We start from the raw sequence: 71,910 nt of genomic DNA, 5'->3' as shown, positions 1-71,910 counted from the left end.
CCCACGGACGTGTCCAGCACACTGTCTCCTTCCCTGCTGCTGTAAACCATGATGTTTCCATGGAATTCAAGACACTTTTCATCTACTTTCAAAACAGTCAACACATCACAATCTCAATATTTAGGGAGTTAAGTGTTTTTCTTTGTAACCTCAAGGACAAAAGTCACCTTCCAGGCAAAACGAAACAATAAATGTCCGACTGGCCTTCTGCTCTGCAGAGTATCCTATAGTGTTCAGGGCTGCCAGCAAAAGCTGCTCTCTTTCCCGTCTTCCCTGTCATATGAGTCCTATTGATTGGACCTTCAAACTGAACAGACAGCAAATGAAAGTCTAACCGGTCATGTGAAATGAGATGGAGAAATTAACTATTTTTGCCTGTAGTCAATACGGCAAAATGCAATCAACACGAAGTATTCAATGAAATAAGAGTTGTCCTGAGCAGTAAATCTTAAAGCACATCATTCTGTTGTTATGTGTGATGTGTTTATACTTGAAGTATTTACAAAAAATACATCTAAAACATTATGGGAAAACCTACTCTCCAACAAGTGAAATCAAATGTTTAACTGGTACCATAATCACATAAGATACTCTGCCTTGCCTTTTGTTAACCAGCACCATTCCGGCTGGCTGATCTGTGATCATCATCCTCTCCCTCCCTATTAAGCAGGTCTACACCATCCCATAATGCATTAAGCTCTTAGTCCATGTGGCCAAAAAGTTAACGTGGCAGGATGGTATGCGTTTGTGTCCTTCCTCCCTTCACACCAGGAATCATTTTTATTCCCAGAATGAGCTGGCCTCTTCGTGGGACACTTTATTCCAGCCTTGGGTACGGAATCAGCTGCTGTGCTTTTTTAAGAAAAATATGGAAAAATGAGTCGCTGAGCCCACACTCCTCGAGTACAGCTGTGAGCAGAGCGCCCCAGCAGGCAGAGGAGCACAGAAGGGTCAAACTGTCCTTTCAAATGGATGCACCATTTCAGCTATATGTGCATATCATAGCTCATTACTTGGGTGTGGAGCAAGGTTCCTAATAACTACCCCACTAGCCCCCCATCAGAACCAGGCTTGATCATCCATTGGCCTATAGAACATGGGTCTGGGTTAGGTCACCACAAGCTGTACATCAGAACCAGGCTTGAACATCCCATGGAGTATGGATGTGCTTGGGGTGCTTTGAGGTCCCCAAAAGCCAGAGTGTCCACAGGCTAGCACATCTTTCCATTTATTTAGAGTTTGTTTACATATCTAAAAAATAATAACAGCATTCCAAGACTAATATTCCCCAAAATGATGATCAAGTAAGATCAGGTCTGGACCAGGATCCAAGTACCAGGTAAATTATGGTTTTGGCCCATTTGTCCCACTAAGTCCACACTTCCACAATACTTCATTTGGCATGTGCGTTCACTCATTTACATAGTACCTCATTTGGCATGTGCGTTCACTCATTTACATAGTACCTCATTTGGCATGTGCGTTCACTCATTTACATAGTACCTCATTTGGCATGTGCGTTCACTCATTTACATAGTACCTCATTTGGCATGTGCGTTCACACATTTCCACAATACTTCATTTGGCATGTGCGTTCACACATTTCCACAATACTTCATTTGGCATGTACGTTCACACACTTACACAGTACCTCATTTGGCATGTGCGTTCACACATTTCCACAATATTTCATTTGGCATGTACGTTCACACACTTACACAGTACCTCATTTGGCATGTGCGTTCAAACACTTACACAGTACCTCATTTGGCATGTGCGTTCAAACACTTACACAGTACCTCATTTGGCATGTGCGTTCACACACTTACACAGTACCTCATTTGGCATGTGCGTTCAAACACTTACACAGTACCTCATTTGGCATGTGCGTTCACACACTTACACAGTACCTCATTTGGCATGTGCGTTCAAACACTTACACAGTACCTCATTTGGCATGTGCGTTCACACACTTGCACAGTACCTCATTTGGCATGTGCGTTCAAACACTTACACAGTACCTCATTTGGCATGTGTGTTCACACACCTGCACAGTACCTCCTTTGGCATTTGCGTTCACACGCTTACTGCAAGTATTCAAAGGTGTCCCATCCCTCAGATAAGCTGAGTGCAGCGCGCTTGACGTGCACTTTATCCACACTTTGGCAGATAATGCATAGTAGAGGTATGATGCACCGCATCAGTGATGACTAATATTTACATCGAACACGAGGAAGTCTGCCGACTAATGAGAGTCCGACGTGCCTCTGAAGAAGATTCAATTTAAGTGCACAAGGTTGTATAACCAATGTTAACATAGCCTAGGCTTGTGACTGACCCAGTCACAATCAACACAAATAATAACATAACTGTAGAATGTTTCTTGTTTACCTCTTTAGATATCAAGTGGGTTCTGTTGTTTTCAAGAAATACGCCGGCACTTGAGCTGTTTACAAGCACTTGTGGACTTTGTGTGTTACGTCAACGTATGTCACCAAAGTGTGTCGTATCCCATTGCACTTGCCCTTATGTGAGGCAAATGGGACAAAGCAAATGTCCATCCCATCCATCCATTATCTGCTGATATCTGGGGTCGGGTCGCAGGGTAGCAGTCTAAGCAGGAATGCCCAGACCTCCCTCTCATCAGCCCCCTCCTCCACCTCCACCAGGGGAATACCAATGCATTCCCAGGCTAGCCAAGTGATATAATCTCTCTCCCAGGTAGACATGCCCGAAACCCCTCCTCAGGGAGCCGCCCATGAGGCATCCTAGACAGACGCCCAAACCACCTCAACTGGCTCATTTCGATGCAGAGGAGCAGCAGCTCTACTTTGAGCCCCTCACCTCCTCTAAGGCTGAGCTCAGACACCCTGTGGAGGAAACTCATTTTGGCCGCTTGTACTCACCATCTCATTCTTTCAGTCACTAAAGTAAATGTCTTACTAGTTAAGAGGCAGCTTGGAGTGTAGGGGAATTTTACAGCCTAGTGGCTAGTAGTTTGGTCTGAAGGTGTCACTCTGCAGTGTGTTCTTCTCATTCCTGGGACAGCAACACCTTAGAGATGCCCAGCAAGCTGCTTGTCTATTAATACCTTCTCCACAGGCCCAGGCTGGTGTGCTCTGGTGCTCGGTAAACACGGAGCTTCTGGGAAATTTTAGCTCAGAATTTTTGGATGGAAAAACAAACTTTCTTGAACACCCTCATCCCCTGCCCCCCAACTTTGCAGATGCAAGGCTTGTCTAAAGGGGAAAGTGCTTTTTTTCCCCAAAATGTGGAATGCAACATAACCTCAGGCTTCTCAGGTTATGTGGTTATGTGGAAAATCTGTACCAGTTTAGACCAGTCCCAATACTGGCCAGGTGTTGCAATGAGAGGAGCTGGAAAAACAGCATACAAAATTCACTGGTTTTGTCAGATAATGCATAAAGCCTGGTAATAACATGGTGAAATCCCAACTTTTACACATCAATTGCCTTTTCATCACTGTGGCGTGATTACAAGCTGGTCAGCTCTTTACAGCTTTTCAATTTCACAATTGCCTTCATCTATGGCAACAGCAAGTGAAAATATGAAGGCTTAAGTTCTCCTTAAGGAAACACTGACGACGTTCTCCTAATAAGCTCTCAGAGTGGAGATGGTCACCTTGTGTGTGTATTAGTGTATCTTCTCATTAGACATCGAGAGAAAGGAGAGACGGCTTGCCGAATTAAAAAAAAAACAAAAAAACAATAACACTAACCATCATATCATTAAACTCTTGGGGCCAACATAAGAGGAGAGCTACCCCAGTATTGCTGTCAAAATAAAAAGAGCACACATTAATAAGGAGGGGAAGTGGGAAGTAAGGACTCACTACTGAGGCAGGCAGTAACACCACATCGGTTTTTCATAAATTAGAGCTGACAAGTTTCACTGTAATAAATGTCATTTCAGTGTGTATGAAGCTGGGTGTGGTGGCTGAGGGGGCAGCAGCTGCACTTCCACCTCACACCTCCAGTACTGGGGCTTTGCATCCCAGCTCTGCTCTCTCTGTGGGTTGTCAGATGGATAGTGTGCTGGCTGGGTTACTTGTATGACTGTAACCCCACAAATCTGTAGCATTTGAGTCGTGTCACATATATAATCTTATTGTTATTGTCTGCTGATTAATAGTTTGTGTATATTTTTACATTAAATGAAAATGAAAGTATGTGTGCCAAAAAGAATTACAGTATTTCATGTAGTCTCTCCTACTTATTTTCTTAGATGTAGAACAATAACTTTTTTCTTAACGTTCAGCCATAGTACCATATCAAAAGGCAGATGCAATTATGCTTTATTGTAATACACATGACCCATTGTTGTTCAGCATTGTTACATTCAATCAGTAAAAGATCTTCAAATGTTTTTTTTCCATTTAGATCACAAATTTATGGCCTAAAACTCTTTCCTGCTACACTGAATATTCTCTCAACAGGTGCAGAGGACGCTGGTATAGGTGCTTACAGGCAAGTTGTGTTAACTCAGAAAGGCTGGTTGGGTTTCCATTTCAGTAGGCCAAAAGGTCAACATCCTCTGCTATGTACAGTTGACTGATGTATACAGTAACATCATGGCAACCTTCAGCAACAGGTGAGGGACTAGTTTGAATTTCCATGTAGGAAAAGTTTGGGACTTGGTTGGGCACTGCAGTCATTATAGCCAGCCAGTTTTCCTATCAGAAAATCCTTTATGGCATTAACATCTTCACATAAACACCAAAACAGTTTGAATCTTTGGTCTAGAGTGGAAGCCATTTTGAAGCAATTACTGTCTTCAAATTATGCAAGATGCTTCTCAATGGAGCTCTGGAGAATGGACACTAACTTCTTGTTCACAGTCATCTTCATGTTTTTGACTGCATGCCTTAAGCCTCAAACACATGCAATCACCAGCTAGAAGTGACCACTTTCTCTGTTTGTCACCTGTCTGTCACCGCAAAGGGTCCCAGCACCACACATAGTTCTTGACCAGATGGGTGCTGGACAGGGACTGGAGCTGAGCAAAGGCATTAGTGGGAATGTTAAAGTCTGACCTTAGCATGTTTAATTGGCCATTTTGTAAAGAGTATAGTATAGAGTAAATACTCCTTTATATCCATCCATCATCTCCCGCTTAATCCGAGGTCGAGTCGCAGGGGCAGCTGTCTCAGCAGGGAAACCGAGACTTCCCTCTCCCCGGCCACTTCATCCAACTCCTCTGGAGGAATCCCGAAGCGTTCCCAGGCCAGCCGAGAGACATAGTCCCTCCAGCGTGTCCTGGGTCTTCCCCGTGGCCTCATTCCAGTGGGACATGCCCGGAACATCTCACCAGGGAGGCATCCAGGAGGCATCCTAATCAGATGCCCGAGCCACCTCATCTGGCTCCTCTCAATGCGGAGGAGCAGCGGCTCACGATTGATAGAGCTCCTTACCCTATCTCTAAGGGAGAGTCCAGCGACCCTGTGGAGGAAACTCATTTCGGCCGCTTGCACTCATGATCTCGTTCTTTCGGTCACTACCCACAGCTCGTGACCATAGGTGAGGGTAGGAACGTAGATCGACTAGTAAATCGAGAGCTTTGCCTTTTGGCTCAGCTCCTTCTTCATCATGACAGACCGATGCAGCGCCCGCATCACTGTGGACGCCGCACCGATCCGCCTGTCCATCTCCCACTCCATCGTCCCCTCACTCGTGAACAAGACCCCAAGATACTTAAACTCCTCATATTTGGGCCGAATGGCCTCCTCTCGTTTGTAAATTTCTTATGTTCTTATGTTCCTCCACTTGGGGGAGGACCCCATCCCCAACCCGGAGAGAGCATTCTACCCTTTTCTGGCTGAGGACCGTGGTCTCAGATTTGGAGGTGCTGATTCTCATCCCAGCCGCTTCACACTCGACTGCAAACTGTCCAAGTGAGAGCCGAAGGTCACGGTCTGATGAGGCCAACAGAACCACATCATCTGCAAAAAGCAGAGACCTAATCCTGAGGTCACCAAACCGGACACCCTCAATGCCCTGGCTGTGCCTAGAAATTCTGTCCATAAAAGCTATGAACAGAATCGGTGACAAAGGGCAGCCCTGATGCAGTCCAACCCTCACTGGAAACGAGTCCCACTTATTGCCGCCCATGCGGACCAGGCTCTGGCACCGGTCATACAGGGACTGAACAGCCCTTAAAAGGAAGCCCGGCACCCCATACTCCCGGAGCACCCCCCACGGGACTCCCCGAGGGACACGGTCGAATGCCTTCTCCAAGTCCACAAAACACATGTAGACTGGTTGGGCAAATTTCCATGAACCCTCCAGAACCCTGTGGAGAGTATAGAGCTGTTCCACGGCCAGGGTGAAAACCACACTGCTCCTCCTGAATCTGAGGTTTGACAATCCGGCGGACCCTCCTCTCCAGAACCCCCGAATAGACCTTACCAGGGGGGCTGAGGAGTGTGATCCCCCTATAGTTGGAGCACACCCTCCCTCTCTTTCTTAAAGAGGGGGACCACCACCCCGGTCTGCCAGTCCAGAGGCACTGCCCCCGATGTCCATGCGATGCTGCAGATGCATGTCAACCAGGACAGCCCCACAGCATCCAGAGCCTTAAGGAAATCCGGGCGGATCTCATCCACCCCTGAGGCCTGGCCACTGAGGAGCTTTTTAACCACCTCAGCGACCTCCGCCCCAGAGATAGGGGAGTCCACACCCAAGTCCCCATACTCTGCTTCCACATTGGAAGGCGTGTCGGTGGGATTGAAGAGGTCTTCAAAGTACTCCCTCCACCGACCCAAAACGTCCCGAGTTGAGGTCAGCAGCACCCCATCCCCCACCATAAACAGTGTTGATGTTGCTTTCCCGCCCAGAGCCGCCAGATGGTGGACCAGAATCGCCTCGAAGCCATCCGGAAGTCGTTTTCCATGGCCGGTAGCTGTCAGCTGCCTCTGAAGTCCCACAGGCTAAAAAGGCCCGATAGGACTCCTTCTTCAGCTTGACGGCATCCCACACCACCGGTGTCCACCAGCGGGTTTGGGGATTGCCGCCGCAACAAGCACCAACCACCGTACGGCCACAGCTCCGGTCAGCCGCCTCCACAATGGAGGAGCGGAACATGGCCCATTTGGACTCAATGTCCCCCGCTTCCCCCGGGACTTGGGAGAAGTTTTGCCGGAGGTAGGAGTTGAAACTCCTCCTGACAGGGGATTCCGCCAGACATTCCCAGCAGACCCTCACTATACGCTTGGGCCTGCCAGGCCTGGCCGGCTTCCTCCCCCACCAGCGGAGCCAACCCACCACCAGGTAGTGATCAGTTGACAGCTCCGCCCCTCTCTTCACCCGAGTGTCCAAGACATGCGGCCACAAGTCCGATGACACGACTACAAAGTCGATCATCGAACTGCGGCCTAGGGTGTCCTGGTGCCAAGTGCACATATGTTCATTATGGATAATCCATGACGAGCACAGAAGTCCAACAACAAAGCACCGCTTGGGTTCAGATCGGGGGGGCCGTTCCTCCCAATCACGCCACTCCAGGTCTTACTGTCATTGCCCACGTGAGCATTGAAGTCCCCCAGCAGAACAAGAGAGTCCCCAGGAGGAGTGCTCTCCAACACCCCTTCCAAGGACTCCAAAAAGGGTGGGTATTCTGAACTGCCACTTGGCACATAAGCGCAAACAACAGTCAGAACCCATCCCCCCACCCGAAGGTGAAGAGAGGCTACCCTCTCGTCCACTGCGGTAAACCCCAATGTACAGGCGCCCAGCCAGGGGGCAATAAGTATGCCCACCCCCGCTCTGCGCCTCTCCCCGCGGGCAACTCCAGAGTGGAAGAGGGTCCAACCCCCCTCAAGGAGACTGGTTCCAGAGCCCAAGCCGTGCGTCGAGGTGAGCCCGACTATCTAGCCGGAACTTCACAACCTCACGCACCAGCTCAGGTTCCTTCCCCATCAGAAAGGTGACATTCCATGTCCCTAGAGCTAGCTTCTGCAGCCGAGGATCGGACCTTTGGCCACTGCCCAGCTCACATCGCACATGACCCCTATGGCCCCTCCTATAGGTGGTGAGCCTATTGGAGGTGAGACCCATGTGCCTTGTTCGGGCTGTGCCCGACCAGGCCCCATGTGTACAGGCCTGGCCACCAGGCGCTCGCCATTGAGCCCCACCCCCAGGCCTGGCTCCAGGGGGGGGCCCCGGTGACCCGCGTCCGGGCAAGGGAAACCGTGGTTCCATTATTTATTTATTTTTTCTTCATTGGGGACTTGTGAGCCGCACTTCGTCTGGTTCCTCACCCAGGACCTGTTTGCCTTGGGTGACCCTACCAGGGGCATAAAGCCCCCGGCAACTTAGCTCCTGGGATCATTGGAACACACAAACCCCTCCACCATGATAAGGTGTAGGCTCCAGGAGAGGTACTCCTGTATAAATATACATTAAACAATTAGCATAGACATTTTACTGGATAATAATTATTATAATAAACATTTATTTATTTGTTTCTACAGCAATTACACTTAAAAATGAAAGGACAAAAATATTAAACCAGAACATAACCTGCACAGTAAAATTCAATTCAAATTCACAAACTGAATTGGAATTTAAAGATCATCCTCAATTCACTTCTGAATGGTGCACAACCCTTAAGAACATAAGAACATAAGAAATTTACAAACGAGAGGAGGCCATTCGGCCCATCAAGCTCGTTTGGGGAGAACTTAACTAATAGCTCAGAGTTGTTAAAATCTTATCTAGCTCTGATTTAAAGGAACCCAGGGTTTTACCTTCCACTACACTAGCAGGAAGACTATTCCATACTCTAACTACACGCTGTGTAAAGAAGTGCTTCCTCAAATTTGTTTTAAAATGTTCTCCCGCTAATTTCCACTTATGGCCACGAGTTCTAGTATTTAGACTAATATTGAAATAGTCATTTGGCTGAACAGCATCCAGACCCGTTAGAATCTTATAGACCTGAATCATATCCCCCCTTAGTCTCCTTTGCTCAAGGCTAAACAGATTCAGTTCCGCTAACCTCTCCTCATAAGACATTCCTCTAAGACCAGGAATCATTCTCGTAGCTCTTCGTTGCACCTTTTCCAAGGCAGCAATGTCCTTCTTGAGGTATGGTGACCAAACCTGCACACAGTATTCTAGGTGGGGTCTTACCAAGGAATTATATAAGTGTAACATCACCTCCCTTGACTTAAACTCCACACATCTAGAGATATAACCCAACATTCTGTTCGCCTTTTTTATTGCTTCCCCACACTGGCGAGAGGGGGACATGGAAGCATCAACATACATACCGAGATCTTTCTCGTAATCAGCTACCTTTATTTCAGTGGAACCCATAAAATATCTGTACTTTATATTTCTGCTCCCTGCATGGATTACCTTGCATTTATCTGTGTTAAATTTCATCTGCCATGTATCAGCCCATTCGCTAATTAAATCCAGATCCCGTTGAAGCCTCTCTGCTGCTAGATTAGTATCTGCTACCCCGCCCACCTTGGTGTCGTCTGCAAATTTAACCAGTTTACTGTATGTATTTGTGTCAATATCATTAATGTAAATTAGGAACAATAGAGGTCCTAAAATTGAACCCTGCGGTACCCCACTATGAACGGAGGCCCACTGTGACATTGTGCCTCTAATAACTACTCGCTGCTTCCTGTCAGTTAGCCAGTTTTTGATCCAAGTTGCCACAGTTCCTAAAATCCCTGCAGCTTTAAGCTTTAGCAAGAGACGTTTGTGGGGGACAACATCAAAGGCCTTCTGGAAATCTAAGTAAATCACATCATAGGCCTTTTTGTGATCAATTTCACTTGTAGCTTCCTCAAAGAACTCAAGTAGATTCGTTAAGCAGGATCTACCTCTCCTGGTGCCCATAGGATTATAACGTGTGTGTATGAACTCTACAATGGACTGTACTAAATCCCGAATGTGCCCCAGCTGGCTGGCTGGGTGTAAATGTACATACATTGTCTTCCACGTGTTATGTTCATAATTCACACTTAGAGCAAAATATTTACCTGCTCTTTAGATTCTCCCACAGGTGGAAACCTGAGTCACTTACTCGTGACTCGACTCGACTCGACTTCGATGACTTGCAAATCGACTTGGCAAAAGTGAGGGAAACATTTGGACTTGAGTGCAACAGCTTGAAACTTGGACCCGACTTGGACCCTATGACTCGGGAAGACATGAGGCTAGTCCCCCCCCCTCTGGATACCATAATGTTAATTTTATCATTTCTGTGTATATTCATTCTCTGCTATCTGTATTTTTAATTGGGTGAATGCAAGGTCTCCTGAGATAGTTCATTGGAAAGATGCATCACTCCCTTCATATATACAGATGTAAAAACTGTGTGAGGACAACTGTGAGTGGACACTCTTTTCAACCTCAATCTCAGGAACATATCCTATGACATACTGTACAGGTTTTTGCTGTAGCAAGTTTTAATCACTAAAGGTAAACTGACATAAGTAGGAACTCAAGTTACAAATTTGATGACTTGTGACTTGACAGCATAAATGATGGGAAGACTTGGACTCGACTTAGACTTCAGAGCACAGGACTCGAGACTAGACTCGGCCTGCAATGTTTTGATTTGACTCAGACTCACACTTGTTGTCATCCCTGAATTCTCCATATATAAAGGTCCAAAAGTAGACCTAAGCTAATCTCTGTGGCACTTATATAGAATGGGAAAACATGACATAACATTCTTTTAATGTTTACTTAATGTTATAACAGCAGTTTTGCAGAAATATTACAAAAACCTTTCACAGCTTGGTGAAATCAAGCCTTCGTGGAGGTCTTGGGAAATGGTCCTTTTATTCTGTGCTGTAAGGAGATTTATGAAGAATGTTTGACACTAGCCAAAGTCCACAGTCCCTAAATCTCCTGACCTATCTAAATCCAAAATTGTCCTAACAGTCAGCTCCCATTTAACTACTTGCCAAAATTTTGCATGTCACTTATGGCTGATCAAGCCAAGGCCCTGTGTCCTAGCCACACCTCCTCATCCACTTTGGGCCAACCACAGCCTACTAGCTGATGCTCACCTGTCATAAAACCAATCAGGAAAGTGCACTGCCTGCCATATGTTCTTTCACTGGTTATTACTATCTGGAACTCCAGCTGAGATATTGCTGACAATTTGTAAAGTCTGTGTACTGCCATTTTCAGTACACTGGCAGGAATAACAAAGGCCAATCTCAGACGGTCCCAGCAGGGTACAGTAGTGCCCTACATGAGCATACATCTCACAGTGGATCTGTTGTCTTCATACTGTGCAACTGGTCTCAGGAGTTAATGGCAGCAGATAATGGTCACACTGGGTCTACAAGCTCTTAGTATTGGCTGTGGACATAGATGAACGGCTTTGATACATGATGAGTGGTGACATCTCAACACATTTCTACATTAAAACATTGAGTGGAAATGCAATGATTTGTTCCTTCGGAAGACACCCAGTTTCAACAGAGCCAGAGTTGATGAGTAATTTAACTCCCTAAGACCTTCACCCCTTCAGGCCATTACTCACGAGCCTTACATGGAGCCTTTTGTCTTTTCCATAAGATGCTTAATCCAAGTTCAAATGGTCCCTTTGAGGAATTAATGAGCTACTTGTGAATTTTTTTCCCCTTATTTCCAGAATTCTTTCGCCCCACCCTCCCGCATACGGGAAAGGCTTGACCTGCCACTGGGGGTAGGCAGCAGAGAGAGCGTCTCATAAAATTTTTCCTCATTTCCATTCAGGAATGTCAGCCCTTTCACACAGGGATGAAGGCAGTGGCTATAAAACTTATCAACCTATGATAAACCCTTGAAAAACTGAGTCTTTAGCGTTGGGTTGAAACCAAAATATTTTATCCCCTTGGTCATCAAGAGCATGATTCTGCTATACAGGAAAATTGGGCCAAAATCCCATCGCATACATGCATCAGCAGTAGTGGCTTTATCAGGCACTAATTTCATCTGAGGTATTTATTGTAATGTTTCATTATTATAATTTTATGCCCATTTTGCTGGAGCGGAATATAAAATGCTGGGCACCAGTTTAGGACAAATCATAAGTGGATCTGGGGGGTGGCAACAGCTGGCCATGTACCCCCCCTAGACTGAATCCTGGCCACCCCCGTTGTATTTGCATTTTGGTTAACTCAGACTTTGATTAAACTCAGTTTATCTAAGTAAACTTATTATATAACTGTTCCTCAGTGTCCCTGATGATATACTGATAAAGAATGAGCTCATAGTGCTGCTGAGCTACACATGTGCTCTCAGAACAGCAGTAATGCAGAAGTTTGGGGATCTTGTACTTACTGTAATCTTGTTACCTTAACTGCAAGAAACTGATATTGTACATGTGGATTTGATAATTCCACCACTGCCTGAATTAAAAACAATGTAGAGTTACAGCATTTATGTACCTTAAGTATTCCCTTATTTTCTAGATGTCTTATATTCATATTTAGATTTATGTGGCACCCAAAGTGGCACTCCACCACTGGGACAAATGTTTCTGGTCAAAAACAGCTCTCAGAAGCAAGGCTTATTTTATTCTACACACTTTGTTTTGCATGAATCAGTGTTTCTGTTAAGCCTCTGAAGTTTCCTCTGGCTGGGGAACGTATGGTGCGTGTGAGCAGAGGTAATGCAGTTTCCAGAACTACAGAGAACCCCACATTCTCCATCGCTGAGGCCGAGAGTGTTAACACACTGCAGATGGGGGTGCCACCCTCAAGCTGTGGCAGTGAAGCATTCTCCCAACCACAATATCATAAACCCACTGCGCCAGATTTCTGACAAGCTTCTATTATATTCACATCACCCTTGATCTCACACACTCGTACTTAAGAAAACGATAAAATTTGTTCAAAATGTTTTAAATTAAATGTCATTTTTCAATCCTCACACCACTAGTTTCTTCCTCTTAAGATGGAGATCCGCAGTCAAAAGGTGGCGGTTTTCCTGCATGTGATACTAATCCAAAGAAAACACACGGATTCACCAAGACAGAAGTGCTGATGAATGAAAGCACACTCGTCTCCACAGCCACACCAAGAGGTCAGCCAAGAACAAGCACCTGGCCTCCCTAGATAAAGCAAATCAAGATGCTAACTCTCTCTTGGGACAAATGATAAAGATCAAACAAAGGCTTGCTTATTCTGTCTATTTTCTGCAACCACAAGTTATTATTCAGAGGCTATGGATACAAGGCAGGGAATGACCCAGGATGGGGCACCAACCCATCACAGGGCACACTCACATACCATGCACTCACACATGCACACATAGGGCGGCCCGATTACTCCAATCAACCTCAGCATGTTTTTTGAGTGTGGAGAGGAAACTCCACAACGACACAGGGAGAACATGCAAACTCCACACACAAAACCACGATGGAGATTTGAACCCTGGACCCTGAGGTGGGAGGTAACACACTGTGCCTCCCTGTCATGTTTATTGATTTACATAAATACATGTGCAACATATTCATTTGACAGATCTGTAGCTTTTAACTGATATAAACTGAAGTCAGTCAGATGGGAAAAAAAGCGATTCTGTCTGTAAGCACAGCACAGCTGATGGAAGGGAAGCAGAGAAACAGCAGGACAGGCCCTGAAGGTCTCCAAAGATGAACTTGACTAGTGGAGGCTTGAGAATGACAATGGAATGCTAAAGTATGAAATGCAGCCAAGTAGTCTAAAAGCTGAAATGGCCTAAAATGCTAACATTTCAGGAAGGTACACATATGAGGCATATTTCCCTCAACCCAGGACTGTAATTCAGGTCTATAAGATTCTAACGGGTCTGGATGCTGTTCAGCCAAATGACTATTTCAATATTAGTCTAAATACTAGAACTCGTGGCCATAAGTGGAAATTAGCGGGAGAACATTTTAAAACAAATTTGAGGAAGCACTTCTTTACACAGCGTGTAGTTAGAGTATGGAATAGTCTTCCTGCTAGTGTAGTGGAAGCTAAAACCATGGGTTCCTTTAAATCAGAGCTAGATAAGATTTTAACAACTCTGAGCTATTAGTTAAGTTCTCCCCAAACGAGCTTGATGGGCCGAATGGCCTCCTCTCGTTTGTAAATTTCTTATGTTCTTATGTAATCAAAGCAAATACAAATATTAAACCTACAAGCCAATCACAGAGACACAATTCTGTGGGGACAAACATTTTGCATGTTTATGAGCACATGTATAGCACTGTGAAAAAGAAAGGACACCCTCCTTCAATCCAGTGGTTTACATGTCAGAACAAAAAAAAGTCATCTGGTCCGTAGCAGGCCCAAAACAAAACACATAACAGGATACACTATGTCATTACTTGCAGAAGCCATGTGTGAAACAAAAAGTCCAACTCAAGATTCAGTGACTTGTAACGCCACCCTTTAGCAGCAGTTACTCAAATTATTCATTTCATGGCTAATAGTCTCAAGCTGCCGGAACAAATTCCTTGTGTGCCCCAGCACACTTGGTGAATAAAGGCTGATTCTGATTCTGATTATGATTCTGAAACTGCATCAGTCTCTTACATCATTTCAGAGGAATTTTGGCCCACCTTTCCGTACATCCCTCCAATTTGTTGATGCTTGAGAGTATCATTTATACATAGGTCTCTTAAGGTCTTGCCACAGCATCTCAGGGGTTGAGGACTGAAGTTGACTTAGTGAGTCTTTTTCAGGCCTGCAGCAAGACTGCTCAGGCCTATTGTCCAGGGGCATGACCTCATTTTGGCAAAGCTTTATCTATCATACAAATGGCCTCACATCTGCCTTCTGACTTTCTTATTGTTTAAAAAATAACGAAATAGTGGAATCTTATCTGTTATCTGTCAGTTATCTGAAAATTTGTTTGTGCATTTTTAGAGGTTGGTGAGGAACAGGAAATTGATATTTATGCCGGACGTGTTAAACATCAGCTTTAAATAATCCAGAGAAGGGACAGGTCTGAAACACCAGCGCCCAGCCACAGCAGAACCCTAACCCATGCAGGGGGCTCGTTTATGGAGTGAACATGGGTGAAACCGCAGCCTGTCTAGTTCTTTTTTATTGTTATTTTAAACAATGTGACCCGCTAAGGCTGGTTTCCAGTTTTATCTTAAAGTGGAAGCCTAACAATGACAGAGAGAGAATGACATCCTCACTGCACCCCAGTTCCCAGAATTACTCGCTATGTAACGTCACTCTGCCGCCAAGCAAAGTTATTGCAGTAAATGGATCAGGTCGTGTCCCATTGCTAGAGCCAAATCTGAGGAAAAAAAACAGAACAAATAAAACAATGATTAAGATGAGGGAGTTCAAAATCTTGCCTTTTTCCACTCCCTGAAAGCCAAGTGTGTGATTAATGCCAGCATGTATTTCTGTATGTGTGGAGATATGTGTGTACTGCTTTGATCTAAAAAATTACAGAGGAAGCACTGAGCCTACTTATAATGGATGCACTGGGCAGGGCCTTAACAGATTAGATATAAAGCAAAGGCTGCTTATTCGTCCTTCCGGAGAAAGTCTCCTAGAATCTTTTGTGGGTAATTTAATTAACTGACAGCATAAGTGGTATTATTACTATGTTATGAGAAATCTGTGAATGACAGTGAGCACACTGCAAAAAACAAAAAAAAACAATGGAAACTTAAATTATATGAATTTAGTTATGGTTCATTTTTTGCCTCTGAAACTTGTGCAAATGTCCCTTTATCAAAATGACCTCCATCCATCTAGTCCTGCCTCACCTGGTACTGTAAGTATCACAGTGGCAGTAGACACTAGGCCATTCTGGGAGATTCCTTCAGGGTGTCGTGGGTCTTGCCCAGAACAGCTCTCTTGGGAGAGGACCAGGGACATCTCATAAGGATGCCACTAACCACTCCAGCAAAAGCTTTTCAATCTGAAAGAGTTTGGATCTTTGGCATCAAACTGTTCAAGTGCATATTGGAGTTCCTGGTAGACTCAGGTAAAAGAACAAGACCCACAAACACCAGGACTGCCACCTCCAGCCTTGCATAGTGAAGACCTTTCCAGCCACAGCTGCACCATGTAATTTTATCTTTGTAAATCTTAAGCAGGAGTGGAGACAAGATGTCCTTTTCAGGGGGCCAACGGCTACAATTATACACACAGGGTGGTGGTCCTTACCATCTACTCTTAATAATAATTGATACTTTTATTAATCCCCATGGGCAAATTCTCCTTACGAATGATCCATTCAGGTGCAGTGTCCCCAGCTTCTTGTGCCATGCATGTTATTTCAGAGACATGTTATTTCATCTTGCATGGAACCTACAGCCAGGCGATCCTGATTGCTCAACCAAGGCTTCCTGGGGTATTGTGTTGAATTAGCAAACACAAACCCTATTCCTCTCTGCAACTCTACAGTAGCATAGAGGGAATCCTCTTACCCATTAGGCAAATTCACAGTCCTCAGTGAGTATCCCCACTCTGTCTGAGGGCTTTGTTCCAGAGCTAAGTATAACAAGTAGGTAAGTATAACTATCCAATACCATTCCATTTCCAGCATTAACTCAGGCACCTTGCCAACCCGAGAGGTAACTTTCTACATTTCCAAGGCAACTGGCCATTGCCAAGGTTGCAATAACTCGTTTTGGCTGAATGATGATTTTTGTTTGTTCCTTTCATGAAGGTCTCTGTTCAATCATTAGTCTGTCTGGCCTCTCAGACCTGCTCTATAGGAGACATTCTACAATGAGCTCAAACTCCAGATAACATAACTATACAGATCAAAGCATCGACCCCCCCACCACAATGTTAAGGTCACATCCCACAGAGTGGTAAAAATACATTTTTAAAAATTTAAACTTGCATCACTAAGGAAATACAAGTGTTAGAGGTTCTGTGTAGGCAGTATTAAATTCCATCCATGACATTAATGCAATGCTTACTGCAAGCAATAGCAAAATAAATATGGGTTTCATCAAGTTATAAACTGCCTCTTGAGCCACAAAGTACAGTGCCTCAATTTATTTTGAAGTGAAAGCACCACGACTTTGCACTGAAGTTAGTGATTTCTATGAGCAGAAATGAGACCTTAGGGGGTGTGTGTGGTGAACCAAGTGTGGTGGGCAGAGGACACCTGCCACCAGAATACCTTGACAGGTAAAAATAATCCGCATACAGCCCACAAAATAATAAGCAGGAGCTTCCACTTCTGTAATATACATTTTTATTGTACTCACAGAAACTATACAATTTAACAAGAGTGTAAAACATTCCCTGCAGAACCCACTGCCAGGAAAGGTACGTGTGAAAGAGGAGAAAGGCATGCACATCAGACCCCCAGACTCCTTTGCTAATGTTCATGGCGTCTGCCTGTGGAGGAAAACAAACAAAATAAATAAAAAAGACAAATCAGAACCACAGTATTTCAACAAGAGTTATATGCCAAATAAAGGTTTTTACGTAGACTAACACCCTGGGATAAACAATACAGAAAATGACATTTTCAATGAAAAGGGGCCTGGATTTAATAAAATCTGTGAAAATGAAAAGCCATCTGAGCTGAAACCTGGAGTGCCACAGCCCAGGTTCCCATTCTTTATAGAAATCTTCTATATGCATGTCATTTTTTAAGCATTTATGACTTAAATTGATTAGCTTGATATGCAGGTCCTAATTCTTTGCTTGTGTCATTTAGTGTGCAGAATGAGTATTATGTGATAGGCCATTATGTATGCCCCTTCCCTCTTCCAAGGATGGAAATTCAAATTTCAGACTAGGCCTGTGTGATAAAATAACGATATGTATCATGATAGACAATTCATCAATAGCAACAAGAAAATTGTTTGAATTTTGATAGTTCCATATAAATGCATTATATGCAAACCACTAGAAAAGCACATAAATATGCCAAGTTGTTTGGATGAACAAACCTCAAGCATGCTTCCTCCCTGGCTCATAAGCAGCCTATTATGTCCCTTGAAAATGGAGCATGTTACGAGTCATGCGCAAGCAGCCAATCATTTATCAGGTGTACTGTTCGCTTGTACCATCATTTGACATCTTACCACAGAAACCTCATGGACTGACAAAATGAGTGCAGATAGTGAGAAAATTGTTGATTTTTTTTTTTTTTTTTTAAAGACAAGTCAGCTTGTTAGTATGGCAGTTTGTTGTTTTTTTTTTTTTTTTTGGTCTGACCGAAATAAATCAGAACAGCAATGTGCAAACTGTACAGGAGAACCATCCTGACCAAGAGCGTGAATACAAACTCATTTTATTACCTTCGTACTACCGCAAAGCTGAATTTGATTTGGCATATTTTATCTCAATTTTATCTCAATTTTGTTTACTGAATTTTAAAGGTTTTTGTACTGCTTTTTACATCTTATAGATCTTAGGTATATTAAAAATGACCAATTGATATAAACTGAGATCAAACATTTTATCTTCCAAATTTTTTTTTAGCTATAAATCGCTCAGCCCTATTTTTGATTAGTGCTAATTCCACTGAAGAAAACTGAAAAAAAATTGATTCCTCAATGAAGATTGACGGAAACAAGACAATAAAAAAATATTACATAATGCCACAAACCATGACAAAATGTACTGACATCTTTGTCACCAATTAAAAACAAAACCGAAATGTCAGGAAGACTAATTTGGAACAGATCCAATCAGAAGTAGTATCTTTAGTTATGTGCTGACTGTAGTTGCACATGATTGGATAATGTTGGCTTCAAGCACGTAAACCATGCAGTTTGGTCTGTCAACTCGTTACATGTGCTAGGCTTGGGAAACGATATAATCTTCGGACAGTATGATATGAAATAATAGGTACCTCCCAAACCTTGTCTGTGCTACAGCTGGCTTTAGAACCCAGTTGGTTTTCAGTTGGTTTTCACCACTCTGATAGTTGCTCATGTTTTTGAGAGTGGACAGCTGAGATTTCTGTATTCAAGTACTATGCACTGGTGTCTTTTCTTAAAATATGAATGAAGATGTGTCATATGCAAGTATTTTGTTTATGGCTGAATTTTATTTAATGATGAAGTTGATACATTTTAGAATTAGTGCAATGTTTCATATTACATAGGACGGAGGGATCTGTGCCAGGGATGCTGGTTCAAATCCCATGAATGCCTGGAGTGATCCTACTCCGTTGGGTCCTTGAACAAGGCCATTAACCTGCAGTCGCTTCATCCTGGGTATGATGCTAATCTACATCCAGCCCTATAAGGAGGTCCTCCAACTTACAGGGAATAACTTGGGGTTGGTGCAGGACTGGCAATCCAGCCACCAGAAAAAACCTCACACTGGTCCATTTGCTGAGGTATCACCCGCCACATGGCTGCACTCAGGTTCTTATCCCTGAGGTGGTTTGCCATGTGACAGGTGCAGCAACGCACTGTAATCAGTGCATGTTCCTTACATCTTCATATTACAAGCTTTACAACAATTAAATACGTCAAAGACTACCTAATGCCATGCCAATATAATAGCTTTACAGATGTTTCCTTCAGGAATCTAGAGCGGACAAAGGTAGATCAGTCTGTATGTATGTGCGTGTGTGTGAGTGTGACAACTGAAATATGACTAAAATTAAACTGCATTTTCATAAAAAGATTAAATCAAAATATGTTGTCAAAATTAAGTTTCTGATGGGTTCACACCTGCTGAGCCAACTTCTTGCTTCTACAATAACAAAGACCTTACTCATGATTCAAGACTCAAAACCCCAGTCATGAAAAAGGAAGCTAACATGCTTTTGTTATTCTAAGAGCCAAGCTCTTTGTCGGTCACTGTCCAAGTCTGTTGTCGCACAAAAAAGCTCATATCAGGGTCAGTCTTTACTATGAACTTTGTTCTACTCATGTAAACACTGAACAGTGCATTTTCACTCCTGATTAAATCCTTTCAGAATGGGCTTACCATTTACAAACCAGCGCAGGAAACAAAATTGCCAGCAAAATAAGCATGTCTGTGGTGACCTGTGGCTACTTCCAATCAACAAATTTAAATTTTCTTCATGAAACAAAGTGTTATTGGTACCTGCCAAATCAAAGCTTCAAACAAATACTGAAAAAGCTTGATTCATCAAGGACAACATGCAAATATGCATGCAAGTACACAGAGCTATACATCCAGTCATCTTGTCATGCATCATATCATAGAGTTTCCTGAAGTCACCATAAAGAAATTATTTCAGTAAATTCTTTGAGGGGTTTAAAATGACACTCAGAAGGATACCACTGGCCAAGGACAAATAAGAGATGGCTTCCTTTGATAACGCACCTGGCCAAATGAGTTACTCATCAATGTACTCAAACGGCTCTGGGGCCTCTGGTTCCTGTTCTTCCTCCTCAATCTTAGGGCCATGCGCAGAGACTGGCTCGACGAGTTCTTCCTCCTCCTCGCTGGTGTCCTTCATGATGATGATACCTCCAGTATAGAGCTGCCAGAGACAGGATAACCAACCAGTTTCTCAAATGCCAGTGGCTCCGACTCCACAGCCGGTTAGCAGAGTTTAGCTAGTTAGATTCCCAAATGCCCCACACAGATCATTCCAGGTGTTTTAACAAGCTGACTGAGCCAATGAGCTACGCTACACTGACTGGATTAAATTTCAGTTTCTTTTATTTTTATTTTGGGGGAGGGGGCAGGGGGAGTAAGGTAACACTAAACCAATTGCAATTTTACTATGAGGTAATGGAGAGAACAGTGAAGCTAACAATAAGGATTTCTGGTACTATGATGATTCTGAATCATAATGATAGTTACATCCATTGACATCTGTCACTTTTCAGACTGGTGCAAAAACTTCTTTAAAGCAATGAGTCAGGTTGTCTAGTCTGTGATCCACTGGTTCAGGCCCAGCAACACTTTGGGTATACAGGAGGCTGATGCAGCAAGCCCCCCCTTCCACTAACCCCCCATCACTTGGGCTGTTACTCAGCCTCTGGTAAAAGCAGCTCCCTTCTACTGATCTGGCCTCTCGGCCACATGGCACTACAATCAGCCTTCCACTGGAGCTTGTTCATGAAGCCTGCATCACCAGGGCTCTTCCACAACAAGAGGGTCACTACACACCAGCTACCTTTGCTTTAGTATAGGAGAGCTGTAGTCAGCACCAGGTACAGTATAGACTGGTACCATTTAACTGACCAGCTTGGATGCTTGGCATGCAGAAAGAGCTGGAGATAGAGAGTCAACATCTGTTAAGGAACAGATGCCAGTGACAGATGACATACAGAGGCCTGCAAGAGGACAACATGCCATCTCGGGCCATGCTTCCATAAAATTCTGACTACCAGAGGAATGAAATTACACCATGGGAGTGGGGTACTGACTGGATATCATGTTCTTTTACAGCGGAAGCTTATTTACCAAAAAGGGCATCAGTTTACGGGACAAAAGCATTCAATATTTTTTCCCAGCAAATAGGACAATACAGTGACTTCAGCTAAGGTCACTTTGAAGCGATGGCTGGGCCAGAAGCACACAGAAGAGGAGAAGCAGTGAATGGACATGAGAAGCAGGGGCAGCACCGCACCGGTTTGAAGGGCTGGTAGCGGCACGTCTCCGGCATGCTCAGCACTTTCAGCTGGGCTGGCATCACCCTGGCTGGGTTCTCCAGCAGCTGGAAGCTGGCCTCTGGCTCCTTCTTCTTCTCTTTCTCTTTCTCCTTCTCCTCATCCTTCTTCTCACCCTCCGCCGTAGGTTCCTGGAATTGCCGAGCAACAGAGAATCATATTGGAGGTGGCCTATCAGCTGATTTCAGAAACTGGGCCACTAAATGCTCAAAACGCGTTCCTAATATTCCCTACAGTAACACCCAGACAGAGACGGAAGCTGCACCTAGACACTGCACCCTTGCCTGCTTTTGGGCTCAAGTTGGCTGCCAGTTTTTGCTCTGTTGAAAGCGCAACTGATTTTTGCTGCTATACTGCGGTTAATATATTTTTATGTTAGTTCCACGTATATTCCATTTCCTATTCATTCTCTATTCAGACTCTATTTTTAAGTTTTTTCTACTATTAACGCACTCTGCTAGGCCGATGGTGGGTCACAGCAACATAATTTCGTTCTGATGTGCACTAACTGGTGTATGTTCTGAATGACAATAAGGTGGTTATCCTATTCTAACTAAACATGTCACCTCCACAACTCTGTCATGGCACAAATTCTGGAACAAAAAAGTCTGAACTGTCATGTTTTATGGGCTTTTTTGACATGATTCTGGCATGTCAAAGACTTGACTGTCACAGAGCTGCACCTAATGATTTTTTGTGTGTCAATTTAGCGATTTTTTCCCCTATCAACTGATGTAACAACTAATTTGTTCAATAATGTAATAGAAAAATGTATTACTTCATAAAAAAATACCATAAAGTAACAAAAATAAAATAAAAACCATCAGAATGTAAACATTTTATTGTCTAATAAAGTACAAGGTATGCAAATAAATTCCAAATAAATAAATCAATTCCAATTCAGGAATAAAGGGCTCATAGCAAATGTAGTGAAATTTCATTCAAGTATCACTGGAGATAAGAAAAACTTGTGCAGCTTGAAATGGATATCAGTCCGAAGAGTCAGATCAGATTTCAGGTTCAGGAGATAAACGAGTGCAGATTGAATCAGATTGTAATAACAAACAAGATCTGTTTAGCAGTTCAACATAGCACAATTATCAGTTTGAATAACACTTGGAAAGAGATTACAAGATATCAGTCTGCTAATATTTTTTATAATCAAGATATCAGCATCAGTCTGATGTGTCAATCAATATTCAAAGTTATCAGCACCAGAGCAAAGACAACTACTAAAACAATGGTTATGTGATCAGTCACTTTCCATAATGGAAGACGAGAGATTCCGCTGGCTCACTCTCCATTTATATCAGGTGTCAATGTACCCGCCTGTGACATCTTTATAATTCGTTATTAAATCTGACCCGTAGATCAATCTTTTGTTTTTCACAGAACAAAACATTATGTAAGAACATTCTGCTAAAACGCACCGGAAAGCTGGGCAAGTTTCACCTCTGGCACCCCCTGCCCCAAGCTTGGCAAGCAGCTACCAGTCGATATATCCTCCCACATACTGTAGTCTTGATTTCTAGAGTATTCCCACCAGGAATTTTATGCTGCTTGCATTTCTCCTCAAGACGTGGACAAACCATACTAATCAGGAAGGGAGAAAACCTATATGAGCACCCCCCCACCAATCGCACTCAGCTTGGGTACCCAACTAACGGGAGTGGCAGAGGGCCCTCCCAGGCCTACCCTTAAACTGTACTCACAAATCCATTGCCCTAACCCCTAAAATATGTAAATCAAAGCCCATTTAGCACCCGCTTTAAATCACAAAACTCAATCTCTACTCTTCAGACGTAATATGTTTATTTCTCCAATGTACAAGAATCTTTCTCTAAAGGAACGTAATGAAGGATAAATGTGTCCTAGAGCAAGTCAAACCTTCATACGGGTTTGCTAAACTGCCTGAGATTCTCATTTTACCCACCACTTCCATCTTCTCCTCCTCTTTCTCCCTCTTCTCCTTCTCCTTCTTCTTGGCTTTGGCTGTGATGGAGAGGACAGCTGTGGAGACCTGCCAGAAACACGAGGGGGTGAGAGACAGCACTGTGGGGAAATGACTTCTTACTGCAAGCTGGGCTCCAAAGCAAAGCTTGTGATCTGGCAGGCTGGGAGAATCACCTTCTCTTTCTCCTTCTCTTTCGGCACCTCCAGCGCCGGGGGGTACGCAAAGGTGGAAGGCTTACAGTTAGATCTATACTGCACCTTCGGCATCTGGACAGGAGAACCAGGATCTGTCAGTTTGCAGTCATCATGAATTTGTTCAAAATATTATTTCCATAATTCTCCACGCACATCTCACGTGTGTGTGTGTGTGTGTGTGTGTATAATGCCACGAAGGATTCCCAGGTTGTGTATAACTGAATTTATTATTTTGCTGCTGGCTATAATGAGTGATCTCACCTGTAATGAGCTACTCTGGAACTTGTCAAAAAGCATAACCTAAACATTTAGAGCCATTCCTGCTCACTGAAAAGACCAAACGCCGAGACCAGCGGCGGCTTTTTCAATGTTTCGAGGCTGTGAGACCTCCTGAAGGACGGACACCCAAATCCCAGAATAGATCCCAACAACCCAAACATGTTCTGCCAATATTCGGCAACTGCTTAGAGCTCAGCAACTCTTTAACAAGAGGGAATCGCACATAACGGTACTTATTGTAGGGCAACTAATCAAATTTTAAATTTCAGTTACGATTTCGGCTACCAATAATTATCAAAACAGAATATTAGAGATAAAACTATTTTTCTGCATTTCATTTGACAATGATGCTCCCGCTATGTCTTGTGTTCTAAATCCAGCGCAACCATTTCCAGCCACTTTTTGTTTCTCTGTTGAATTATATTTAGAGTAAAACAGACACAACAGGACCACTGAGACCCAAACCCAGCCATACCTTCAGGTCTTTGTTGAGCCCAATGATAGCAGTGGGGGTGAAGGCCAAGGACAAGAAGTGGGAGAGGGGGAACCAGAACCAGAACTGAGTGAAGACCAGCAGGCCCACCACCGAGGGCATATGGGTGTGGCCTGTGCGGGACTGCAGGGACATGGTGACGTTGCGGCCACCTGGACAGAAAAGGGTGGGACAGGATGAGGACACAGGGGAACCCGGGAGGATCCAGGTCATCAAACCCCCTCACCCACACCCCCAGAACCCAACCCCCACCCCAGATCTCTTTCCAAGCCTCCAGAAATCATTCCTCAATTCACTTGCTTAATATAAACAAAACTGAAAGGGGGAAATGACTTACCCGAACAATGCAATAGCAAAACCAGATTAGTTATGGACGGGGAAAATAAGCTCTTTAATCAGTTATTATAGCGACAAAAGGGAGGAGGATGGATTTACAGTAACAAGGAGGTCAAAATGCACGGTTGGCGATAAGAGATAACGGCAGGCAGAAGCCGCCCTGAGACAGGGGTGAGGAGGCACTGTGATGGTGGCACAGAGAGGGCTTAGACTTCCAGGGACAAAATCAGAATGGGGGAGGGGCCAGGTCTGACCAGCCAATCCCGTACAAGGAGAGGGCTTAACTATCACGGTACCTCTCTGCTTATCCAGTGTCATATTTTGATCTCTATTGCAAAAGGTTTCTAAGCAGTATCCACTGAAAGGAAATCCACCTTTCCCCTCCCAACCTTAAATCACAAAAGCACTGAGCCAAAGTAAAAGGACATCAAAACATCAAGACTATTGCAGACAATAGCCAATCTTTAACATGCTAATTAGTCAATCTGACAAACTCACACCCACTGTTACATTGCAACTGCAAGGTCACTTTGCTCATTTCGTCCTTAGCTGAGGGCACTAATAGCATTTGCAGATTCAAACAACCCCTTAAAAAGCAGCAGGGCTTCAACTTGTGCTATTTTAAGGTTTCCTTCAGTTCATTTACAAAAACAGTTCTATGACAAGAGTGGCTAGATGGCCAGATAAAAAAAGGCTCAGAAGGGTGTACAGAAACAACTTAATCTCACAGTACCAGGAGAATTAAAAAGCAACAATTTGTAATTATCTATTAGTGATAATAAAAGTTTAAGTAGAAGACTGTCCAGTAGATCAAACATAATAAAGAACAGACCTTCAGTACAGACACTGCTGTGTGGACCATGAAACATCAGGATCTCCAAATTAAATACCTGAAATCTCAATGAGGACAGATAATTTAGCAGCGCTATAATAATCTGACAAGGATTGCATCGATGTAATTACCACCATAGACAAGGCTTAATGGTGATATAACAGCTCCCATTAAATGCTTAATAGCCTATTATGAGATAGTGGGGTGATTGTCATTGTGCCCCCTGCATTGTGTATGAACGGCCTTTTAGAACAGGCTATCGCATTAGTAAACTGCACCAAGCCCTGGGACACATTGGTCATTATCATTTCCATGATGGAACTAGGATTCTATATCATCCTTACATTTGTGAAAGTACCCAACATACAAGCATTTAACCAACTGTCTTAAGGGGTAAAACAAAAAACACAATCTGCTTTGGATTAGAATTCTCAGATATGAAAATATGTAAAACACCAGGCATTTCATGTGATGCCATGACTGCTATCACTTTCAAAAAGCCTTTAGACAAGGACAGAGGAATTCAGTTTCTAAAGTATCACCCCTCATAAAACAGGAGGGATTTGGGGAAAACACCCTTCTACAATGGCAGAAATGCAACCTGTAATATCCTTTAGGAGTAATTTGTTTAGGACTCATCGGTGTGACTACTGCATGACAGTATGCTGTATAGTGGTCACATGACTGGTGACATGAACAGCCCCAAAAAGTCCAAGCTCTACAGAAGATATGTGCCAGAAAACACAACGGGTGAGATTACAGCAATTAAGAGTGACACAGTAACAAATCAAAAATTAACTTGCCTGCATCCAAAATGCCCTGCGCGAGGATAGCCCCGAACTTGGCCATGACATCGTCATGCTTGTCGTTGATGACCTTGGAGTACAGCTGCCGGAACTGGTTGACCTGTGCAGAAAGGGAAGGTTGAGAAAGCTCTCCCTGAACGAGTCCTGGGCAATGCAGGTACCTGACATCCAAAGCAACCATCTCAACTTCCCAAAGACACTTCACAGAGCCCGAAAAAAAAATCAGAAATACAGACTGACCTAAAGGAGATACCTGTGTTGGTCTGCTCAGAGAAGCTTCCCACAGCTCCACCAAAGTCTTTCAAGTCAAAAGCATTTGCCTCTGAACAAAGCTTATTCACCACAGCTAGAGCTGGAGAGAATTTAATTCTGACTCCCCCATACATCAAGGCTGCGGATGTACTGAGAGTGACAAAGCACTGTGGTGTTTTGATGACTTGTGGCACTTGAGCAACTTCAGACCTCTGAGCTTAGTTTATGGCGCTAAAGATGTTCTCAAGCATCTCTGGTGTCACAGACTGAGGGAGAAGAGTAGTGAATTATTTCATTCCTAATCTTCATTGACTGATGTCACTCACCTTGGGGCAGGTGACTTCAGTCTGCTGGATCATGATAAGAGCCGAGGCTATGAGGGCTCCTTGCCGCACGTAATTGACTGGATCGTTGGTCATGGGCTCCAGGAGGTTTATCGCTTCCTGCAGAGGAATAGCTGGTATGAGTAGAGATATGCGACACCTGAGATGGCAAAACGCTTTGGCTGACAGCATGTTTCATGGAGCCCAAGGAGCTCTAATCTCAATCACTGCTGAGAGAGAGCAAACAAAGCAAACAGTTTCCACAGAAGAGATGGTCTGTCAATTAGCACACCTGCTTTTCACTGACAGCAGGTAGCCCATCCAAGATTTCCCCACCACCAGCATGACCTTCTCTACAAATGATTAACTAAAGCCAGGGTGCTTCAGAGGAGGCTGAAGCTGACCTCCTATGCAAGTCCAGACAGAGATGAACTATTAGCATCTACTCTCGTGTGAAGCAATAATCTAAGTGCCAATGAATGTGTGCACGGCTGATGTAGATCAGGTTCTTCCTAAGGCTACACCTGGAAGGAGGCAGTTTGCATCACTTTCCTGTGTCTCCTTAACCCGCCGACAGCCTCAGTTCTGAGAGAGATGGCCTAAATCACTCACTTACTGTAATTAAATTGAGCACTTCAGTTCTAGATGGAAAAAAAACACTCACACACTGGCCCCCAAGTTAAGAAGCAAGTAAAACAGGGCCAGGGAGTCTGATGAGATTAACACATTGTACAATAAAAGATTTGGTTTGGTCTGTTAAACTGCATCCCCTACATCAATCTACAATAATGACCCATAACAAAAGCATTACTGCAGTTTCCAGCAAACTTCACTTAAAATTTATGTTTCCTCTGTAAATATCTACCTTGGAAACAATACAAACCCAGGATTTCCCCCATTTCCTAACCACACCCACATTTAATTTATTATTCAATGTACAAAAAAGATAAGATTAGCAGTAAGTCATTCTGTAAATCGTCCTAATTTGAATGCAAATAAAACATTTCTGTTAAAATAAGTAGAGGCTCAGCTATATAAAGTGGACCTGGCACTTGGCCTGAATTTCTTTAGGCCACGGGCTGGTTTGCCAGTGCTGAGCTATTCTTACATCCCAGACGAGGAAGGTGCTGCAGTCTGGGCTCATGCTGGTGACTCAGGCTCATTTACTAACCCTAACCCTTCACTTCGCTTAGTGGCACTGTTCCCCGCGAGGCCACAGCAAGGCTGCCCCCCTGAACAAACCGTAGCTCCCTAGATTCAATTTATTTTTATATAGCGTCCTTGACAACAGCATGGATGTACTTTATTGTATGTCTCTGGAACAGCACCAGAGTCTGTTCTTCCTGGCGCCCTCGTGACCTGCCAGCTCTCACCTTGTTCCCCGTGCCAGCGCAGCAGATGCCCAGTGCCATGGCCGCGCCGCAGCGCACGTGCGGGTTGTAGCTCTCGGACAGCAACGACACCACGCTGGGGCACTGCTCCGGTGTCCTGCCGGGGATGGGGGAGAGACATTACAAGTCAACCGAAATGGTGCAAAATTAATTCACTGGGAACAGGCAGATATGGTAAGGAAGAATTTGGCTGAAATGCGTGTTTAAATGCTTGCAGAAACAAAGTGCTGCTTAAGAGTGTACCAAGTCCTCACAGCTCAAACAGGTTTTCATTTGGATGCCAGAAGCAGCGTGGAAAGTATCACAACATTCTGTCTAAGGTGAGCAGGCATGCAAAGGAAATGCAGCCAAGCTGAATCATTTTCATTAATGAGCTGTACTCTGAAATTGGTGGGGGGGGATTCCCTACTCTCAGACTATAATGAGGCATAAGCGTGTCCAGAGTATAGAGGTGTAACACAAAGCACTTCACGAATGGCACTGTCTTCCAAGGAAAATAATCATCCCTTCAAGCCTCTGCAGTAATAATACTGTGGTGCGCTGCCCCTGTACTCCCCACCTCTAAATGCGATGAAGCCGAACACACAAGCAGACTGAGACACGGGAAACAAGAAAGAAAAAGTATACTGCAGCTACACTAGCTATTTAATATGCATGGAGCAGAGTGAAACACTGCCATACGGTGTTAAGCAGCTTCACAGCATTTTTCTTGCATTTTTAACAGCACTGTGCTTTTGACTACTAGAATTTCCAGGTCTAAGGGGAGGGAAAAATACATAAACTGATGGCAGCCCTAGAATAAGTGATAAATGGAACAATATTTGAGGAAAAATACAATGTGAGACGTCAAAGGAGGAAAAAAAAAAGATAATTTTAAAAACGAATTTCACACAAATAACCAGGTCCTGCTAACTGCTTTAATGCAAGTTTTTTGTACAGTACATTGTCTAAGTAAGCATGCTGACACCACTGCTCCAGTACGTTTCCATCATTGCAGTAATGAGCCAGTCAATGGCCAGCCGTGAGGATGCTGAGCTTCCTGTCTGTGCCAGCCGTCAAGTCCATGCCATGTCTCTTTCGATACAACAAAAGAGCCCCTGATGGTCCAAACTGGGCTCTGAGCCTTTTCGTGAGCCCCTGATGGTCCAAACTCAGTTTGGAGCCCTCTTGTGAGCCCCTGATGGCCGGAACTCTTTGAAAGACCCAAATTCGGCTCGAAGTCCTTTACCAAGCCCCCAGTGGACCAAATTCAGTCTTTTATTAAGCCCCCGAAAGCCCAAACTCAGCTCTAATTCCTTTCATGGACCCCTGATGGCCCAAACTTAATAAACCTGAAAGCCAAGACTGCCTGTACTCAGGATGGCCGGGGGCTGCAGGAAAGGCTGCGTAAGGAGTCACTAAGGGATAGGGGTGGGGGTCTAAACAGCCAGATATCAGGCACACCCTGAGACAGAAAGCAATCTGGTAAAGTTCAAGGAAAAGAAGGGGGCAAGGCTCCTTCCTTGTATCAACCGGCTGAAAGGCCACTACTTTGGTGTTTTACTCAGCTTTAGTTTTTTGATTGTTATATTTTAATAAAAGATGAGAAGTCACATGTGAAGCAGTAACTTTCCAAGCCAATATCAAAAATAGGAAATGGGGTATTTATTTTTTTCCATTGGCATCGGCTACCACCGCCTGATTCAAAGCCTGTCTATTGGATTTCCCCCATCCTCCCAATTTATGTCAGTTATGCGAATCGTAAGGCAATGTCCTACACTGCAGTAAGCCTGAGGCACATGGCTTGAAACTACAAACTATTGAGATGTCAACCGTGTGGAAATTCCTTATATTGAAAACTCAAAGTGTGCCAAGAGGAAGTCAAGATAGACTGTTATTTAATACAACAAATCTAACTAGGCACTTGCAGAAACACCAGAAGGAAGAATACCAAGAAATCACAAGGTTTACGCAAAGAATGCACTGATGCCTACTTTATGTGTATGTATACTTAAATATTTATTAAAAGACTGGATCAGCAAATATGAATATTAAATGGATCTGACCGAATCAGGGTATGAAAACAGCAGATCGGGACAAATTGCTAACGTGAAGCAGGGTAGTTAAAGGTCTAAGCAGGCCGCAGAGAACCAAATGGGAGCAAGATTTAAGCACCACTATGGCAGAATTAGCACTCCTCTCGCTGTGGTCTGACATTACCCCAGGGACACCCAATTGTAAATCAGTCACAAAGATGTTTCTCGTCAAGTGTGGATACGCAAACGTTAATGAAGGCTAATGCTTTGTGCAATCAAAGTAGTGCCAGGTGACAAACAATTAGCGACCTGTGGCTAATGAACCAATTAGATATTATAGGGACTTTGTTCATGCGTGTTGCAGAGGCACAGATGTTTGCTTAGTGATCCTGGGGGTAAAAGGTAGAATTCAGCTGATACGCTGGCACATACACAGTCAGAGGGTTTCAGCTCATACAGAAAGCAGCCAAACCGGGGCGGCAGTGACTTGTCATCGCTACTGGCCTGTGTCTTCACGCACCTTTTTAAATTGTCATGATAGAGCCTGGGCCTTCAAAGGTCTGATGTACTGAAGCAGCAGTCAATGGGGAAGATGGTACTGTGCTGCCAAGTACCACTTTGTCATTTATTTCTCCTTAGACAATATCGCATAGCTTGCTGACCTCGTTGGCAATTTAACACCCAATTAAGGCCTCTCTCTTACTTCTCCATTACAAACACAGGCTGCTCAAATGCACCGAGGCAAAAACACAGATAAATATGAGCCCGTAAATCCTGGAAGTACGGCTTTAAACACAGTGCCGGCACTCGGCTGAAAGCATTCAGCACACATAAATAGTGATCCTTTGTGAGGTCTGCCATGTAATCGTGTTTACCCAACGGAGGCATGGGTAGAGTATTACACATACACATGTCCTCTGAGTTTGGCGTAGTGTCACCCCCTGCTGACTCAGTTGGGGTTTATCAGGAAGTGAAAAGCTTCTGGCTTGAGTGTCTCTTTCAGAAGTTTAACTGGGATTTAGTCATTCAGTCACACAAATGTCAGCCAAAAGCCTGTTGTTCTTAGATGCTGTTTACAAATGAATAGTGACCTATAGTGAAGGACAGTGAATTTGAAGGGTGATTAGATAAGTTACACTTGGGACTAGGGGGCTAAAAGTCACAAACAAGCCAAGTGCAGATATTTCGCTATGCAACATGGTATTTTTTCGTAGGAGTCTGTTTGTCAGAGTGAAGCTGCCCGTAAATGGTGATACACAATGAGATGGTGGCCCTTTTAAGATGACCATGTTCATACTAAATTAATCACATGGGCATCGTTAACGTAAGACTAAATCGATACCATACTGAGCAGCAGCAAGACAAAAAAAAAAAAAAAAAAAAAACTTTAAAGCCTGGGAATTTTCACCTTTTTTATGAGGCTGGACACTGCAGCCTTCAGAAAGCATTGAGTGTGATCATTTCAAGACTCCCAGACTCATCTACAAATGCTGCCATGTGCTCGGCTCCAACGCCGAAGCCAAACAGAAAGAGAACAACAGGATAAGGAAACATGATCTGCGGCAATAAGCTCAGAAATTCAGGGAATGGTCCATTATAAACAGAGTACCCACCAAGACTGCATAACGGAGCACCAGCGGTGACGGCCGTGCAGGCCAGCTGAAGCCAATATACCGGCTTCATTGGTCTTTCGCTGGGGCAAGGATGAATGGCTACAGTAAAGCAGAGCCCAGACTCCTCAAAGGCACAATTAACTCTCATGCAGTTACACTCCAGTACACGCTTACTGTTCTGTTTGGGTTCCGTCCAGGTTCTAGCAGAGTTCACAGCCTGACCAGGATGGGATCTGAACCATGGTAAATGTGATAACTGCTCACACCTAAGGGAAGGACATTTCACTGGCATGCTAATTTAAGGCAATTAATTGCTATGAGCAGAATACGTTGATAACGCATTACAGTACAGGAATGAAATGGCATGATTAAAGCACTCACTGCTAACACAGGCAATCAGGACTTTTGATTTCAGCAATGAGTGACACCCGTAACAGAGCTTTCAACTGCACTTATGGCCCATTCTAACTTATTTGCATCCAACATGTCCTGGGATCGAATTCTCTGAACAAACACGATGCAGTTGGTCTAGTCTAAAGCACAAATAACAGAAACACTGGCCCTTTGTTTCTGCTGATTTCTCCAGTGTGAAAAACAATCCTACCAGAATGTGTCATGAAGGCCAACCAGCTCTCTGGCTCGCTGCAAAATATGGCAGCTCTGGTCAAGATACTTTTACGCTAGACTGAAGAGCTGGAAAATGAAGTAAGAGGCAAAGAAAGAGTCACGAATGACCTCAAGCATCGACCCGGACATGTGGCACGTTAACAAGTCCCGAATCATTTTTAAATCCTCCTGGGGAGGATTCTCCAGGCCGATTCCACTCAGCATAGGCTCCGGCACATGGATGTCTGGCTGGAGCCCTGGGGTCACCTTGCCAACTCCAGCATCCTCCCTACAGTGAGCCGTCAGGCTCAGACTGCGGTCAGCAGACTGGCATGAAAGGAGAGACACCCACCGAGATCCAGTGCTTCTCAGCCAGGGACTCCGGCACCATCCATCATCGCTGCTCCATTGGCGACACACGACATAATTAAACACCATTTCACTCTCGGTATCTAGTTATTGCTTTTCTCCAGCAGTAAATGTGAAAGTAAGTAAGTACAAAAAAAAAAAGTGAGGCAACACAAGTGGCTGCTAAGCATCAGTGTGACTGGTCATTCTTCAAAGTGACACAGCCGATGCCAGATCTATGCGACACGACCAACAAAGCGGAACTACCTCCATACATAATCAGCACAGTCTGGGACAGGTGATGTCCACAAATACCCAGTGCAAAATGCCAAGGTAAAAGCAAACCATGTTCTCCCTGCCGTGGAAATAAAACCGAGTGCCACCTCGGCACACCGCAAGAGCAAACACTGGGGAGTGATGATTAAATCATGAGTGGAAAGAAATAAAAAGGTATATCCCTGTTCACAGTATCAAAGGCAAGAAAGTGTGAATACAGCCCAGCTGAGTCCGGGGTATAAGACATCTAAAGGGGTTGCCTATCTCGACCCTGTGACCTCAGTCACGAACACCAGCATCCCACAAGGAATTTAGTTTACGTTTCAGGATAAACACAATTTTTTTTTTAATTGTAATTGCTTCCAGTGCATCATATTTCCACTGTCTGTGCTAAAGGTAACGTGAGGATCAGAGAACAGGGTTGAGCAATTGGGGTTAAAGGTCTTGCAGAAGGGACTGTCAGTGACATCACTCTGCCAGACATGGGAACCAGCAATCTTCTGATAACAGACGCAGAGTCATAACCCACATAGACATACACCATCCCATCTTCTACAACTACTTAGGAAATAGACGTGATGCCAGTTTCAAAGAACGGTATTTGTTTTAAGCCAAGTGATGCAGATCTTTGGGTTTTATAAACACTGACAGAGGAGGTCTAGCACTGGAAAATCAGTAGAGCAGCATCCATGGCTGGACACGAGTGCAGCAGCGAGACAAATATAAAGAGCAGGTCAGCCATGTCAGAGGGAAATGACCTCCCAGAACCTTAGGCACTCATCCAGCTGAAAGGCATTTAGCTGCTGTCCCCTCGCATGGGCATTCAAGCAAACTCCAAGGAGGGGAGGAACAAGGGGTGGGGGGACCCAAGTCAACTAGATCCAAAATATATGAGAGAGAGAGAGAGAGAGAGAGAGAGAGAGAGAGAGAGAGAGAGAGAGAGAGAGAGAGAGGGGGGAGGGAGAGGGAGAGGGAGAGAGGGAGGTAGAGAGAGGGAAAAGGACACAAAGAGAAACTCAGAAGTTATGAGCTGCAATGACAGAATCATCTGAGGATCCTCTGAGCCAAAGAGAAAGCCTAGAAGAGATACAGGGAACGTGGCTCAAAGAGAATCAAGAAATCCAGTGAGATACCGAAATCAGGGCAGCCAGAATTACAAATCAAAGGAGAATAAGGGGGATGTGGATCAGACAGAATCAAGACATCCATTGAGAATACAGAGAATCTGCTACAGGACCAAAAAAATCCAGCGAGAGTACAGGGAATGTGGATCAAAGAGAATCAAGAAATCTGGTGAGAATACAGGGATTGTGGATCAGACAGAATTAAGAAATCTGGTGAGAATATAGGAATCTGGGACAAACAGGATCACGGAATGCTCATCATTCACTGGGCACAGAGGGATGTACAGTCTGTGAGAATGATCTGAACTCCAGATCTGATATATCCTGAAGATGAAGCCTGACCCTGAACTGTGAGCCAGAGGACATCCCAGGTAAGAAAGACTCTCAATTACATCCTGACACCACATTTAAGCTCTAAATGGAGGTAAGAAAATGTCATTGAGAGCAAGCTAATTGTATAAAATGTTTACATCCGCTACATTTTACAGATTCCCATAAGCTAACTGCACTGCGTATTGGTAGCTAGAATTTCACAGTAAACACCAGTAAAACCTTTTCAGCAAGGGCAGTTACAGGAGTATCTGCACTGAATCAAAGCACTGAATGAGCATCCTGGAAAACTGTTACATTCACATTACATCTAATGCACTTGAAATGTGAAGCTGCATGGTTACTGCAATAAAAGCAGCGTAAATGAAGTCTTTCTATCAGTATCAACAATGCAATAAAAGCACTAGATCACTTTCCCACGCTTGAAATCTACAAGGAACAACCCAGCCCCAATAACACAGAGCACAGGGACAACACAATATGCTTACAGACTGCACTAAAAGTAAATGAAGAGAATCTACTAAAAATAATATATGAATCTATTAAAAATAAAGAATTCAGTCCAAAACTCCCACAGAGCAAATGAAAGTTAACAAGGCAGCTCATTCAGGTGTCATTTACAAGTGGTTTTCATGTTTCACTTCTTCCGTGAGTCAGACACATCAGAGTAAATGTGCAGCAAGCATGATGGATGTGGTGTCCTGTCTCCAGGTCAAGACGAGCGCACAAGCCTGAGCAGCGGGGCAACACGCGACCGCCTATGAAGCAAGCCAAGGGACTTTATTTGCTTACCTGTGGAAGTACAACGTGTTGACGGATTACAGGCACTTTCAGTCAAGAGCGACACCTGGCTAGAGTATTTCAACTCACATCCAGGAGATGCACTCCCCATAAGCAGGACCATCAAAAGTGCCCCCCCCACCCCCCAACCTGTGGGCCCCGGTGATCATGCTGGCCGTGTCCCCTGAGGAAGCCAGAGCAGAGCCCCTACTCACACACCAGCTGGCCACAGTGACAGATCCCACCACTAGATGCCCTCACTGGCACCCGACGCCTCAGGCCTCATTAATGGCTCTGCAGCAGGGGAAGGTGGCGAGTTGCACTGGGCCTCGCTGCTCATCATTGTCGTCATCCTCCCCACCATCGGGGGCAACATTCTGGTCATTCTTGCAGTCTCCTTGGAGAAGAAGCTGCAGAACGCCACTAACTACTTCCTAATGTCACTGGCGGTGGCCGACCTGCTGGTGGGGCTGCTGGTGATGCCCATCGCCCTAGTCACCGTGCTCTTCAGTAAGTACGCGCCCGTGGTCACGCCACAAGGTCAAGACACTTGCTTAGGGCTGCAGCAGCTAATGGATTACATCAATAATAATTGGTAATAAAAAAATGACAAGCTGTTGTGTAAATAAGATAAATAACATAAGGTTATTTAGTTTGTTTAATAAAATGACAATACATAGACCTGTTCCTGTAGGAAAGGTAGCCTTAAATGACTTCTGTTGTGATCTGGCGCTATATAGAAAATAAAATAAAATTTGACACAAAGATTCTCTACACAGTGTAAAGGTTGTATTACAACGGTGACTTAAAAATACTTCGTTTTTTTTATAAAGCATTTGCAGTTCTCTTTAAACCCTGTGTTTTGCCCCAACTAATCAATTAGTTGACTGCTTGATCACATGATTAATTAATTATCAAAAATTGTTTTTTTCCAGCCATACACTTACTTTGCCTTTTTAATTCCATTTCCGGGGCAAGTTGCGCTGATTTCCAAGTGGTTAATTTTATTCAGATGGAAAGTTGTATTACACCTGCAGACAATCCATCTTCTCAGCTGGACGCCATGCTAACGAGATAATTATCTGTATGCATGCAATCATCTGCATAAATAAGCATAGCTGCATGCTTCGCATACCGCCTCCCCTGCATCAGAGGATTGTGGGTATCATGGAGTCACTAGCAGAAGATGTATACAAAGGGGGAGAGAGGGGGTCTCCAAATGGAATAAACAGAGCATGATTGCCTTCAATAACCAAGTGCCACAATAAAAAGCAGACCTCACTCCCAAGTAGGAACAAGGGAAGGAGCTGATCAAAGATCCCAGCTGTGGTATGCTGGAGCAAGACTGTGAACTCAGAAGTTCAAACGAACACTTGTAAATTTCTGCCAAACACACACAAAAAAAAAATGAACTGGAAAAAAGTTGCAGAGCAATGCGTCTGGGTGCGTGAGCCTGAGAAAGGCCAGCGCGCATACCATTGTGTGACTCAGGCTCCGCTCACACGGGCAGGTAAATATCAGCCGGACACTCCATGTACATACAGAGGGTCACTCTCTTTCAGTATAGCAAGCCATCCTGCTCTGTGTCTGGATGAGACTCCCCAGTCTCAAATACAAAAAAAAAAAATTCAGCTCGACCTCCGGTCTATCACCAATACCCAAATGAGCCGTTACTCCCGCTTATTTGGATTCGATGAGATGTGGCAGTGGTCCATTCATGCAGCCCCTCCATGAACAAAAAGGCCGATTATATCAGACCTTCGAAATCAAACGCTGCAATGCGTACAGACCAGATGGCCTGAGGCAGGTACAGTGTGCACCTTCCCTTAAGAGCTTACACTACAGGCCATACAAACTGGCCAAAAACTGCACGTACACATCGGAATACCCATTCTTCACTAGAGTGAAATCACCATTAGTTTGCTAACTATTTCCACTTAGAAGGCCCACAGGGCAAACCTACTGGGTATACTGGAAAGGATGGATTGAGGAAGTCAATAAACATCACAATTACACAACCAAACACAACAAGGGGGTTGCTGAGCTTTTACAAGCAAACATTATTTACTTTCCTACAACTCAAGTAGGAGTATATCCATTGGAAATAAAATACACACAAGACAAGGCCAGAAATCAAATACATAGAAAGATAGTCCATTCTAATGCAGGACAAGCCTCGAGAGACCAATTACCAGAAGTAGATGACTGGACTGTGGGAGGAAGCATGAAGGAGGACATGCAGGCTCTACACATAGGGACCAGGGGACAGGCTTCAAACCCCCGAGAGCCAAGCCAAAGACCAGTACACTCGAGACACCCAAGCCAAGAGCAAAGCTGAAGACCAGTACACTTGAGACACCCAAGCAGAGAGCAAAGCTGAAGACCAGTACACTCGAGGCACCCAAGCTGAGAGCAAAGCTGAAGACCAGTACGCTCAAGATTCTTAAGCCAAGAGCACAGCAGAAGATCAGAATACTCACGGCGCCAAGCTGAGAGCTCAGCCGAAGACCAGTACACTCCTGCCCTGACGTGCTCTGCTGGCCAAGTCTCTTTATATTCCCCCGCATTATGGATTTTAGGTCATGGCTCTACCACAGCCTGCTAACTTAAGAGAAGGAAGCATTTAGCAAAATAAAATACATGACCACCTTCTTGTGAGTGTAGGAGCCATGACTGATCTGTCATTTACGGCTGAAGTAACATGAGGCTTTGAGAAAAGTCTGCTGGTGAAGAGACTATGAATTAGCTTAAACCAGCACCAACTGGCTTCAGTCCAGTCTGTCAGCAAGGACTCATTCACATATCCAAACGCTTCCTCCATGTCACTCTCTACACAGCAGACACCACATTAACATTCCTGTGGAAAAATAACAGCCCACTTTTGTTGTAATAACTCCTTAAACAACTGTCCCATTGTTTCCCTTAAAACCCCCACTTTGCTGGTACACTTTGCCCAGTAAGAAATAACTCCATCATCCATCATTCCCAGCAGCATAAATAAACTATTTTACATTGTCAGGTTAATATTAATATGAAATTAAAACAGCTAGTAACTTACAGAGTGGAATTAGTAACACTTGGTATGATGCCCAGTTTGATCTTTAGAAGTGAGTATGGACTGACGATCTGCTGGACAAATAGGCATTTGGCATTTTGTCAAGCTCTTGAGACATCAGACAGCGCGGAGAGGTACGCTGCCGGGAGGGCAATGCGACCTTCTGCAGCAGCTCAGACTGCACATGCCATCCTGCAACCAAAAGCAGCAGCAACAGGTGGCACGGGGTGCAGCTCCAGGGAGGACTGACAGCAATATGCCATTCAGCTTTGAGCATCTTTTTGAGGCCAGAGCACTACAGAAACTACTGATCTCGATCTGCTCAAGGGCAGGACACAGACAGCAATGCTGATGAAAGAACATCACCAAATCACCATCATGCAAATGGCCTGATAATGATACAACTGCAGGTTAAAAGACCGTTCAAAGATCCGGGTAACAAAAGCTTCTGTTGGTGTCATAAATACAGGATATATGGAGAGAGAACTACCAACTCCTGTAAGCACATTAAAGCTATTTACAAATGTGAAAAGAAATATCTTAATATGGTTAACTAAATCTTCCCAAATGATGTTACAGAGCTCACATACAAAAGGTTCCATTTCAAACACCAACACTGCCAAATGGACCTAATATGCATGGTCACACTGTTGTCAAAAATCAAAAGCAATGATCACTCAGTCTATTACTGAACAATCTGGTTATTCAACAGGACGTGCAGAAATCCCATCAAGGCCTTACTAACCTTCCGTTTGCATTTCACATCAACAATAAAAGCTGTAATGACATGGATGTTTCCCGCTTCTATCCGTGATGACTCACGCCTTCATTGTGACCTGGCCCTCACTGCACACTTCTGGATATTCCCATTCCTCACTCTTCCCATCTACAAAGCATTCCCATCGCTCTTGTTAGAGACATGCAATGCTCAGCTCTCCTCACCAGCACAATTAAACACTTCATGCCAGCAGTGAAGACTCAGTGGAGTGAGCGCTTGCTTGCCCTGGCTAACTGAAGGGGAGGATCAGGACATACAGATCAGGGGATCTTTGAGAATACAGAAAAATTAAGTATGGGCCAGAAGGACAACCAGCGTTGAACAGACTTCAACTAAATTGACTGTTCAGGCAGCCTTTGCTCTGTTGAGTTGGGACAAACATAAGCCTAAATAGCAACGTCACACTAGTTCATGGTCACTAAATCAAAGGAATCTCACAGAAATATGACTGACCTAACCTCTGCTTATTTCCCCAGCATTAGTGATTACTTCATTAGGTCATTTCTGTATCAGGTGCCTGTGTTACTCTGTACAGCACGAGTGCTGGTCATTTTTGAACACATGATGACGAGTGCCTCTCTTTCCCTGTCTCCCCCCCCCCCCACCCCGCCTCACCATAGACTCTGGCTGGCCCCTCCCAGAGTTCCTCTGCCCTATCTGGCTCTTCCTGGATGTGCTGTTCTCCACTGCCTCCATCATGCACCTGTGTGCTATCTCTCTGGACCGCTATGTCGCCATCAAGAGGCCCATCCAGCACAGCCAGTTCAAGTCCAGGGCCAAAGCCATGATGAAAATTGCTGTGGTGTGGCTCATATCCATCGGTGAGTATGTTTTATAAACCAAGCAAACTGTAAGACTGCAATGTCTCTATTCAAGACCTTCCCCTAACCGAGAAACAACCAATATTCCTGAAGCATGTTTTTAGAACCTCCTCAAAACAACATCCATTTTCACATGGATTCCCCTATACATGACCTGTCCTCATATATACAACACAGCTTATGGCAGTGCTATAGATAAAAGGATCAACGACCCACCTCTTAAAATGCAAAACGTTAACTGCAGAAAAATTATTCTATTAGAGTCTCTGGGATTTTGATTTGATTTAGAATTAAAGATTTCAAAGCAGTGTGAAAGCTTATCACAGGCTTTGGTGCAGGATTAAAATGAGGGCAGCTTATTTCCACAAAGCATGCTGGCAGAGGCTAAGGCATCCCCACCCAGGGAAAGCCTGTAGCTTTATCTTAAATATGTTTATTGTCAATTGGTTATGCAAACAACCCGTCTTCAAACGCAATACAACCGCCGTCTTGAAAACGTGTAGTTGCAAACTTAGAAAATCACGATTTATTAAAAAAAAAAAAAACAAGTAACAATAATGGATGTATGGACAAATGAAGACCCAAGTTTTCACTGTGATCTGACTGGAAGAACAGAACAGATTCAAGATGACAAGAATTCAATGGCATGATAAGAAAAAAAAAAGCCACTATAGGGTTGCACAATATTGGAAAAATTTAAAATATGATTTTGTGACTCCTTTGTGATATTTATAAAGCAAAAAATGAGTTAATTTAGCCAAAATAAACTATAACCAAATAGAACTTATCTATGGTGTCAGTCAAATTGGTGGTGTTGAGCGCATGCAAAGCTCATACGAAAGCGGCGACATTAAACTGATTTTTTTACATGCACTAGATAATCTTGAAAAGGAACCATCATTAAAACTGCATCGCTTGCCAAGTTGTGTTTCTTATGACAGATTAAGAATGTTTTAGCAAAACTTAACCTCCCCCCCCATGTGAGAACTGCATGAGAACATGTCAATTTTAATATCACAAATCACCCAGATCTATAAAATACTATAATAGGCATTTTTGAATTTATTATAAAATACTTTGTGATGATGTCATTCTCTGCTAGTACCAGTTTTTCCACACGAATGGAAAACACACACAAGTACTACCACTGACCAAACATGCGTTACCTGGTACAATGGAAAATCGCTTTGTCTCACACAGACTTCAAAAACAGACCCAAAATGCAGTCTGATTAATACAGCCTGTGAACAGAAGAATATACAAGCTTTTACTAGCTGTCTGAGCACAATGTCTCCTGACCAAGCACTTCACCACACATCACCAGATAAGTGGAAAGTAATTATATTCAGATGAGGTCAATGCCAGTAATGGAGTAGAAGTTCACTGCATTGTTAAAGTTATATTTAATAAGGATCAGGTATTAATGGCCTGTTTACAGTGTTTGACGGTTTTAGGCAGTTATTTTCCAGGGGGAAAACTGCCTTACGACATTGTTTCAAGAGCCCAACTGCATCTGCAGCTGTAAGCAAACAGAAGACATGACATGGGGGTGGTTTGCGGCTCAGTGGCTCAGCACGGTGTGCCTGTGACTGGAAGGTCACCAGGTCAAATCCCAGGGGCGGCAGTACGATTTAAGCTTCGTGCACCTAAGCAAGGCCCTTTACCCCAATTTCTCCTGGGACTGTCTGATCCTGCCTTCTGAAGCATATGCCACATTGAATAGGTAGACAGAGAGCCCCAAATGGTTTGCTGATGGTACCACCAGTCATTTCCTTCATTACTGCTTGTATTACACTTCTAAAGCTCACAAGAAGAATTAACGGACACAAGACCTAAAGATTGTGAATTGTAGGTGAACACAGATCCCCAAAATAACTGCCAGTGCGATAGACAAACTAGTTGCTTTCTGTCACTGCACGTACTGCACAAATCACAAGAAAAATGATGGGATCTGCTCTCTTGCAGGTATAGCGATTCCCATTCCCATCATCGGGCTGAGGAACTCCTCTCTTCCAAATAACATCACGTTCAGCGACAGCCACGCGTGCGTGCTCAAGCCTGACAGCTTCCATGACTTCATTGTCTTTGGCTCACTGGCAGCGTTCTTCATACCGCTCACCATCATGATGGTCATCTACCTGCTCACCATCCTCGTGCTGAGGAAGAAAGCCTGTCGCCTGAGGGCCAGGGTGTCCCACTGCCTCAGCAGACACACCATCTCCTCCGTCCTCCAGAAGGAGCTACCTAAGGAACCATGGCCAGGGAGGGCAGCTGGGCTGGACAGCCCCTGGAGCAAGCAGACGCCCAGCCACGGTGACCAGGACACCAGGGACGAGGTGCCTATCCGAAGGATGTCCACCATGGGCAAGAAATCCATGCAGAACCTCAGCAACGAGCAGAGGGCCTCTAAGGTCCTGGGGATCGTCTTTCTGCTCTTCGTTGTCATGTGGTGCCCCTTCTTCATCACCAACGTCACCTCCGTCCTTTGCCACAGCTGTGACAAAAATGTTGTGGGCAGGCTGATGGAGATCTTTGTGTGGGTGGGCTACGTCTCCTCAGGCATAAACCCCCTGGTCTACACCCTGTTCAACAAAACTTTCCGACAGGCTTTCAGCCGCTACATCACGTGTGACTATGGCAGCGCGCCCCCCCCCAAGGTGGCCCGCCAGTGCCACGGCAAGATCTCCTTCCACTCTTCCGTGGCTGAGAACTCCAAGCTGTTCATGAAGAATGGTATAAACCCCGCAACATACCAGAGCCCACTCCGGCGGCGACCGGCACCCATAGCCCCCCCTCCCAGCATCCTGCTGGACACTCTGCCCCTCAAAGAGATCGGCAGCAAAGCAGAAGAACAGGTCAGCTACCTGTAGCTTTCAGAAGGCAGTAACAGGATACAAACTGAGCCTTACAGGACTAGGAAATGGCAAGCAGATGATGGAACAGATGATTCACCAAGACATGAAAAAGTTACTATGAGTTTCATCTCGAGAAGCAAATAAAATTTGTGCTTTTCCCACCATAGTGGGCATGGTGCCTAGCCAGGGCCCTTTGACAGCAGCCCTATAAGCTCTGGATGTAGATTTATATTGCCACAATTAATTTTCTGGTGTGCCGAGTCAATATGCTGTCCTACAGACCCTCTGACATTACCTGGAAAAGGGCTGTCATGAACAACACTGGGTAATGCCTCAAACACAATAACCTTCCTGCCTTCCTCAGTGCTCTGGGCGATGGGTTCAGACACCGCAGTAGTAATCCCGACGCTAAAGGGGGGCCTCCGCCAATCGGTAACAGCCTTGCCGGGTCACAAGTATCAAATCTATGGAATCAGATTTCAGAGACAAGTGCAAACATGCTTTTACAAATAATGCACATGGTAAAATATGCAGCACATAAGATGGTCCAAAAAACATAAAAAGCACTTGGTTTTCGGAAAGGAAAAAAAAAAAAAATTGTATAACAATTTCACTTTTGTCAACATAAACATCGTCTTGGGTTTCCTTGCACTTTATTCAGCAGTGGTCACTGTACCTTATCATAAAAAGTGGCCTCCAAGGGGAGTTTATGGGTTAAGTCAGTTTCAAATTAAGAAATCCAAACAAACTTCCAGACATGTTTACGGAGTCCACGTTTTCAAGGCCAGAACACTGATGTCACACATTACTACTCATGCGAGATGTTCTCCAGTGGTTAGCTAACTGAAGAGGGTGCCCTTCGGCGGACCGACAGCTACGTACAGTTCATGGATCACATCCCAAAGTATGGAGGAGGGAAGAACCTTCATCTAGAACACGATCCAAATAATTACTGCCCGTTTATAATCCATTTCAGAAATTCTGTGCATTTCAGCCATCTATCAATTCTAATTTTTGTCATAATGAACAACCAAAGAATGCATGATGTGGCTGGCACAAATTACCCCAGCTGGGAATGCTGGCCAACAAAGGCATCCATGTGTAGAGAAGGAAAATTCAGGCCCATTGGGTCTAACCAGCTGAGTATAAAGATTCACCCATCACAGTGTGCTCAACTGGTTGGGTGAAACAAAACCTTGGTCTGGATTTGTACTTTCTGGACCTGAACTTTCCACCTCTGCCCATGTGGCTACTGGACCATGACCAGTGGTTTCGTCAGGCCACAGAATGGCAGGACTACTTACAGTACAGAATTCCCAGGAAGACCATTCAGCACTCCCACACTGAATTAGGCAACATTGGAACTACTTTTGCTAGGTTACTTGAAAACAAGAACGAAAGAGGGACTTAAACATTGCATAGTGCAGGATGCAGGATTTCATTGGCTCATTCACCTTTTATATAATGTCTCAATGCATCAGTCCGTGACAGCTTTATGATTCATTATTAAATCTGGCCCACAGATCGATCTTTGTTTTATATTCTGTGGAAAACAAATGTAATGCCATTCCGCTAATCTAGTGCATCAGCAAAAACAGTGTTGCACTATGACATCACTAGGCAATAGGAATTTTTCAGCCGTTACAGTATAATTTTATGGGACCACCGTCATATATATAGTCCATCATTGACCAAAATGTCCTATTGCGGTGCATGACTGTATTGAAATAACAGATGACTGCATTGGATGATCAGACATTTTTCATAGTGGAGAAGATGGATTTAATCGGCTCATTCATACTGGAGGTCTCAAAGCACCTTACATTCCATTGATCATATATTTTCCACAGCATAAAAAGGACATAATTTCACTAATGTGTGGAGCAAGTTTCACCGTTGGTAACCCCTCTCCTCTCACACCTGGCAAGTCGCTCAGAGGGTAGCAGGTATTACAATCGATGATATTAGACAAAAATATACCGGTTATCACTATCGGTCAAAATTTCCACATCGTTGCACCACTAACGATATGACCGTTACTGAAATGGGACTGTCATATGCCGTTAAATTAGTGCCAAAACTCGTGCGAATAAAAACCACGCGCGCATATGCGCTCGTGAGCGGAAAACCCATCCTCTCTACATGCTCGCGTTTGCACAGCACTCGCTTGCTCGCTCGATCGGCGTTACATTAGTGCCAAAAGTCGAACCTGAAAACCCATCCTCTCTACGCGATCGCGTTCGCTGGACCCTCTCTACGTGCTCGCATCTGCACGGCACTCGCTCGCTTCACAGGATGAATTTTGACACTTTGGAGGCGGGAACAGTGGCTAATATCTCCGCTCCTTTGATTGGTTTTTTAAAATATTGACTATGATTGGCTATTTGCTTTGGTAGAAGATGAAGATAACGTGTCACTGACCGCGGTTAAGTTAGCCTCATATTCGATATCCAGTTTTAGGGCTTTAATAACTTTTAATGGAAGTAAGGTGGGGCGTTTTTAATGACAGAATCGTGATGTCCAGTACATAGACAAGTACATATGTCCAGTACTTATTTTTGTGCTTCAAACCATTTCGTGATTTGTGCAAAATCGTGTTAATAGCTAATATTATATGTTCTTTCAGCTGTAATGACATGATGGTTTAGCATTTTGGGCTTAATGTTTGAATGTATCCATATAATGTGCAATGGCACAATACATGAATGGGTTAGTAACTTTAAAACTAGACAAGACAGGCACATCTAGTGGAGTGTGCTTTGATCAGTGGACTACAGGGAACAATGCACACCCCTTGGATTTTCAGAATAACTTTCTCTCTAACAGTTATTAACACATTGTAAGCATATTACATGCCATTGCTCCATTTCATACATATTGACAGTTAATTGATAACACAAATTAATCCATAAATTAGTTGTAAAGTGTGATTTAGGCAGTGCACCATGGGACAAAGCAAATGTACCACAGTTGAATTGTTTGATTACGTGTTTCATCACATTAAAGTGATCTTGAAAATCCAAGGGGTGTGCATTATCCCCCAGAGTCCACTGATGAAAGCACACTCCATAGGACATGGCTGTCCCGTTTTGTTTTAGAGCTATTAACCCCTTAGTTGTTGCTCCATTGCACTTTAAGTTGATGCAATATAATAATTAATAACTATTAGACAAAAATAATATGAAAATCCATATGAGGCTAACTTAACCGCGGTCAGTGACAAGTTATTTTCATCTTCTATCAAAGCAAATAGCCAATCTTAGTCAATATTTTAAAAAACCAATCAAAGGAGCGGAGATATAGCCACTGATCCCGCCTCCAAAGTGTCAAAATTCATCCTGTCGAGCGAGCGAGTGCTGTGCAGATGCGAGCGCGTAGAGAGGGTCCAGCTCTTTATTATAACACCTGTTTTTCTGCCCCCATTTCCAGTCATATGGTGCAATGCAGTCCTGTCATTTGTTGATGCAGCTTAGGTGAAAAAAGGGAGCGCTTGGTTTGATGCAAAGGGTCTCCTTGCTAATGGAAACATGGCAGAATCCATGTCATTAAAGAAAGATTGCTTAGGTGTATGAATCGAGACATCTCTGTGACATCCCAGCCCAGCTCATCTGAAGGGTTACTGTTAAGACTTTCTAAACACCACTAAGATTTACAATGGGTTTGTCTTACAGCCGATTGATCACAACAACAATATCGCATAGCCTTTTTTGGGCTTAAAATAGGTCCACTGTTCTTCAGTTTGGCCCGGGATGATGTTTAATACCTTTCTGCAGTCCAGTGTGGGAATTTAGACGGAAAGATGAAGGATGGGATGATATAAACAGCAAAGGGGAACATGAGATGAAGAGGCAAAGCAGAAGCAGAGCATATTTCCATGATAAACTTCCCCGCCACACTCTCACCATTCCATGGAGAGTGGATACAATGTCCTGCCGGAACACAGGCTGTGCGTACACTGATCCCTTATCAATAATCCTGTGTGGTCTACTGAGGCAGAACGCGACAGTCACCCTGTTTTACAGTACACAGAGTTACTGCAGAGCCAGTGTGGGAAAACGATGGGCAAGCCCCTCTGCCCATATCCATCCACTTTCCACAAATGTGTATGCGGAGCAACACTAAAGCAAGCAAAGCAAGCCTGGACCAAACAGGGAAGGGGATACTCGGAACAGGACACCAGTCATTTAGAGCAGTGTTTCACAACTTGGTTCTCGGGCATGCCCAGAGAGAGGGAGCTGGGAGGGAGAAAAAATGTGGACAAGATGGAGAGCCCCAAGGACCGTTTGAGAAGATACAGAAATACAAACACTGGCACCCTATTACACTGGGGGGTACACAGCCTCTGCATCACCCCCCTATGTCCAGGCACAATATTATTATAAAGATTCATAATAATCTCCCAGCATTTGAATGACACTCTCTCCCAGCATTAAGCACAGAAGAGAAAGCTGAAATGAGACTAGCGTGCCAAGCCCAACTAACAGACTTAATGTCGACCCATGAGGTGTCCACAAGACAATCTGTGAGACCAGCCAGTTTGAAAACACTGGAAGTACCAAGCATAATTACCACAAACCAAATGAAAACACCGGGAGGTACTAATGTTTCGGTTTTTACATGAGCCAAAACCCAGAGGGGAAAAACCCACTTTCAGAAGAAGCATTTGTGGGGTAAGGAAATGATGTCTGAAGCTGATTTGGAATGTTAAAAACAGGAGATAAAATGAATGATTGGATCTATATGACACTTTCCACACAAATTTGGAAAGTATTTCTAAACCATGAATGGAATTTGCTTTGTGTACACATACTTAGAACAATTACCAAAGCATGCCACAGCAGAGGAATCAAAACGCAGAAGCAGCAACCCAGTGGTGGAAAGTGGTATGACAGTAGGTGAAATGGACCATACCTGAACAAGATAAACCCGATTGACTCCACTGCGGCCCGTCTGACATCGTCATTGACGTCGCTCACCTATCCAAAAAGCACACACAGTTAGCCCAAAGGCACACACCTGGCAGAAACATATTTAAGGGCCTGATCGAAGCTACTCTGCAATGTAATTCTTCCCTAAGGATTTGCAGATTATAAATAACAGGAATGTCTGAAAATATTATACTTCTTTCTAAATAAATCTAGTAGTACAGCAGTAAAGCCTGAAGCAGTTACAAGATTTCTCAGTCTTTGATTAAAGGCACAATTTGTCTTTTGGCTGGCCAGTTCATCGCAGTCAGTAAAGTTTACATGTATATTAAGAAAATCAAATTATTGTGATCTGACTAAAACAGGACTTTTAAAAGTACATGTAAACATCTTAGTCTGACTGAAATTGTGCTGAATCAAATTTCTCTTTCTTGGACTAAGACATCCTTTTTTGTTTCATAAATACCCCAATATTTATTAAAACAAAACCACATTGCAATCTGAAAAAAATCCAATACTGTGCTGTTACAGTATATAATACAAAATACTGTATTTCATGTTATTTTATCCTGATCTTGTATCTGTTCTACCAACCAGATCACGATTAAAGCTTGTCATTTTATTTGTCCAGGCATCCATTATTTTTTTTTATTATTTTTTTTATTTTTATTTTTTTTAAATATACTTTTTTTTTTTTATTCTTCGGTCAATAAATCGATTTCCCTCCCATGCATGTATACTGGCAGAAGGGCAGTAGTCTGATTAAATGGCACAATCAAGCTATAACTGTAGCTTGAATTAGCTGTCCATGTAAACGTATTGAGTGACCAGATACCAGCACACAAAACGATGTAAACGGACCTTCAGTCAGATATGCAAGCACTGCCATCTATTGGTGGAAGGAGGAATAAGACTCATGAGGTGCATTTAGCGCCAGCATTTCTCTTTATAAAATAGGCAGTCAAAACACAAGGGGCCCCTAATACCAGCCCATGGACAGCTCAGGTGTTTTTTAGTAAGAATGTGCTTTTCCATTCTGCTGTGGTTTAAGGCTGATTAAAAGCTTATCAGCTTATTTCAAATCCAGGTATGATGTCTGCAGCATGAATACCAAAGCAGTAATATAATGGCATTAATGCAGTAAGACCTAAAAAGTTTTTAGGCAATGGACAAAAAAATTCTAAAAAGTTCAGATTTTACTTTGCTACATTTTCACCTCCACTGCACACGGCACAGTAAATTACAGATATGAATAATGTTCCGTTTCAGTAAAGTCAGGCATTATCAGTTTCAGAACTGACTTTATGCATTTCAATTACAGAAAAGCATTACAATATTTACAAATGCTCCAGAGGTTTCTTCCATCTCTAATTAAATGACTGATTCTCAGATGTCCAGCCCACACACGTGGATTATTCTGATTGGCTTAGACTTCAATTTCATTCAACTTCTTGCTTGTTAAACCGCCTAACAGACTGCAGCATGACTCAACATTTAAGGAAACTAATTTGTAAGGTAAAACAAACATTCCTTCAGGAAATATACATGCAGCTGATTTGATCAGTGCTGCAGATGACATTAGAATTGTCTTATCTGAGAACATTTCAAATATGGCAATTTTTAATACGTTATCATCATTCTAACAATTCCCCTTTCCCAGAGCCTGTTGACAGGAGCAGAAAAGCCCCTGAGGACTCTTCTTGGCTGCTGCCCTCCGGATGGCCAGTGTGTGGAGCAGTGCCTGGTGTGACAGGGGTGCGGGGATTTTAGACTCACAGCTACGTGCAGCAGCCGTCTGATGGCTTTGTTGTTGCCAGAGCCGCAGTACGCCATAGCCACCGTGTACATCCCAGAGCGCCGGAGGATGGGGTCCTGAAAAGGAGGAAGCACATACCCCGCTGAGTGTCTGCCTATGCACTAGTGAATGGCTACAACACCACTCATCATTGTAGCCAAACAATGTCATTGGCTTAACATACTAAATACTAGCAAACAAGTTTACAAGTGAGAAAAGCTTAAAGTGAGACAAGCAAAGCAATTTCTGCGTGTGTAGCACAGCCATGGGAGACCTGTGCTAATATTATTACTGCTATTTATTATTACTAGTACTACAGATTACACAGTATACTGCTGCAGATGTCCAGCACGATGACAAGCAGTATACTGATATATGATGGCATTATTATTAGGTGCTTTCACACAGGATCTTTTGTTTGGGATTAAAACCTTTTTCCAGAACCAGGGACTTTTGTCATGTCCACACCGCAGGAACTCAGCCCGACTGTAGTTTCTCAGAGGCAGTTTTGGAATCCTATTTTAGTACCAACACCAGAGTAGGTATTTTCGTTGAACACAAACTACTGGGTAGGCACTTACAGAGATAGCTTGAGGATTGGATGGCCACAAGCACCGGTGCCAATTTAGAGGTTGCATGGAAGTGCAGGGAAAATGTAGCAGAGCAAAAATGCAGATGGAATTATTTTTGCACCTCAATTACATTTGATGCAAACAAGAAAATAATTTAATTGATGCATCTCTATATTCCTGCATCAGAAAACTTGCTTAATAAGAAATATACTTCTGTCTAATATTGCTGGTTCCAGCAGTGAAACTTCCCAACACTTATTAGTGGGATAACGTTACATACAGGGCTGTCACATCAATATCAATAATCAAGTAATCTACCAATTAATCTGATGATTCATTGAGTAATCATTTGTAACATAAAATATAATCACAAATAATAAATATAGTTATGTTAGATGATGCGTCGGGGCTAACATTTGTTGTAGCAGCGATTATTTTGGCATACAGAACTGTAGAAAGTAAATTTAGCAGTCAATGTGGTGACAAAGACAGACTAGTCTATTCCAAGAGGTTAAATGGCACATATCTATGATTCACCTTGCATTATTGGCTATTGTCTTAAGTTTCATTTGTGCTGCAGGCATAATATGGTGATATTTAAGTTCTGTTTTGCAACACTGATACATGACTGCATTTTTAGTCACATTTAATGTTAAGTGATTCAACACAGCTGATGCTTTCTCTTTATATTTGGACCCTCACCCTCTACACACGGTCTCCCTTCCACCATATTGCCAAGCAACTGAGAAGGAAAATTTTAATCAATGCTTTTAAATAATCTAGTGATCAAGTTTTATCAAGTAATAGTGACAGCTCTAGTTACCGAATCATTGTTTTTTTATTCTGTGTAATAATGCTGGCCAGATTTATTAAGATATTGCGGGTCATATTCAGTACAATATAAATAAAAGGTTATGTCCCTTTTGATCGCGATCAATCCCTCACAATGACTAACAAACTGTTAAACGACTTATCTTCCCATTGTTTTGCCGTGACGGTGTAGTTCCGTATGAAATTTTGTGTGAAATTTAAGCTTTGAGCTTTTTGCATCTCCCATGCTTATTTAGCATGAAGGTCCCGGTTCCTGTTGTGTGGCATGAAAGCGACACACAAAAGTGGCCAGGAGCTACAAAAGTCCCTGGTCGAGACCAACACCAGGTTCTGGAACTTTAGTGTGAAAGCACCTATTATCATCATCATCATCATCATCATCAAATGAGGTGCAACACAGCACTGCAGAAGTGTGGCACAGTGGCAGACAGTGTACTGTTATATATATATATATGGTGGTACAATCATCATCATCATCATCATCATCACAGACGCACTGGCAGCCACACCTTGTCCCTGCAGAGGCTCTCGATGAGAGTGTCGGCCTCCTCCATGCGTCCATACATGACCAGTGCAATGCCCACCGCCAGCCCACGCAGGATCTTTTCATGTTGCGTCTCCTGAGCGTAGCCGACCATGTCCTCGATGGCCTGGGCTGACTTAGAGCCCAGCATGACCAGGCCCAGGGCGAGCCCAGCCGCCTCACCTGAAAGGAAGAAGTCCGACATGGTCGCCCTACCTGCATCAGCATCACCCACCACAGAGGTCCATGTGATAAGAGGTTAAGTTAATGTCTTCTGCTTTGATTTTATAAAGCTAAAGAGCTTTGAAAAGGTGCTTAATCTTAAAACTACTCAAGCAGAAGCATGCAGCTGCAGAACAGATTAAATGAGGCATGATGGGATATTTTGCTAGGAAGCACAGCATGTAACACAGGACTAAATGAAAAACATGCAGGCTGAGCTTCGCACCTGTCACTGCATCGTCCTGGTAGAGATTGGCCTTCAGAAGGTCATACACATCCTGTCGGGCAGTGCCCAGGGCAGCTAAGCCCAGGCCCAGGGCTCCACCGTGACGGACGATCTGTTGGCAGAGGGATGAAGTGATCACCAAAGCCTAGTTTGCGTTCAGAAGGAGGTCAGTTTACTCGTGGCGTGGACTCACATCGTTGCTAGTGCTCTTAAGCTGGCTGAGAAGGTAGTCAATGATGTCCCCCCCATGGTTGGCGTGAATGAGCCCCAGGGCATAGAGACCACCCCCTTCCTGGTAGGCCGAGCCAGGGGAGGTGTCTTTGGGGAGGTACGTGGCCATCAGCTGCAGCGCCTCCTTTTCATGTCCCTGTCCACAGAGACACAGAGGACATGAGCATTCAAAGTCGACCAATCAGCTGTGAGGTACTCTTTTAAAGGGGTTGGCCTTGCCTTGTGAATGACGCCCAGGCTGGCAGTGGCAGTGAATTTGGCCCAGTTAGTAGCTCTGGCTAGCCACTCTAAATTCTCTCTGTTCAAAAGAGAGAGAAAGGAGCCGTTTATAATACTCCCAAAATAAGAAAAGAATCATTAACAATATTGAAAGAACACACAGCCTCCTGACCTAGAGATACTGGAATGTTTCAGCAACAAACCTCAAAGCTGCAGAAACGGCAGGATGGCCATCGTACCTGAGAAACTGGTCGCTGGTGGTGCCGCTGTGCATGAAGGAGTTGGCGATGACCGTCGCTGTGTGACATACCGAATTCCGCACGGCATCCTATAACGGTGCAAGACAGAGTCAGCACTCAGGACAGTGACTTGCCGCCTACATCGATACAGAGCAATCTGAATATTCACAGGCATCTTAAGCTGCCTGTCTCCCACCTTTGTGTTCTTGAGGATCATGAGATCCGTGTTGTTGTTTCGGATGAGAAACTGTAGATGCAGCTCTATGGCCATTTCCCCGCTGAGGATTTTGATCATCTTGGAATTCTGGTCTTTAGGTTCATCCTTCTGCAGCATGGAAAGAAGGAATAAGGGCTGTGGTTACACTGGGAAATGATGCAGGCAAACACTACAATCAAATATTACAGGCCATGACCATAAGTTAAGGACTCTGTCTCGATATTTAGATGCAGAACAAAATTAAATTACATGCAGTTTCATGCCCATTTTTTTTTCAATAAAGCCAGAACTTACACATTTGGAATTTAATTAAAACCAGGAGTTCAAATACATCAAAAACTCCTGCACTTACTGAATCAGATGCCTTCCCAGCAGGAGAGCTCCCCACTTTCTCTTCAGTTTCCATAGTATCACTAAGCAAAAAAAATACAAACATTCATATTTCAAAACCAAATCTTGCCTTTGGATTAAATCGTCTTCTTGCTTTGTTTCAAAGGTGTTGTTCAGCTCTTGCTCTGATATCACAATCAGGTGATTCATTGAAAGCTCTACATAACTGCTTTTTTACTTAGTTGGCTCCTTGACGGTAGTATGTTAGTAAAATGCTATTTGCCTCACCTCTACGATGTTTTGTACAAAAGCATCTGTAACATAAGTAAATGTAATGCAAATCACAAGCGTGATAAGCAGCAGTGATCTCACAATCTAACAGGCCACTCTGTGCACATCCTCTGTGTAGATCTACGCCACCACACACCAGCACCATCTGTGCGCTCACCCGTCTTTGTCATGGCTAACCACGGTGCCCGTGTTGGTGGAGCCCGGCACCGAGGGGATGGGGGTCCCCACAGTGCGCAGGTTCTGGATGACGGAGGACAGAAACTGCTGGCTGGCACTCTCATACAGGTCAAAGCATATCTGATAGGCCATCAGCAGGTTGTCCTCCTTAACCAGCTTCTCCAGGATGTCACTGACAGCTTGGGGGTCATCCAGGAATATCAGGCACTGCACAGGACGGGAAGAGAGGGTCAGGCACAGTACCACACACAGCCATGTCCATAGAAGATGGAAGATAGACACAAAACTAACATAAAGAAATCCAGGATGAACACCAGCTAATTCTAACCTAACCCTACATCATCTCTACTGGCCTCCACAGGATCTCCATCCTCTTCTAAAGCTGTCAGAGTGTAGCAGCAGACCAAAACATCAGCACCCCTATCCCCCCCCCCCAGAAACCCCTGAGCTCCCAAGGCAGGCTACCTGACAGACGTTGATGAAGTCCGGCTTCTCCAGGTTCATGTAAAGCTTGACCAACACCCTGAGAACTTCGTTGCGAAACTGCTTGTTCTGCATCAGCGACATGCACACCTTCAGGCTGTAGGCCAGGAGGCCGCTGACGTCATTCTGCTCAAAGGGGGAAAACGGCACTATATCAGGTCATGGAGAAGCGGATGTCAAGGCCTCCATGAAACGATGTACAGCTACCTCCACAAGAACAAACACGTAAGAGCTGGAGACACAAGCAAAGCAATATCAATAAAAATCATTATTTACAACCCAGCTATCTGGTACAGATGAATAATATAATCATACTCAGAACTTAACAAGAGCGATACAGAATTATCACTAGCTGCTCTCAACCTGCTATTGACTCCTGCCAGGCATACAGTACAGATGCCATGCCTTCAGTGGCCTGCCTTCTGTCTGGGACTTCAATGCACATGCACACACGATATAATCATTTTATTATAATGTATTTATACATTATGCGTATATATAAATGTTGAATCTAATTTTTAAAATGTGGTTGTCAAATATCAAATGTGTTCCCCCCCCAACAGATTCACCATCTGGTAAAAACCCAAAAAACATTACATATAATCAATTGAATTGTAGGCAGCTAAAAACTATAAATCTGGTCAAAGTGCAAACACTGCTTACAAATTCTGCCCTGCAAAGACATTTATCACAGATGACTATGCTTGCTATTAAAACATAGTAGTGCCCTCAGTAACAGTCTGACAGTTCACCTCCACTGTGCCAATATGATTATAAGTTAAACATAATTACAGAGGTAATCACTTGACCATGCAGCTAAGAAGTAGATCCTTAATTATCGGAAATTCCTCAGGATATACTTACAGACTCCAGAATGGTCTTCTCAAAGATGTCCAAGCGGCGTGTCTCCAGGGCAATACCGATAGCCTGCTTGTACTTATGGTCTCCCAGGCAACGGAGGAACATTTTGTTTACAATGCCCTCAAGCCGTGGGTCAATGTTCTTCTTCTCCTCACCATCCGGTAGCTCTGCGTTCTCCACGCGCAGCTTTGTGTAATGGTCAATGCATTTGGCTGAAGGCATGTCACAGGGAAGCATATCATTCCCACAGGTAAATCTAACTATTATATATTCAGAAAGAACCGACAATCTATTCTAGTGCTTAAGTTCAGGAAACTCATTTAAACATTTCAGGAATAAATTAAATCACATGCAAAATATATTTAATCTGCACTTTATTATCATTTCTGTTTTTGCACATCTACCATTCCTGACATTCGCACACTCACCAATAATTGTCTCCACATATTCTGAATCATCAGTGACATTGAACAGGTCCCCAGCGCCAAGAGCGTAGTTCAGGGACTCCTCGAAAGCCCCAAGATGGTAGAAAACTTTGGAAGCCACCAGAGCAGCAAACTCTCTGCTACGAAACGTCTCATCTTCATACAAAACTTCACTAAAGCCAGGAGGAGGAGGAAAATATGATATTCAACAAAAGTACTAAGAAATTTCCAAAACTTGACATGGACACATTATATACTGTTTTTCCAAATTCACACCAGAATACTGCTAATTAAGATGCCTTTGATACTCCTGATTCACAGTTCCATTTATGGGCCATAACATATCGTTGTTTTTTCCTTACATTTTTGCACTTGATCAACTACTTGTACCTGTCAACAATTACTTATTAATATAGTAACCGACAGCTACAAACCTTTCCTACCTACAAGATCAAAACGGTTTGAACCAATTCACAGAAATACCTTTTCAAAATTTCTCGGTATACTTCCACGACGTCAAAATTTGTGTTTTATTAAATATTTACAAATGATTACTTACATTTTATCAACGGATTCCGATATCTCAGCCCAAAAGTCATTGACAATAGAGTTCAATTTGTGCAAGGCAAACTCCTAATGCAAGAGAAAAGCCATCGGGTAAGTCATTATTCGTCTCAGGATACATTAACTAAAACTATATCATTCAAGTATTTACCTTCAATTGGGGCTCGTCTTCGTCCAACAGAGAAATTATTCCCGCTGCGAAAATAAATGCATAAAAGACGGAAGATGAGCACGGCAAAGCCGTTTTCGGGGTTTTATGTGCGGGACCGACCGTAAACACACACGCTAGGCCTCCTACCATTCATTACGGTCAGTTTCAGGGAACAGACAGAAACCTCATGTTTTTCCTGTACCTGTAGAGTATTCCGATTATTCTGCTTATAATGACACTGTATGAAACTACCCTTATAAACAATTTCAGAGCAGCTGCCAAAAGTTACCCCCGGTATAGACGGCTTGGCTCTTTGTACCGGTAGCCAAGTCTCTTAGCGGTCGTATACTTGCTGGTTATCATTAAGTTAAAATTACGTTTATATTGAAGACGTAATATGTTTCCTAAAAGACACCCCGACTGTTGTGTTCGTTCAGTGTGAGATATACGTCGGGAATTAACAGCAATGCTAACCGGCTAGCTCTGACTCAGCTAAATCAACCGGCACTTCCTCGTCTGCCACTAACACAAGCCTGCTCGAAAAAATATACGTACATCATTGTTCAGTCACTTACCCGCTGAAGTTATCATATTTGATTCTTATGCCACCTCTGTACTGAGACAAAGGAAACGTGTTCTCTACTGGAAAGAGAAATCTCAGAAAGCATAAATTATCACCCCGTGTCAGTGAGCGACACTACCTCCGCTGTTTTTTTCTTTCAAAAGAAGCCCTAGGCATGGACCCGTTGTTTGTGCATGGTGTCCAATGTGTTGCCTGACTGTTGAATTAAAACTTCCCAGTTTTAAAAAACTGAAAAATGTAAATGGTGCTATTACAACTACATATGAATAGAAGACCTAGAGCTAAACATAATTTTTAGCTTGCTGGTTTAATTCCGTTGTGAATTAAACTCTCATATGCTAATAAGAAATTTTAAACAGGAGATTTTTGAACCTCAACCGAACTCTGGGTCTTGTAGTTGGAGAAATGGAACAAAAAAACGACTATGCATCAATAGGACTGGAAAGACCGTGGGTGTTCTTGGAATAAGCGGCTGGTGGGTGGATGGATGGATCCTCCGTCCGTCCGTCCATTCATCCATCATCAGCTTATCCTGGTTAAGGTCACGTGGTTGGACCGAATCGCTCAATTTGATTAGAATGGTAGATTCTCGAGAAATCTCATCCTTCAAAAAATGACAAAGGTTTCAAATTCATTTAAAATTTATTCTAAAGCACGTGCTGGTTAAACAAATACACTGAAACGCAAATTTAGGTATAAATATGAATTTAATACAATTAGAAAAATATTAATCATAATCCTTGATTGTAATAAAACAGCCTATTTTAACATAAAATTACTGTTAAACAATTCCATATGTTTTATACAAAATAAATGCTACATCTCAGTTAGATATATGTATATTTATCAATTGACTTTTAAATATTTAGTGATGATATGTAAAAGACAGGGCTATATAGTGACCGACAAGAAATACAATAAGAATGAAGATCGGTATTGAGAACTGCATCAAGTTTTATACTAAATGAATACATGATCTAATTTAATTTAATACCCATATTTAATGTTACTGATTAAATTGTTCAACACAATTACCTTTAAACATCCCACTCATGGGATGCATTCCATAATAACAGAAAAAGCAGTTTATTGTGCAAATCATCTATATCTTTCAAAACACTAAAAAGTAGCAGATATTTCTTCCATTTTTGAGAAAAAACAACATACAAATCTAGTGCCATTGAGACACGTGGAAAACAAGCATTCACCCTTAATAAAGAAGGTACATAAAATGGTGAATGAGATGCTCCTGCAACCTTGGCTGTTGGTTTTTAATAAAAATATAATTGCATATATATAAAACTAAGCAGAGCAGCAATCAAATTAGTTGCCTCAATTCATAATTTTTTCACGCATTAAAAACCTGGCTTATACAAATCTGTAATGCACTATGAACAAGATCCAGTGATACCATCAGTGTTACTTTAAAATGGTGCCTTTAACTGAAGTGTAAGTTGACAAAAGATTTTCTGTGGTTGTAATCATTAAGTCAGGTTGTTTAATCTTCACAAAAGTCATATTGTTGTTAAAGTTGTACATTATTTTAAAAGATTTTCTTAAAGATAAATTGATTATAGTATAATTCTTTTTTAACATAAACTCATGCAAGCTGTGCAGCCTAGCGTTATAGGACATGAGAAATGGACAGTTTGGCTCTGCTATCCGCTCATGTTACAGCCTGCCTGCTGCATGTTGGTTGTGGAGGTCTTCGTCAGGGGTACACACTCTTCCACACACTCTGCTCCACCTAGAAATTTTAAATGAAAGTTAAAAATTATTTCCCTGTAATCAAACCAAATGTTTCACAATTTGGGTGACACAGTGGCTGAGCAGGTAGCAGTCACCGACACTCTAAAAGGTCCTGGGCTGAGTTTTGACCACAAAAGCTGGATTGAGCCTGTTGGATATTATTTTTGGGTTGTTTTCAGTCCAAATACCCAGTCCTGACCCAGCATTTCGGCTGCTGGCCGGACCCGGCTGCGGGGGGATGTTTAAGACCCAGCATTTGGACACCTGTACCCATATTCTGTCACATAACATTCAAATATATTCGTTGGAACTATTGGAAAATAAACAGTCAAATAACCTCAAACACCAGATGAGAAATTTTTGCTTTTATTCCACCGTGTAATAATATCTATAATAAAACAATACTGTAATATTTGAATAATATACATAACAAAATTAAAGCTAATTTTAACTCCTTCTCTTGGAACAATAACGTTACACTGTCTTTCATCTATTGCCAGCAAGCTAACGTTGGTTAAATGCTACCTAGCCAGTTAACCATGAGCTAAGTAAGAGATAACTTACTGTATTGTGTCTGTATGTGTATGTGTGTGTATATATATATATATATATATATATATATATATATATATATATATATATATATATATATATATATATATATATATATATATACACACACACACACACACACACACACACACACACACACACCCTGCACAAACTAACCTAGAATCATGATTGAATTGCATAACCCAACAGGCTGGGTTAAAATAACCCTGCTTAATATTTATCTAGTGCTGGGCTGCCAGTTAACCCATGTTGGGTTGTGTTGACCCAAGCAGTATCTTAGAGTGGACCCATGTCACATTGGTTTTCACCCACAGTCCAAAGTTAGGCTATCTGGTGTCTATGAATTGTCCATATTTAGTGATGGTAGGTATATGCCCTGTCATGAGCTGGTATCTGATCCTGATGGACCCCAGTCTTATGCCCTGTGCTGCCTGACACTGGCTGCAGACCAGCCCCTCCAGGGTAACTGGTTAGAAGACACATGCATGGTTTTCACCTTGCTTCCCGTTAATGGAGGTGCTGGTGGCTGTGTTTCTCTGAGCTCCTCTGTGAACCCATGGGAAGCACTGTAACATTTCTGATAAGCCGCTCCCTCTGTTCACAGCATTACCTAAAATCACAACAGGTGTAACAATTAAAGTTTGGAAGCAATCGGTGCTCTGACACATACCTCTACGTTTTACATGTAGGTTTCAATTAACAAAATAGATTAAGTATTTTATTTATAACCAAGTAAAGAAAATAAGCTACATGAACATAAAATACTATTATAGTAGGCTATCAATACAGTAAGAAAACATGAAATGAACTTCAGTTTTACTTGAGGTACTTAACCTCTATGAAGAGATGATTGTAGTGTCCTGCAGACATTTTTTTTAATTGTATGCATCCCATCTGCCGTCTTTGGCACGAAAGGTCCGACCCAGATCATTTCAGAGGAGTGGCTTCTGAACACTGACCGCATAAGTTGATCCAAAACCTCTACGGATGTACACGTTTCTCTGCTTTGGCCTCTTAAGTACACCAATCCTAGCAATGCAGGAACGACACCGGCTTTTTTCAGTCGGACTTTCACATCTTTAAGGATTTCCTTCAAGCAGATCCTGTTTTCTATACAACTGATAAATTCCTGCCTAAAAATAAATATTATTATTGGCGAATCGATGGCCCGATGAACCCCGCGGGGATCGCTGTTCTTGTTAAAAATTCCCCGTTTCACTCCCATTGCTTTTTCGGTGTCCTCTCCATCCAGTTTTGCATTCACCTCTAAACCCTGTGGCCTCCGAGGCTGGATTAACTCGCCCCCTTGGGAAGAAAGCAAGGCTTTCGCCCTGGATACATTGTTGCTGGTTGCAGTCTTTTCGAAGGATGTTTGATTTTCTTGGCTTTTATCGTCAGCAGACACGGATCCGTTACTTATATTACTCGCCATGTGATTAAAGTTGTCAGTTGCGTCATCCCGGTACTCAAGGCAGGGAGAATGAAATATTTCCTTCACGAATTCCTCAACGAGCTGCGATGGGTTTCCGTCTTGGGGATTCCAGGACTCGCTTACAAGATATATCCTCTCTTTACCCCCGATCTCACTTAGAATTTGCTGAAACTCTTCGTCTCCCTGTGACTTACCGGCCATCTCCAATTTCTTGCTCTCGGATATTCAAAAGATTTCGCCTATTTATGCAAAGACAACCGCACACCGTGAAACGGTAGATTTACTGCATCGGACGTATCGGACACATCTGTATTCTAGACTCCAAAGAAAGCGGTGTATTTAACAGCCCAAAGGAGTTAACAGAGAAACTACTGCAGATCGGTGGGAAAGCCCGAACACCAAAGTAAAATAGATTATGGGCGTGGCAAATAGAGATCGGGCGCTGGAGTCGACTGTTGATTGGTCGACGCATTTTGATTGCTAGACGGGCTCGCGAGGTGAGCAAAAAAAAAGATCCCGTGTTTGCCCTGAGGTTAATGTCTAATATGCAGCAAATAAACAGACAGCATTTTTGCAACCATATTAATGGAAATCGTTGTCAGAGTCTGCCACAAGAATATGAAAAGTCAAGCTCATTATTTTACCTATTTTAACACAGAATACAACTACATATACCCAAAACTGCCAGTTTCAGTTAGGTAAATCTAAAGGATGCTAACCTCATAACTGACCCATGATATCCCTGAAGGCTAACTTTGACTTTTAGACTCAAGGCAACAGGGTGTCGAGGGGTTCATCCTGTTTGTAGTTCCAATATAATGTTTTCTTAATGTTTGTATAATAGACAATATTTAAAATGTGAATAATTACTGTCACCAAGATCCTGACCAGGATAAGCAATTAGGAGAATACTATTAAATATGAAAGAAAATCTCTACTATACTAATCGCTAAAATATAAATAACTATTCATGTTAAAAACAGAATTTATGTGATATCTTTAGTTAATGGCAGATCAGAGGCTTAGGGGTGTGATTGACTGCAGCTGTTATTGCCAGGCGTCATACTGCCATTCACAGCCACTGCGAGGTGCTACAGAGTGTAGTGTGCCATGGTCCCAGACAACAGGCTCTGCCTTCGACAGCCACTGCGAGGTGCTGCAGTGTAGTGTGCCATGGTCCCAGACAACAGGCTCTGCCTTCGACAGCCACTGCGAGGTGCTGCAGTGTAGTGTGCCATGGTCCCAGACAACGGGCTCTGCCTTCGACAGCCACTGCGAGGTGCTGCAGTGTAGTGTGCCATGGTCCCAGACAACGGGCTCTGCCTTCGACAGCCACTGCGAGGTGCTGCAGTGTAGTGTGCCATGGTCCCAGACAACGGGCTCTGCCTTCGACAGCCACTGCGAGGTGCTGCAGTGTAGTGTGCCATGGTCCCAGACAACGGGCTCTGCCTTCGACAGCCACTGCGAGGTGCTGCAGTGTAGTGTGCCATGGTCCCAGACATCGGGCTCTGCCTTCGACAGTCACTGCGAGGTGCTGCAGTGTAGTGTGCCATGGTCCCAGACATCGGGCTCTGCCTTCGACAGTCACTGCGAGGTGCTGCAGTGTAGTGTGCCATGGTCCCAGACATCGGGCTCTGCCTTCGACAGTCACTGCGAGGTGCTGCAGTGTAGTGTGCCATGGTCCCAGACATCGGGCTCTGCCTTCGACAGTCACTGCGAGGTGCTGCAGTGTAGTGTGCCATGGTCCCAGACATCGGGCTCTGCCTTCGACAGTCACTGCGAGGTGCTGCAGTGTAGTGTGCCATGGTCCCAGACATCGGGCTCTGCCTTCGACAGTCACTGCGAGGTGCTGCAGTGTAGTGTGCCATGGTCCCAGACATCGGGCTCTGCCTTCGACAGTCACTGCGAGGTGCTGCAGTGTAGTGTGCCATGGTCCCAGACAACGGGCTCTGCCTTCGACAGTCACTGCGAGGTGCTGCAGTGTAGTGTGCCATGGTCCCAGACAACGGGCTCTGCCTTCGACAGTCACTGCGAGGTGCTGCAGTGTAGTGTGCCATGGTCCCAGACAACGGGCTCTGCCTTCGACAGCCACTGCGAGGTGCTGCAGTGTAGTGTGCCATGGTCCCAGACAACGGGCTCTGCCTTCGACAGCCACTGCGAGGTGCTGCAGTGTAGTGTGCCATGGTCCCAGACAACGGGCTCTGCCTTCGACAGCCACTGCGAGGTGCTGCAGTGTAGTGTGCCATGGTCCCAGACAACGGGCTCTGCCTTCGACAGCCACTGCGAGGTGCTGCAGTGTAGTGTGCCATGGTCCCAGACAACGGGCTCTGCCTTCGACAGCCACTGCGAGGTGCTGCAGTGTAGTGTGCCATGGTCCCAGACATCGGGCTCTGCCTTCGACAGTCACTGCGAGGTGCTGCAGTGTAGTGTGCCATGGTCCCAGACATCGGGCTCTGCCTTCGACAGTCACTGCGAGGTGCTGCAGTGTAGTGTGCCATGGTCCCAGACAACGGGCTCTGCCTTCGACAGTCACTGCGAGGTGCTGCAGTGTAGTGTGCCATGGTCCCAGACAACGGGCTCTGCCTTCGACAGTCACTGCGAGGTGCTGCAGTGTAGTGTGCCATGGTCCCAGACAACGGGCTCTGCCTTCGACAGTCACTGCGAGGTGCTGCAGTGTAGTGTGCCATGGTCCCAGACAACGGGCTCTGCCTTCGACAGTCACTGCGAGGTGCTGCAGTGTAGTGTGCCATGGTCCCAGACATCGGGCTCTGTCTTCGACAGTCACTGCGAGGTGCTGCAGTGTAGTGTGCCATGGTCCCAGACATCGGGCTCTGTCTTCGACAGTCACTGCGAGGTGCTGCAGTGTAGTGTGCCATGGTCCCAGACACCAAGCTTTGCCTTTGACAGCCACTGTGAGGCGTTGTAGTGTAGTGTGCCATGGTCCTAGACACTGGGCTCTGCCTTTGACAGCCACTACAAGGCAATGCAGTGTAGTGTGCCATGGTCCCAGACAACGGGCTCTGCCTTCGACAGTCACTGCGAGGTGCTGTAGTCTAGTGTGCCATGGTCCGAGACACCGGGCTCTGCCTTTGACAGCCATTGCGAGGTGCTGCAGTGTCGTGTGCCATCAACCCAGACACCAGGCACTGTGAGGCACTGCAGTGTAGTGTGCCATGGTCCCAGGCACCGGGATCTGCCTTTGACAGCCACACTTCAAGTAACCATGCCGCAAGCACCTGACATACACCTGTCCAACAAAACAGTAATGACGTTATTAACTAGGAAATTTACCTGAATGAAGAAAACATGAAGTTTCCTTCATGAAATAGTCAAGCAGGTAGTTAATAACTTCATTGCTATTTGGATCATTAAAACAATGAGGAAAGTGACCCCTTTTGAATTCAAGGTCAGTAGGAAGTAGGTTTCCCTTTGAGGCTGTTCCTTCTCTATCATGACACACCAGCTCTGTGAAAGTCTTTCCTGGTAACCTGAGGCTGCCGCACCCATTTCCATTGTGCTCTGGGGGAACTTTGTGTTTATATTAAACTGGCTGTGAATTCTAGTCCCTTTCAATCTCTATCTAAATACCCAAAACCACTAAGATCCTCAATAGATAGCATGGTTTGATGATCGATAAATGGATGGATGGAAATATTCATTGACATTGGATGAATGAAAATATTAATATTTCCATTTACCCATTTTTGTTTATAGATAAAGATATTTAACAAACCCATGGTGAGTCCATGTGATCATGCTGTTGAGGGTTGTCCTGCTATGATCTCAGTAGAATCAGAATCATAATTCCTTATTGCACGATTGCACAATGAAAAACTGTGTGGTTCACTCCTAATAGCAGCATCTGTAAACAACAATAAAGACACATGCCAAATGAGAATTACAGAAGCAATAAATATCCATCCATTCATCCAACCACCCATCCATCCATCCACTGTCCAACCTGCCTATCCTACTCGTTGCTGGATCCTGGTTCCAACACCCTGAGCCACATCGTTGGACTTGGTTCTCCAATACTGGTGCTGCGGCGAAGGAGTTCGATCACATCCTTGTGGGCAGACGCTGGAGGCTCCTGCAGAACTGCAGGGTCTGCAGAAGTGCTCAGTTTGTGAATTCTGCCCGCAGACTTGTTGCTACTCTGAAGATTCAGCTAAGATCCAGTAGGCTGCCACCTACTAGGAGAATGTGGCTGTACTGTACCTAGCCAGACTCCAAGATCAAGCCGTTTCTGATCATTTGCACACAATTTGTGGAAGGAACTTGCAGACTTGGGTGCGACTGCTGACTCTAATGTGATGTGGGAGACCTTCCATGATAAGACTCTGAAGGTTGTCGAGGGTTGTGTTGGTGTTGCCAGTGTTCCCAGAAGGAGGTGTTTCATCTCGCAGGGCACCCTGGATATTATCGAGAGGAGTCACAGCGCATGACTTGGTGGCAACTCCAGTCTGTACCGGGAACTGAGAAGGATGGCTGTGAGGGCTCTGAGGGCAGATAAGGAGGCGTTTGTTAGCAAATGGCTACACACCATCTGTGGTCTAGTGACCCACGTCCTGTTGCTTACAGAGGAATCAAAGCATTATGCACATCTGAATCTGTTCCTTGGAGACTTGCAGTCAGGGCGGGTGTTGGAACAGTCCTTACAGATGACACTGCAGTTGTGACATGCTGCAGTTGTTTAAAGTGGACCCTCCAGATGTTGGACATCTCTGGGTCCACAGTTCTCGAAGCTGATCCTGCAATCAGCTGTGAACCACCCAATCTCACTGAGATTGCATGGGTAACACCTAAGAAGTCTACCATCAACCATATCCTGGTACTGAGGGTTCTCATGGAGCGCAAGCATGAATATTGCTTGCGCTCCATGACTCAGTTGATCGAGTTGCCTTGTGGGACATCCTGAGACTTCACAGGATCCCCCCAAAGTTGCTGCACATCATGGCCGGCCTGTACACTGGCATTGTGAGTGCTATGCTGAGTGGAGGAAGAACCTCTGCATTCTTCCCAGTTGATTTTGGGGTTCACTAGGGGTCTGTTCTTGCTCCTACTCTGTTCAATGCTTATATGGACTGGGTGTTGGGCAGGGTCATGGGGTCCAGCAGCTGTGGGGTGTCCGTTGGTGAAGAAAGATTTACTGATCTTGATTTTACCGAGGATGCTGTGATTTTAGCAGAGTCAATGAAGGCTCTGATTGGGACTCTCGAGAGACTGAGCGAGGAGTCTGAGTGTCTGGGATATCGGGTGTCCTGGATTAAGACCAAAATCCAGGCATTTAATGACTTCTTGGACACAGCCATCAGTAGTGTGACTGTCTGTGGGGAGAATGTCGACCATGTCGAGAGATTTACCTACCTCGGCAGCGACATCCATGTCTCTGGTGACTCTTCCTATGAAGTCAGTAGATGGATTGGAAGAACATAGGGGGTCATGAGGTCGCAGGAAAGGGGTGTGTGGCGTTCCCGATACCTTTGCAAGAGGACAAAGGTCGAAGTCTTTAGAGTCCCAGTGCTCCCTGTCTTGCTGTATGGCTGCGAGACATTGACTATCCAGTGAGCTGAGACAAGACTAGACTCCTTCGGTACTGTGTCTCTTTGGAGAATCCTTGGGTACCGCTGGTTTGGCTTTGTGTCGAATGAGTGCTTACTAGAGGAGTCCCCAATGAGGCACATTACCTGCATTGTGAGGGATCCTCAGTTATAGCACTACGGCCATGTGACGCATTTTCCTGAGGGTGATCCAGTTCACCGGATTCTCATTGCTGGGGACCCAAGTGGCTGGAACAGGCCAAAGGGGTGCCCATGTAACACCTAGCTGCAGCAGATGGATGGCCATTTCCGGAAGGTGGGACTGGACCGTGTCTCTGCCTGGGAGATCGCTGGCCGGGATCCTGAGGAGTTTTGCCATGTGGTGGGTGTGGCAACACGCTGCATCAGCGCATGCTCCCCAACCTGAGCTGACCTGATCCTATCAAATTTGAGGCTCCTTCCCTATACACTGCTTCATCATTATTGGATCAGCCCTCTGCAGATTTGGCAATGGTGTTTGAACTGTGGATAGAGAGGGTACAGGAGTAGGCAAGCCAAGTCATGGGAAGTCATATATTTTTAATCATATATTCTTACTAATATGTTACTTTAGCTTTAAATATTTTGTATCTCACCTTTCTTCCCTTACTTATGTTCAGTGTTCTCCACACTTTGTCACCTTGGACATGGACTAACTGCTATTTTTTAAAATGATGCCATCAGGATTGCTAGGTCTGAGCAAAGAGTTTTCTGGAAAAATACTGGAATGTGTCCTTGGCTGCAGAAGCTAAGAACACCTTATCTTTGTGAATGGTCCCAGATGGGTTGAGACACTGAAACGAACTCCTACACCTTTCACAGATCCAAGAGTGTGCATCTTCTTATTTTCTTTTGTTTCATATTTGTACTGTTTTATCTATTATACACTGAAGTTAATCACTACAGAACTCAACTGTCTGCAGAGCAGGTCCTTTTAAGAAAAACCCAGCAATTAGTGTTCTCATCCATTTTCCCAGTTTGGCTGATGGGAGAAGATCCTCACCAACAATTATGTGTGAATTCAACGAGACACCTTTTTTACGCTACAAGAACTGATTCTGCCAGCTCTGTAGGTTAAACATACCTCAGTCCTGAAGAATTGATTTGGTTTACGTGATTGCAATGCTTAATGTTTGGTGTTAATACTGTAAATTGCCTTCTTGAAGGGATTATTCAATGACTAGTGTATGATACCTATGCTGGGCCTTATCAGGGATCATTGCTCCTTTGATTGGAGGATTCACTGCTCAGAAGAACTAGTCAGGGATTGCTCTGTTTCATGTGATAATGACTATAAATCGTTGAAATAATCAGTTAATAATTTGTCTGGGTAATGGGTAATGGTTGGATGATAAGGACAATTAGTATTAGTGACACTATACTTTTGTTTGGTATTTTGTGCATTTCATATGACTAGAGATCAGGAAAGTTTGAAAATTAACTTCTTTGCAGTTGTATGGTTTCATAACCATGGCTGATACTACTGTTAAAGGTGGTATGAAACCTCCTGTCTGATAGTTTAAACAAGGACTCGAATGCCTGCTTTGGCTTAGCAAAAACAGTCAGTGCTATTTGGACTAAATTTATGATTAACACTGACAAAGATGATACTTGGCTGTTAAATGGGGGTAAGATTAATCTTAATCTTGGGGTAAGATTAAGTGCATGAGAATTGGTAAAAAAAGATGCTTGGATGTTTGTGGCATGCCCTCAGTTATGGAGGCATGAAGACAAAGTTAAGACTAACAACCTGCGGCAAGAGTTTGCTCATGACTGAGAACACAAGAGGGCCCTGGCTGAGGAGCTGAAGCAGGTGAGAGATAGTGAAAAATGTAGTCAACATCAAGGTGCTTTATCCAGCCAATCACAGGCTTCCCTGGAGACAGGAAAACTGCTACCTATCTGTGGCAACACATCCATCTTGACCAATAGAGGGGAACCAGGTACAACACTTGCACCCAGTTATGAAAATGAATGGGTGAATGGGTTACTGTTGCAACTTTCAGTCGGGTCCTGTATACGTTCAAAAAGGAACATAGCATTTTATTTTTCAATACCAGGCAGGTGAAAACTCCAATAAATTGTGATAAACCTGTCTCCTGTAACAAGCAGCAAGGCAGTCAGAAAGAAAACCCAGCAATAAACCGTACTGTCTGCATTTTACTAGTGTTACGCCCTATGACAAAAAAATATCCCTGGGGAACCCACGGGGTCATATACAACCCTTCCTTTTATTTCTGCCTTACATTCAACACACTCATCAAAAAGTTAAGAATTTTTTTTGTTTGCTTTACAGCCCATTGTACCATATACGACCAAGTAACAGTGACATTTAGTGATTACTGACTGAATTAACCAGATTTTTTCCACAATAAATATGGCCCCCAACGCGTTTTGAGGTTGTTGCTGTACATGCTGCAAAGATTCACCTGGCAAGCTGTGAATAGGTAAGTGGCAGAAATTTTGCATCATCAGTTATAATATTTAGATGTTATAGATCATGTACAACTAGGTTTTGGATGTTTTGAAACTTTTCTGGCAACTGTGATGATCATGTTCCATGTGCTCAACATCAGCCTCAGACAAAAACAGAGGGAATACAGGTGGTGCACCAGACCTTACAACCCACCGTTTCTTGATGGGTTGGCATGTTTGAAGCATGTGTTTTATTGTCAGTACATGGTGAATGATGAAAAGGAAACCTCAATAAATCCATTATGAAAATGAGAATGTTGAAAAGATTTGGTTTTTCCTTCTTTTCTGTCCTTATTTCATAGGTGAAATTAACAAGTTGGAATAGTCCAGCGGGTCGCATATGGCACATTCATAACATGGACTGGGAAAGGGTTATTTTTACAAGACACCTGTTTTTGAGTTCACTGTGTCTGTATGATCATTTTAGCCAATGGACATATTTTCCTATAATGATAAGGTGGTCTGGGTTCCCCAGGGATATTGTATAATTTATTTATTCAAATTAGATTTGTTTGCAGTCCATTTGTCATCCTAATCATGTTCAGTTTAAGGTGAATCTGTTTAAGGAGAATTCTAAGGGGATTTTAAGCATATACAGGGCCTCAAAGTAAATAAATTATCAATCATTATTGAAAATAATAATATTGTGATAATTATCTATATTGACTGATATGAACATTTATAATGCGGTAACATTTTTGGCCATATTGCCCAGCTCTATAGGAAATACAACATATGTATTTGCAATATCACAGAGGGGCTATTTACAATGTTCCCAACATGCTCAGCGCAGTTACTGGGCTTCACTATTTGGAGCCATCTCACCGGTGTGACTGTCCCTGCAACCACCACACCCAGTCCTCTGCCTCACCCTCCAACAAGTTGCCATGGACTAGTGGCAGCCCACAGTGCTCGCTTTCTTGGGACAGCTTACGCATGGATCAGTTGGGGACTGCTGGCAGAGCTGGACTGCTAGTGGGCGCTAGGCGGCCAGCAGGCTCTGGCGATGCAGATCCCCCCGCGCCCTGGCCCTTCTTCTTCTGCGGCTTGGTGGGGACCTGTTGCTGACCACCAGCAGCATGCCTCCTTGCTATTTCCTCTGCTGGTCTGCAACTCCAGTGACCTCAGCACCTGCTGGTCCCACTCACCCATTGCCCTGCCAGTTCACTGTATTCCTGGGCCAGCTGTGCCTCCAAATCACAACACGCCTCTTCACAGCTGAGCTGCACTGCCTCATGGCCGAGGAACACCGCCTCTGCTGCCTCAGTCAGACCTATCTGGTGGGCGCGCTTGCACTCCCAGCTGGCCAGTTCTTCATTCAGCCGCTCCCAGTCCTGCTGGCTCCTCCACCACTTTGAGCTCACGACACTCCTGTGGCAGCTGGCTTCAGGGCATGCTGCAGAAGAATGTGGGTCCGGCAGGCTGGCAAGGGTGGCATTAGGGCACTCTGCAGGAATCTGGGGCTCTGTTGTCTCCTGCTCGTGGCTCTGGCACAGGCTTCCAAGCAGTAGTGTGCCTGATGCCCTTTCTCCCTGCAGCAGAGTAGCTTCTTGTCCCCTGCCATCCTTGCTGGAAAATTGCTCCTGCTTCTCCAGGTCTGCCAGGCTAGAGTGGTCAACCCAAAGGGGGTTGAGGAATGAGAAGAACACTCTCCAGTGCCACCAGTGGGGCCACTTCAGGCATTCCACTACTGACACCAGCATAGCGGACAGGTAGATCATATTGTCTAAACAATTGACGAAAGAGGGGACAATCATAATTTTCCAACAGGTGGATTTATTGCACCTGTATCTTACTCACTGCCCACCGTGCAAGTCACCCAGGCTACTCCTAACACACAGCATGAGCAAACACAGACACACCACTATTTACAACAAATAATACTAAACACTACACGAGACATTACGATACACACAACAAACGCTAACTATACTCCATTATTTACTTTATGTACATGGCGCACTGCCCGATGGATCCCGGCAGCGCTACAATATGTATAAACACCAGCGGCAGGTAGGAGCGCATTTCAGTTTGGCTATATTGTAATCATGAATAATGTCCCTAACGGCGGACTGTATTTTGTTTCTGGTCCGACCATAATACCTGTAACGCGCGTGTCGGAAGTGACGTTGCTTCTTCTGAGCGCTGATAGCTAACGTGGAATCTGGCGTTTGTTAACGGACGGATTTCAAATAGTCGTCCCATTTCGAAAGCAAAAAAATAAAAATTTAAATTAAATATATAAAAATAACAACAACCCTCCGTAGAGAAGAGCGTAAATGGTGCTAGTAAGTATGCAGCAGTTAGTATTTTTATGTAGATAATTCTGTAAGCAGTGCTCTTCCCACTTGTGCTACTAGTTATGTACCAGCATTATTAAACAATTTTAAATGCAATAATTTTAATCAGTCACCAGCGAATAAATGAAGGCGACCGTCGTGCAGTTTCATAGGGTGTGTTCTATTAGTAGTTTCGGAATTATTCATTTAAAAACCCGCGTCTATGTAATAATACTTCGCTTGCAAGCTACTGGATGACTGATAGATTTTCATTGCGCCGTAGCTCGCAACAGGTAAAAGTTATTGTTGCTTCAGTATAAAATTAATAGCACCAATTACTGTGTCATTTAAAACGTTTTAAATGGGAATCGCTCTGAATTGTCTGTTTTAAGAAAAATGTGACATGCGCGTGTTCTCATTTTAGGACACTTTCTCTGTTATGAGACTGACCAAACTTTTAAAGGCTGACGATGGATCGGGATCTGCTGCGGCAGTCGCTGTCGTATCATGGTCAAAGCCTTTTTTCCCTTATGAAATGTGAACAAAATGAAAATCCCGATTTCAAATCAATTGTGGCAGATTTGTCCAAGGCCCCAAACCCAAGGTATTTATACTCCTTTTATGCGGTGTAAACTTCAGACCCATATCCTTAGCTTGCTGTTTATGTCAATTTGTTTAAAAATTGTCCAAATGTTTTTTTTTTAAGTTTATTAATTCTAGTTATAAAGCTGATCCTGTTGTTCTTTGTACTAGACAGAAACATTTAAACTTAATCAAATTCATATGTAATACTGAACATACGTTATCAAGCTGCACCAAGTGTCTGGCTTCAGTTTTGAGGTGAAAATGGGGATACAGGGATGTTGGGTTACCCAGAAAGACAGCCCTGGGAAGGAAGCTGTCCGGGTGCTGTGATTCTGGCTCTAAAGAGGCTGGCCTGGATAGGAG

The 71,910-nt window shown here is 43.8% G+C and overlaps 4 protein-coding genes across 5 annotated transcripts in view; 2 read left to right on the top strand and 2 right to left on the bottom strand.

Moving 5' to 3' along the window:
- Positions 1–17,166: 17,166 nt before the first annotated feature.
- Positions 17,167–57,040, bottom strand: psmd1 (proteasome 26S subunit, non-ATPase 1). Its single transcript, XM_023819959.2, has 25 exons — positions 56,868–57,040; positions 56,293–56,336; positions 56,137–56,210; positions 55,581–55,750; positions 55,156–55,364; positions 54,274–54,417; positions 53,789–54,015; positions 53,363–53,423; positions 52,990–53,118; positions 52,794–52,882; positions 52,555–52,633; positions 52,298–52,471; positions 52,105–52,216; positions 51,643–51,839; positions 49,712–49,807; positions 47,922–47,986; positions 28,392–28,506; positions 27,022–27,138; positions 26,441–26,543; positions 24,452–24,621; positions 23,677–23,769; positions 23,483–23,569; positions 21,510–21,680; positions 20,252–20,411; positions 17,167–17,329 (listed from the first exon to the last, which is right to left on the bottom strand). The coding sequence occupies exons 1-24, from the start codon at positions 56,881–56,883 to the stop codon at positions 20,265–20,267; spliced, it is 2,889 nt and encodes a 962-aa protein (XP_023675727.1). The 5' UTR covers positions 56,884–57,040; the 3' UTR covers positions 17,167–17,329; positions 20,252–20,264.
- htr2b (5-hydroxytryptamine (serotonin) receptor 2B, G protein-coupled) lies at positions 34,268–43,634 on the top strand. Its single transcript, XM_023819960.2, has 4 exons — positions 34,268–34,762; positions 35,433–36,011; positions 39,955–40,155; positions 42,121–43,634. Exons 2-4 carry the CDS (start codon positions 35,753–35,755, stop codon positions 43,023–43,025), a joined length of 1,365 nt encoding a protein of 454 aa, XP_023675728.1. The 5' UTR covers positions 34,268–34,762; positions 35,433–35,752; the 3' UTR covers positions 43,026–43,634.
- Positions 57,041–57,564: 524 nt separating the features above from the next.
- LOC111848160 (uncharacterized protein C2orf72 homolog) lies at positions 57,565–61,092 on the bottom strand. The gene is made up of 3 exons (XM_023819943.2): positions 60,032–61,092; positions 59,694–59,807; positions 57,565–58,622 (listed from the first exon to the last, which is right to left on the bottom strand). The coding sequence occupies exons 1-3, from the start codon at positions 60,828–60,830 to the stop codon at positions 58,534–58,536; spliced, it is 1,002 nt and encodes a 333-aa protein (XP_023675711.2). The 5' UTR covers positions 60,831–61,092; the 3' UTR covers positions 57,565–58,533.
- Positions 61,093–70,804: 9,712 nt separating this feature from the next.
- ttc14 (tetratricopeptide repeat domain 14) overlaps positions 70,805–71,910 on the top strand; it is an 8,172-nt gene continuing 7,066 nt past the window's right edge. The window contains exons 1-2 of one of the 2 annotated variants that reach the window (XM_023819963.2): positions 70,805–70,971; positions 71,387–71,566. In XM_023819963.2, the coding sequence (XP_023675731.2) occupies positions 71,433–71,566 (134 nt within the window). In that variant the 5' untranslated portion in view covers positions 70,805–70,971; positions 71,387–71,432. Of the gene's footprint in view, positions 70,972–71,048; positions 71,256–71,386; positions 71,567–71,910 lie in introns of those variants that run through there. The other variant, XM_023819964.2, reaches the window with a different exon arrangement.

This window comes from Paramormyrops kingsleyae, chromosome 15, assembly GCF_048594095.1.
Source record: "Paramormyrops kingsleyae isolate MSU_618 chromosome 15, PKINGS_0.4, whole genome shotgun sequence".
NCBI lineage: Eukaryota > Metazoa > Chordata > Actinopteri > Osteoglossiformes > Mormyridae > Paramormyrops > Paramormyrops kingsleyae.
Note: the sequence above shows the minus strand (reverse complement) of the source record. Positions and strands in the feature narration are given on the sequence as shown.

Excerpts from the sequence above, each read along its gene's own strand:
- htr2b (XM_023819960.2), top strand. The coding sequence starts at position 35,753 with ATGCCCTCACTGGCACCCGACGCCTCAGGCCTCATTAATGGCTCTGCA. Across the intron at positions 36,012-39,954 it reads CCTAGTCACCGTGCTCTTCA|ACTCTGGCTGGCCCCTCCCA; the intron begins GTAAGTACGCGC and ends GCCTCACCATAG. Across the intron at positions 40,156-42,120 it reads GGTGTGGCTCATATCCATCG|GTATAGCGATTCCCATTCCC; the intron begins GTGAGTATGTTT and ends GCTCTCTTGCAG.
- psmd1 (XM_023819959.2), bottom strand. Across the intron at positions 53,424-53,788 it reads GTTAGCCATGACAAAGACGG|TGATACTATGGAAACTGAAG; the intron begins GTGAGCGCACAG and ends TTTTTTGCTTAG. Across the intron at positions 20,412-21,509 it reads GCTACCAGCCCTTCAAACCG|CTCTATACTGGAGGTATCAT; the intron begins GTGCGGTGCTGC and ends TGTCTCTGGCAG.
- LOC111848160 (XM_023819943.2), bottom strand. The coding sequence starts at position 60,830 with ATGGCCGGTAAGTCACAGGGAGACGAAGAGTTTCAGCAAATTCTAAGT. Across the intron at positions 59,808-60,031 it reads ACAATCATCTCTTCATAGAG|GTAATGCTGTGAACAGAGGG; the intron begins GTTAAGTACCTC and ends TTGTGATTTTAG. Across the intron at positions 58,623-59,693 it reads CTCCATTAACGGGAAGCAAG|GTGGAGCAGAGTGTGTGGAA; the intron begins GTGAAAACCATG and ends TAAAATTTCTAG.